Source organism: Odontesthes bonariensis, chromosome 9 (genome assembly GCF_027942865.1).
Source record: "Odontesthes bonariensis isolate fOdoBon6 chromosome 9, fOdoBon6.hap1, whole genome shotgun sequence".
NCBI classification, from domain to species: Eukaryota; Metazoa; Chordata; class Actinopteri; order Atheriniformes; family Atherinopsidae; genus Odontesthes; species Odontesthes bonariensis.
The window spans coordinates 12,489,459-12,550,406 of NC_134514.1; the positions used below are offsets into that span (position 1 = coordinate 12,489,459).

General features: G+C 41.4%; 7 protein-coding genes across 9 annotated transcripts; 1 reads left to right on the top strand and 6 right to left on the bottom strand.

Annotated features, from left to right (window-relative positions):
• Positions 1-5,375: 5,375 nt before the first annotated feature.
• On the bottom strand, positions 5,376-10,153 carry dynll2a (dynein, light chain, LC8-type 2a). Its single transcript, XM_075473162.1, has 3 exons — positions 9,984-10,153; positions 9,268-9,414; positions 5,376-7,907 (listed from the first exon to the last, which is right to left on the bottom strand). Exons 2-3 carry the CDS (start codon positions 9,397-9,399, stop codon positions 7,770-7,772), a joined length of 270 nt encoding a protein of 89 aa, XP_075329277.1. The 5' UTR covers positions 9,400-9,414; positions 9,984-10,153; the 3' UTR covers positions 5,376-7,769.
• A 663-nt stretch (positions 10,154-10,816) lies between these two features.
• srsf1a (serine and arginine rich splicing factor 1a) lies at positions 10,817-15,945 on the bottom strand. Of its 2 annotated transcripts, XR_012770294.1 has the most exons (5): positions 15,497-15,945; positions 14,813-14,994; positions 12,327-12,499; positions 11,398-12,150; positions 10,817-10,952 (listed from the first exon to the last, which is right to left on the bottom strand). XR_012770294.1 is itself a non-coding variant. In XM_075473163.1 (4 exons), exons 1-4 carry the CDS (start codon positions 15,682-15,684, stop codon positions 11,947-11,949), a joined length of 747 nt encoding a protein of 248 aa, XP_075329278.1. In that variant the 5' UTR covers positions 15,685-15,945; the 3' UTR covers positions 10,817-11,946. The 2 variants fall into 2 exon arrangements, 1 of the variants encoding a protein (XP_075329278.1); XM_075473163.1 differs by having other exon boundaries at positions 10,817-12,150.
• Positions 15,946-18,182: 2,237 nt separating this feature from the next.
• On the bottom strand, positions 18,183-20,007 carry LOC142388792 (fructose-bisphosphate aldolase C-B-like). The gene is made up of 8 exons (XM_075474349.1): positions 19,896-20,007; positions 19,560-19,771; positions 19,348-19,402; positions 19,106-19,266; positions 18,935-19,018; positions 18,637-18,811; positions 18,364-18,563; positions 18,183-18,275 (listed from the first exon to the last, which is right to left on the bottom strand). The coding sequence occupies exons 1-8, from the start codon at positions 20,005-20,007 to the stop codon at positions 18,183-18,185; spliced, it is 1,092 nt and encodes a 363-aa protein (XP_075330464.1).
• A 4,731-nt stretch (positions 20,008-24,738) lies between these two features.
• LOC142389041 (ribosomal protein S6 kinase-related protein-like) lies at positions 24,739-29,738 on the bottom strand. Its single transcript, XM_075474593.1, has 12 exons — positions 29,697-29,738; positions 28,420-28,680; positions 28,257-28,340; positions 28,110-28,178; positions 26,992-27,061; positions 26,473-26,580; positions 26,287-26,327; positions 26,178-26,205; positions 25,734-25,823; positions 25,320-25,408; positions 25,125-25,235; positions 24,739-25,047 (listed from the first exon to the last, which is right to left on the bottom strand). The coding sequence occupies exons 1-12, from the start codon at positions 29,736-29,738 to the stop codon at positions 24,751-24,753; spliced, it is 1,290 nt and encodes a 429-aa protein (XP_075330708.1). The 3' UTR covers positions 24,739-24,750.
• Positions 29,739-29,997: 259 nt separating this feature from the next.
• On the bottom strand, positions 29,998-48,092 carry LOC142388183 (bridge-like lipid transfer protein family member 2). 2 transcript variants are annotated; one of them, XM_075473165.1, is made up of 40 exons: positions 47,992-48,092; positions 47,313-47,451; positions 47,042-47,168; positions 46,818-46,867; positions 46,559-46,700; positions 46,359-46,477; positions 46,204-46,264; positions 45,944-46,130; positions 44,899-45,022; positions 44,463-44,587; positions 44,286-44,353; positions 43,769-43,905; positions 42,976-43,094; positions 42,421-42,614; positions 41,668-41,965; positions 40,888-41,093; positions 39,757-40,804; positions 39,446-39,637; positions 38,992-39,194; positions 38,679-38,797; positions 38,371-38,594; positions 38,070-38,260; positions 37,794-37,893; positions 37,461-37,660; positions 37,064-37,361; positions 36,819-36,976; positions 36,377-36,583; positions 35,793-35,892; positions 35,369-35,551; positions 35,118-35,239; positions 34,849-35,004; positions 34,406-34,527; positions 34,145-34,325; positions 33,898-33,984; positions 33,252-33,362; positions 33,025-33,160; positions 32,637-32,761; positions 32,450-32,551; positions 31,385-31,519; positions 29,998-31,170 (listed from the first exon to the last, which is right to left on the bottom strand). In XM_075473165.1, the coding sequence occupies exons 2-40, from the start codon at positions 47,381-47,383 to the stop codon at positions 30,985-30,987; spliced, it is 6,714 nt and encodes a 2,237-aa protein (XP_075329280.1). In that variant the 5' UTR covers positions 47,384-47,451; positions 47,992-48,092; the 3' UTR covers positions 29,998-30,984. The 2 variants fall into 2 exon arrangements, with proteins under 2 accessions (XP_075329280.1, XP_075329279.1); XM_075473164.1 differs by having other exon boundaries at positions 42,976-43,130.
• A 182-nt stretch (positions 48,093-48,274) lies between these two features.
• On the bottom strand, positions 48,275-52,177 carry glod4 (glyoxalase domain containing 4). The gene is made up of 9 exons (XM_075474351.1): positions 52,021-52,177; positions 51,778-51,827; positions 51,551-51,671; positions 51,319-51,463; positions 49,799-49,935; positions 49,525-49,611; positions 49,320-49,433; positions 49,152-49,238; positions 48,275-49,058 (listed from the first exon to the last, which is right to left on the bottom strand). Exons 1-9 carry the CDS (start codon positions 52,108-52,110, stop codon positions 48,993-48,995), a joined length of 897 nt encoding a protein of 298 aa, XP_075330466.1. The 5' UTR covers positions 52,111-52,177; the 3' UTR covers positions 48,275-48,992.
• Positions 52,178-53,524: 1,347 nt separating this feature from the next.
• Positions 53,525-55,294, top strand: mrm3a (mitochondrial rRNA methyltransferase 3a). Its single transcript, XM_075473166.1, has 4 exons — positions 53,525-53,926; positions 54,087-54,331; positions 54,404-54,565; positions 54,644-55,294. The coding sequence occupies exons 1-4, from the start codon at positions 53,541-53,543 to the stop codon at positions 55,210-55,212; spliced, it is 1,362 nt and encodes a 453-aa protein (XP_075329281.1). The 5' UTR covers positions 53,525-53,540; the 3' UTR covers positions 55,213-55,294.
• The last annotated feature ends 5,654 nt before the right edge of the window (positions 55,295-60,948 follow it).

The window sequence follows — 60,948 nt, forward strand, 5'->3', positions numbered from 1 at the left end:
CCTACAGAAAAGAAGCTAACATAAAATAGATAGAGATTAAAGAATAAAAAGCTGAGCTAATATACGTGCAACACCCCACTCTTTAACCTACACATGTTTAACTGTGGCCCCCTGCAGCCACTCAGTCAAACAGTGGAGTTGCAGTTTCACAGTAACTCTCATAAAGAGTTGCTCTGCTTTATGGCCCCCTTGCCCAACATCACATGCCTTCAGTGCTAGGATATGATCTGAGATAAGGCAAGAAAGTACTGAAACAAGGCGCTCGCTTCCTTCTTTACGCTACCTGTTTCGGTAAAAGACTGGTATGGGAACAGGTTGAAAAGTCTTCAAATTACTGTGAGGAAGACAAATAAATTACTCTGAATCGAGAAGTCGACCACAAGTTTGTGTCATTCTTTCCTCAGAGGATCCAAGTTTTATATATCGTGTGCCATGATAAGCCAATCACCTTATCCTTGACAGCAGCGCAAAGCGAGGGCAGTAAAGGAGTCGAATACGAAGAGATGACCCATAAAGGATTTGACTAAGATAAGATGGTTTGTGGGAGGACTGGTGACTTAGGTGAGTAGAAGCCCTTTTTCTTTTTTTTTTTTTTTTGCTAAGGATTTTGACGCAAATTGCTGCAAAACAAAGGCATTTCTGGTCAAACTTTTTAATGTAGGTCACAGTCATTAGCTTGGCTTTAAACTAGAGTAAACTTCTGTTTACATGTTTCCAGTAGTCTCCTTGCAGACAAGGTTATAAAAAAGTAGCGGCCCATGAAAGGCAAGCATTTCAACCTTTAACCTGCTTCTTTCTTAGTCATGCAGGATGTTTGCCAAGATATGAAAATCGAGTGCTGTCTATCTGTTTGGATAAAGTTGTTGTTTGTATGTTGCTTTTTGTTTTAAAGCATTCAAACTTATTCCTCCCCAATGCCCATGACTGTCTTGAATCACTTAATGCCTAAATTGTTCTGCCTTCAGTCACATGAAAATTCTTGGTCGCAGAGGTCCTCCATTCTAATCTTTGGAATGGCTCTGTTAATGAGCCTAATGGCATAAGAGCGATACCACACCTGAGTGAAACCATGCAGGGGGGGTGACTGCTTCAGCAACTTCTTGCAATGCAATGCAGACTTTCATGGCTGCTGTCCATTTGGAGGAAACCATTAGAACAAACTGCTCTCAGGTGCAGCAAAGCAGACCGGGCATGATCATTTATGAACCAGATCACCTTTGGATGCCCTATGCAAGGACAAAGCATAGATTGTGTGAAACCCTCACACCCTTCAATCAAGGAGTTGTACTCAAGTTGAGAAGTCATGGAAAGTAGCATTTAATAAATCTTCTGTTTAATCTTGGGAAAGTCCCTTTTTCTCGGCAACACTTCCTGCTACCTGTTAAAAATAACCTGTTGATGTGAATCATTTTTCCGATACAATAGCCTATTTTTTCGTGTGGTGCAGTTCTGGTAATGCAGATGTTATGTGTGTGGTAACATTCATACGAAAATATGAGCTGCACAGCCTTTTGATACATTTGATTGTCTGCTCATACCTCAATGTGGGAGGATGGATGTAAACATTTTCTGAGCTTTACATTACAGTACTGCAGCCACTTTAAGTCTCCCTGTAATTTCATATTCCTATAATCAACTCATGAAATAGATATTTATTTCAGCAACAGAGTTACAGTGTGAGTTGGTATGTTTCAGACAAAAAGCATGATTAAGTTTTGAAAATTAGTTCATATTATTCCACTGTGCATGCATCTGCTCCAAAAAATGTGATTATCATGTTTATTCTATACCTATGGTTCAGTGGACTTCTGCTTATACTTCCATTCGGAATGCTTTGAAAAGCAAATAGAAATCTTTACTGCAGGATTAATACCAACACTGGTTCAATTATTCCCACAAAACTTGAAAAAGGCCAAAAAGTAATGAAAAGATCACTCACACAGAGAAAGGTCTTCCTCTTGTGGTCAAAACATGTAACAGCAGAACACAAATCTATCTATCTATCTATCTATCTATCTATCTATCTATCTATCTATCTATCTATCTATCTATCTATCTATCTGTCTATCTATCTATCTATCTATCTATCTATCTATCTATCTATCTATCTATCTATAATTTGGGATTTAAATATTCAGACACTATATGTCACTACAGCTCAATATAAGACCACGTCATTGTAGAAAAGTCAACAGTTATGTAACACTGTTTAACAGTTATAATGCAGTGATGCATTGAGAATATTAAAAAAATCCCATGTAATATGCAGGTTTTTCACATCTTTAGTGGCTTTATTGTTGTTGGGGATTGTTTAGGTGTCATGAATGATATAAATACAATAATTGATTTTTTTTTCCAGGTTCTAAATCAGTTTCTGTCCATAAGAAGTGACATCTAAATCTAATTATCTAAATATATGATAATCCAAAATTATATGAACATGGCACATAGACCAAAGTGTTTGCAGCTCAGTGAATGTAGTGTCACATTTACATATGTAATATCTATATGTATATCTATATACATATAGATATACATACACTTTGGGAAGTCTGGATTTTGTGCACACTGGTTCACTATCATCTCCCAATGGGGCACCTAAAACGACTTGGGCATCATTAATTCCACAAGGAGGTTTACACTGATATGGCATAATAAAAATCCTTGGAAATCATCGTTGGATAGTATGTAAAGGGCAGACAATGTATTCATGTCTTTGTGGTCTGTATTTTAATAGATCTGTTACGTCTTTGGGGTAAAAAATACAATTAGACAAAAGAATTCTGATGCCCTTTTCAACCAATTACCAGTTACAAGTGTAGAGGGTCACATTTCCATTTTCGAGGAGTTTCACACAGTGATGCAGTTACAGTTCATTTTCACGGACAATAACACCCCACACTTCAACCTACACACATGTAATTGTGGCTCATGTATTCACTTGCTGCAATCAACACATGAATATGCCACATTTTTCTCATTTTCTCAACATCCCTGATGTTTGAGTCATTTGCTTCCTTGTTATGCCAATGTTAAGTCCGCCCACTGGTCATCTCGCTGTCTGTGAGGCATCTGCAGAGCACGAACATCCACCGCATCAATGAGAGCTATGCACCGAGCAAAAGTAGAGGGTATTTTAAACTTGTGCCAAAAGAACATTTGGTTGTTTTCGAGAAAACCTGAATCGTACAACTCAGGTTTTCTCAATTGTTTTCCAGATCAAACTGGATCAACATGATCTTTTCAAGCCCATTCAAAGATCTAGATGTGAATGCTTAATGTCAGTGTGGGATTTAGCTGGATTTGCATCCGCTTAAACACAATAAGAAACATAGTTACAAAACAATATTATTTCCACAGAAGAGAGATCTACAGTGTGACTGATCCGTCTGTTGGTTGTGTGAGTTTTCAGGTCACAGTTTATATAATAAACCATGCATTAATGCTGAAACCCTTCACAGTATTTCATGCAGCTGAATCTTTCATATTCAAACAGCAGGGGTTAGTTTCATTGTACACTCAATTATCTGTGCAGTCTGTATGTGAATGTGCTCTGACCATAAATTACAGCTCTGTGTGGGAAGATGGTTGAAGGCAGCCAGAGGCACTGAAAGAGAATGCAAACAGGTATGTGGGGGGAGGAGGTGGTGATGAGAAAAACAAGAGAGTGAAAGAGCAGTGAAGGTTTGGTGAAAAGCAGACGAGCCTCTGATGCACAGAATGGGAGACCACCATGCCACAGCTTACTTTTAACGCTTTTTATTTCTGTGAGACAGATTCCTCACTCTCTAAACAGAGCTGCAGTTCAAGGTTTTGAGCCTCAAAAGTAAGCGAAAACAGTGTCAAAGAAACAAAACCTTCCAGTTAACCCCAAAGGGGATCTCATTTCATCCACTTTGACCACAGTCTGTCTCTAGAAATCATTCATTAGTCACTTGTTCGTTAATTCGCCTGCTTGCTCAGCTCCTTGAGCTCTAGTTTCTAAAGATTTCTTCTTCAGGACATCTCACAGCTCCGGCACAAACCCAACACATTAGACAAGTGGTCCTCTGCTCAGGCTGTTTTTATCAATGAGAAGACAAGGGCCCAAAGCATGAAGAAAATATCTCTGCTGTTGGTCATCTTGTAGTTTGTATGGCAATCGCCATTCTGCAGGGCAACACAAGTCCTACCATTTCTCTATTACATCACAGTGTAATGCATACCATTTTACCAGCCCTGATACTGACACATAATCTGCTGACTGCTGAAGGGGTTAGTTTCTTTGTCTGACCTCTGATCCTGTTTGACTGCAGACATGAATCACGTGTATGTTTTCATACCGACCAAACTGCACCACTACAGACTCCCCAGCAAGCTTAACTGCAAACAACTGATTTTGCATAAAAACACCAGCAGAAATGTGTGCTCTCTTCCATTTTGCTGTTTTTAAAGGGGAGTCTCTAAAGGGTAAAAAAAATCCCCAGAACATTTCAAATTAGAGCCCTTTTAACAGATGGCAAAATATTATACATTCAGTCATTTATCATTTTATAGAATATTATCCAATATGTGTGTTGGAATCTTACATATTTGATTTTTTACTTACAATTACAGGGATGAATCTGACATGATCTGAAAGCAGATGCAGTGCATCACACGAGTGATGAGCAGCCAAATGTCTGGATGTTTGAGCCATGTGGGTCAACAGCAAAGTGCCTGACGTCAGTTACATGGTTTGTGCTCTTCCTGAATATCGGACACACTTGTTGTTATTGACCGTTTCTCATTTATTCACAGTGAATACGCAATAATCAGACATGTTATTGGGCCAACAGCTATTACATACATGCATACTGAAGCTGTCACAGTATCCTCCTCTCTGTCACTCATCTTGCTCAGTCATCTCAGATTCCTATCATCCCATTCTATTGCCTGTAGTGTTTTCGTAGAATTGCCATGTTTGCTTTATTTTTCTCCTCTTGCAGATCTGTGACATAATACAACTGTGTTGCTAGCAGAAAAACAGCACACCCTACAGTAGTTATATTTTAGACTGTTTGTCTCAGTCTGTCCTGCAGCCCGACTGATCTTCTTCCAAAAAAAAGGAAATGTTCTTTGTAAATTTGAGGAAGCACATGGGAAATGTCTGAATGTGGATCTATATCACATAGTGTGGCTATGGTAGGGAAATGTATGAGACTTGAATTACGATGCACTTAAAATGCATGCGGCATTTTACCATCTATCATTAGGTAGGCCATTTCCCCCTCCATTGTAGCTTATTGCATTAGTAAATCTGAACTTTTAAAAAATAGTCACAATTTACCAAGAGTTGATTCAAGTGATTTTTCCCCCCCTTTCCCAAAGTTGTGTTGTCCAATGACTAAACCAAATTTTAATATCATAGAATTTATTAAAATAAAATTTGCAAATGACCACAGGAGAGCAGCTAACAGCTCCAATTCATAAAAAGTCCAATCTACAAAATAATATTACCACTGTTTGATAGAGAAGCAACATTGAAAGGTCATTTTGCTGCTACTAGCTTATGGTGGCTAAGGTTAGCTAATGTTGGCAAACTTCTGAAATGATAGATTTATGTAAAACTATTATCATTCTAACATGCAAATAGTAATAAAATAAAGAAGAGAGGAAATATCACAAACAAACATGACGATAAAATGTATTTGTGGCAAATATGAAGCTGGTGCCATCAGCTAATTAGCTAGAAATGGGGGACGGGTACACAACATGTCTGTACTAAACTAATTGTTACACAATTCATATTTCATTGACAGACATGACAGTGAGATCAACATATAACTTTTCTACAAATCTAATGTTTTCTGAAACTATCCCACTTTCATTAGGAAGCTACAGCTAGTTAGCTTAACTTAGCAAGAATGCAAATTTGGGGGAAAAAACTTAATTGCTAATTTGTTCTTGTACAGATTTTACACATGCATACTGAAACGTAGTTGTAATAATGTTTTCTTCCAACTCTTGGTAGGAGGGAAAAGATGTTGAAATGTGAGAGAATAATTTCACAAAAGTATTGCAAATTTAATCCGTCCTTTAACTTGAGCACACAGCAGGGCAATGACAAATTACAAGGCCACAGTGTAACAAGTCTACAATTATATATATTTTTTTATTTTATCGAGTTTATACGGTTTTGGTTCTGTAGCAACCTACTGGATAATCCTAATGAAGTGCAATTGTACTCAAGCCAGTTACAGTTGAGAGCAATGACAGGCACACGTTTTGTGCAAATTTAACAGCATTAGAACGGCTCCTACACATACACAGCAAAAATACATGCCAGAGGAAAACAATGCTAAATTAGTTCACATTGACAATAGTAAGGAAGGCATCCCTCAAAATAAATAGCAATCCAATCCAACACCCATAGCTGACATATGGGAGACAACAACTCAGCAAACATTCAGCTTTTATGCACGGCAAGAAATGTTTGGTGTTATCCAACTGCAAGGTCTAACCCCCCCCCCCAAAAAAAAACATTTAATCAGAAACCAAACACTGTGCATCGACCTTTTAGATTAATCATATCAACATTACAAAATGCCTAAAACCTAAAATCTGTGATGGACAAGCGATAAAAACTGCCAGCTATTTTTTATTTTTTTTAACAGAAGTTTAAGCTCCAGATGCATCTTTCCTGCATGCCTGGCAGTACACTGACATCACAAAACTGAAGATTAGGGTGCTGCGACTTTAATGCATCACAAGCCAAATGAGACAACACAACCATCTGAAACACAGGGGCGATGGTTGCCCTGGCAGAGTGGACAGCAAATGTTTAAAACACCTTCCTAACGCAGTTTTATATCAATTACTGGGACAAGACATCTGAAAGTTAAAAATGTTAATTATTTGCCTCCAGTACAAGATTTCCGTTTTGTCGTACAGCAGTTAAATGATGTTGTCCTTGTTGTCCTCCAAACATGCAGTATCACAGGATCATAACTAAAAGCTAGGTAAGTTGGTCCTTCTGGTAACCAGTCTGTAGTGGTATAACATGGACATTACAAGATAAAGTCAGTGTATTAATCGCTCCATCCTCCCTCACAGTGAAATTTACGAGCCGACAAACTAAACACCCCATGAAATGTCTGCACTGACTTGTGCTGGTTTTAAAGTGTCAAGTGTGTCGGATGTTGTGACATCTTTTCTAAATGTGGCTGCTAAAGTTTCATCCCCTGCTGAGGATTGGTTTTAAATCCAACAAAAAGAAAAATATTAAGGTTTTGTATCATCCGTTTCCAGAAAACAAATCCTTCGGTTAACAAATGGGTTAAGAAAGTGAAAATAAACTTTTTTGCCTCATTAATCAGCTTCTTTTCATGGGCATGTGTTAAATCTTAAAGATGAATCATTGAACTGGTGCACGCAAGTGTGATTTTACTTTCTGAAACAACATTGTCTCGTAACAGAATCTGGCAATGCCACTTGTGAAGGAAAGCAGATGCTCCACTACATTCTACAGCTTTCCTTTATTGTACAATCAAGAGCCACATTGAACTCTTTCACAACCTAGAATTTAACAGCATCAACAAAAACTACCTCAGTTGCATTCAAATGGCAACTATCAAAAAGTAAACTTACTGTAATATACATATTAAATAGTGTATAGTCCATGCAATTGCGCACGGCGGATTTTGCATCTTTATGGTATGTCGTTATTAATGTATGGGAGACATCAGCCACCAGTGCATTTCCGATTTAGGTTCAGGGAGAAAAACTCCTCGATACCCTTCAGAAACTTCTCAGCCAGACTTGAAGAGCAAGATAGCCACTTGGCCCAAGTAGAAGTAAATAAAATGCTTTGTCTCGTGGGTGACGTAGCTGCCGAAGTTCCTCCCAACAATGCAGTGCCAGGTTGGATTGTACTTCTTGTCGAATTCCTGAAAAGAGGCGAAAGGAAGAGATCAATCAACGCCAGTGGATGAAAACTACACATCCGGCTTCACACCTCCAGGTGTGACCATTCAGGACACTGGAGCAAACTAACTTTCTAACAAATGCTTCTTCTTTTCATCAGGGATTAATCCATCAATCCGATCCATCTTTGCAGGGACACAGGGAACTCCATGAGTTCAAACCAAGAACTTTTGCAATGGGAGACGACAGATCCAACCACGTCATCACTACTACAAATTAATATGAATCTTTATTAGTCAATTATCTAACATCATGGCCTATTAAAATGGGGAAACAGTTGTAAACCCAAGGATATGTCATAAAAGTCTAAAATAGTGATAAATCCTATAGTTGTGGTTTTAAAAGAACACTCGATTGATCTGCTATTATTAATTTATGAACGGGTTGTTTACAAATTTAGCAACCTCTGAACAGTTGTTAGATTCTTAATTTCAATGAATCTGCCTGTTTTTCACTTTTTAAACGGCTGTTGACCGAATCTACTTCAAAAATAGTTTTTTTTTTCGTTTGATTTTGTTTAAATCGCTGTAGACCAGAAGAAGTGAAGTGCTGAAATCATCTGGCAGAGTGTTTGTCTCACTTCTGGAGTTTTTCTCCTGGTCGGTGACACCTTCTCTCCAGCATCCGCAGCAGGGATTTCGACTGCTTGCGGGCTGAGCCGACGCAGGCGGTTATTGTGAGGTCACAGATGAGGTCACTATTCATATGTTACTCTGGGCTCTCATGCTTCATAATATCCAATCATGTCACTCAGGCAAATGCTACTGATAGTGTGACATCTCCTGTGTTGATGCTGCCGTGGCAGTGAGAGCTGCATAGTTCAATTATTATAAATAAATAAGTTAGTGACACAATAAGAAAAGGATTGACCAGCATATTTTGCTGGCTTTGTATGTGTAGCTGCTAAGCAAAGAAATATCAGTTTTGTTTTGGCATGTCAATCTGTTTAAACGCCCTGTACCTCTTCAGAAATGTTCCATGACCCCTTCCACCTTACATATGCGCTGTGCTATGTCATTAACTGCTTATTCTTCCTCAGTCTCTCGTCTGTAAAGAACCCAAAAGAACATCGTCCTTTACAGAAGGCTTCAAACAAATGAAGTTCGACTGAATTAGACGCTTATGTCTGGATATCAGTTTAGTTGAAGATAAAAAAAGCCCAAATTGTTACGGTGTCTTGACTTATTAGTACACAGGGTGCCTTGGGCAGATGTTTTGCCATGAGGAATGAAACAGTTGTGACAAGAGGCTTCATGACAGGAGCCTCATATTTGCAGATGATGTGCCACCACAGAGCTCTGCTTGGATCCATGTCAGTCTCACCTTCTTTATGTAGGCAGCAATGTCCTTCTCTATGTTGTACTTCTCCATGGCCTGTGTGGCACAGTCCACGGCGTCCTGCTGCATGTCCTCGGACATGTCGGCGTTCTTGATCACCGCTTTCCTGTCAGTCATGGTTGAGGATGTTTGCTGTGGGGGAAAGAGGCACGTTCACTCGGACGCAGCGCACAGAAAATGACACTGCACGTGGTGGCGGTGATGCGAATGGTTAGGCCAGCCCGGATCTTCGCAATCCCTCAAATCCCTCACGCAGAAAACTAAACCATTTGGCAGTGTTATCTGACGTTTGATCCGGTCCAAATTCAGAACTTGTGCTGCTGGGTTTTTTTTATTATTTATTTTTTTTTTACAGCCCATCTTCTCGACAAATCCGCGACTTGAGAACTGCGTAGATCAGCTGCGAAACTTGATACAGGTGGAGTTGGATTACTTAGCAAAATCACTTTCGGATACGAGCATCTTCATTAGAGCAGCGACATTATTCCGAATGAATCAAACGATAGGCTAATGCAACGCAATCCCAGTGCAAGCCAATGTAACCTATACCTCCAAGCAGTGAAAACGCATAAAGACAAACAGGAAATAAAAAACAAAAATCATCACAGAAGCTCGATTCTGAAGATTTAAAAAAAAGAAAGAGAAAAGGAACAAGTCAAGCTTTTATAATAAATTTAAAAAAAAATTAAAAAGCCACTCACCTTTCCTTACGCCACCTGAAATCACTTCCTTTCAGGAATATGTATTTACCCAACCAGCGAGAAGGTTTAGATGATGCTGCGGCTAATTGCTTTTTAAAGATTTACACAATAAGCATGAAGGTAGGCTGTCTCTCCGCCGGGCTCCAGCAGCTCTCCGCCCCTCTGCTGCGTGCTGCATCCTCCCATTGGCTGGACCGCAGCCTCCCGTGAGTTGCAAGCGTTTTTCTCCAGCTCCTGTCTGCCGGCATCTTATTTCATCCCACAATGCATCATTCACGGCACACACCACCGACTGTGGGCCAAGAGGAAACGACACCTTGGCCACAGGTATCAGTTGGCAGCGCGATAAAGACTTTCTAACAGCGGCTTGGACGCTGAACACATGCGTTAGTGACGCGCCGGTGCTTCAGCTTTTACTAATGAGCGGAGGAAATGCTCATCAAGCAGTGTTACCGGCTGCCTGTCACATCCATTCATATGTGGCTTTGCATCACAAATAAAAACAAAACTAAAGTGTCCTCGTTTGAAAAGTGTTTTTATTGAAAATGCTAAGAGAAAAAAGAAAGATTAAGCAAAATAAAAACATACAAACTACACCCACTTTAACCCCCCCCCTCCCCCCCTCCCTCCCAACCTCCCCGTTTATTTCAATTCCCTCATACCAGGCATCTACGACTCCATCCTTTGATCCAACTTCCTGGTCCTCTGTTTCGTTTTCTTGTACAATAAAGCCATTATCACTGAAAAATTTTAAAAAGGATCAGGCAGGGGGCCTAAAACGGAAAAAGCAAAACAAAAAAAAAAAAGTTGCTCTGGGGACTCCCATTAATTAGTTCTGATTTCAACTCATTTGAATCCTCGAAAACGACTCCCGTTCCGAGCATCCATCCTTGCCTATCCCTTCCCTAATCGATCCACTCATCCAGCTCCAAGGATTGGGATCCACTGAGCCACTCCTCCAATCAAAACCTTGAAATACCAGGAAGAAAATCAGAGGCAGACTGTTAGAATAAAATGTCAAAATTTTTGGGCCTAATTTTTTTTCTCTTTTTTTTTTCCATTTTGAGCACTCATGTCAGATCAAGAAAGGAAAAAAAAAAATAAAATAAAAAAAAGCCACTGAGCACAAAAACTATCGCTGCCTGGAGGTTAAACATTTTATCCACTGAGGACATTTAAAAGTGGGACGCTTCTGTAACAAAGTGAATCTGACTTTTCTTTTTTACATTTGACAGCAAAGGTGTTACACTTACATCACAACACTTGATTTAGGACTGCTTATTCTGTCACAGGCCAAAAGTAGCATGTTAAAGACTGTATATATAACAAAGTACAGCACATATGGCTTTGTTAAATGACATGCATGACATGGCAACCTATCAAACAAGTTCAATTTATGGAATATGAAGCATACCATTGCCTCGACCTGATTGCTCCTAGATGTCCTATCCTGACCATACAAATGAAATGTGCTCCACAATGGTTTTATTCCAAATCACTTTAATCCTTCTCCTCAGATGTCTAAAGGAAGACACAAGGGTAAAATACAGTTAAGCATCGGGCTCCCGTCAAAACGGCCCACCCATCATATCCAAAGAGAACCTACTAAAAATAAAAACTCCAAAACAAAATCTTCAACTTTCAATACTTGCAAAAACATTGAGTGTAGCTCATTACAGCTCAACATTTTTGAAGTTCAACACCGCACAATTTGTAATGGTGCAAAAACTGAGATGACAGAAAAAGAAGGGGGGGGGGGGAGAGAAGGAGAAAACAAAAGGATAAAGCAGCTGGAGAGGTCGAGACGGGATGGGAGGGCACATCTACATACCAAGATCATCCACAAGGACATCGGGACAAGAAATGCAAAAAATTAAAAATCAATAGCTGACATCTGGGGAAACTTAGAGGTAAAAACAGGAGGGAATACATCAAAAGGGCAAAACATTGATGGTAGTAAAGTTTAGGAACGGGAGCGAGAGCGAGAGCGGCTGTGACGAGGCGAGTAGCGGGGCGATCCTCTGCCACGACCACGGGAATTGCTGCGACTGCGGCTGGCGCTGCGACTGCGGCTTCTGCTCCGGCTGCCTCGGCTGCGGGAGCGTGATCTTCCGTAACTTGGGCTGCGGGGACCGTCTAATTTCACACGAATGTAAGCAGTCTCTCCCTGGCGGACACAAGAAAACTTGACATTGAAAAGACAACATTCCTGCCTCTAGTGGAGTTATAGATGGACATATTTGGCTGGGGTGTCGTGCAAAACACGCAACACTTGCGTACGTACTCACCTCAGCACAGCACAGAAACATTATCCATGACACTAAATCAAATCAGCACACATACCTCATGCGAACGGAATTTGGTGTTATCCAGCTTTCGAACGGCATAGGTCATGTCTTCTTTGCGCACAAACTCTACAACTCCGGTTCCATCTCTGTAAACGTCGGCGTAGCACACGTCGCCAGCCTCGCGCATGTGGTCCTTCAGGTCCTGCCAGCTGCCGCTCTGAGGGAGACCTGGACGACGGACAGAGGGTGCGTTAGCCGACACATACCGAACATCCCAGAGAGACTGACGAGATCACAGATAAATCATAGTACTACAGAGCACCACGACAGATTTGATGATGCGGTAAGTTATTGCCATGTGGTTCACGCTGGGGATATAGACCCCCTTTCAGGAGGCAGAGATGACCAAGGAAAAAACAGAGTGAAACTATATGAAATATGCATGATTTAAGTGGGAAGCATTAACCTCTTTCACTAAAGTACAACATAGATCTTTACTTGTTAGCTGCTTTGTCTATCGTGAAGTAAAAAAGGCATCCTTATAGCTTCAGGAGGGACAAAGAGCATAAAAATATTTTTTATATATATATATATATATATATATATATATATATATATATATACACACACACACACACACACAGTAGGGGTGGGCGAAAAAAAAAAAAAAAAAAAATCGATTCATGTACATATAGGGGTGCGCGATCTGACGATATAAAATCGTGACTGGAGAGGAAGAGATGAGAATCGCAGGCGATCTACCAAATTAGAGAAACCGTATAGATCGCCTTTGCCAATCAGCGCAATGATTTTTTTTTTTTTTTTTAATGCTGGTTCCCGCCGATGCGGCAGACGTAGGGCGTCCTTAACCTAACCGACCAATCATAGCGAACTGTGCGTCGTGACACTTTCTTACACGCCTCCATGTTGTGTTTGTAAAAACTTAGAAAACGCATGGACAGCCATGGCTGAAAGCCAAGCCGACGAGCTGGTGAAGAAGAGGAAATCCACCTCTGTAATTTGGAATTGGTTCGGGTTTTCTTCTACCCTAACCCACTGCTGCTGGTGCACATCAGGAATGGGAACAGCAGCAGTGGCACCATCCACAGCACATCCATAGCGGCGCACGGGAGAAACTCACGGCCAGCAGCAGCACTCTCGGGTCGGATGAGGAAACCGCTAGCTCGTAAGCTAACTACGGTGCAAGAGAAAAGGGATGCACCGCGACCGTGACAAACATTACACAGTTGAAAAGAATTCCTTTAGGGCGCTCTGGTGATGGCAGTGCGTGACTGTGGCTGCAGTAAATGAACATGCAGCGTTGCTCATCTGTTGCTAAATGGCATCATGAGGCGGAGTCAAGTCGTCATCAGTGGTTCGTTTTTCTATTTCCGGTTGCTTCACTCTCACTGTGTCAGATGTCATTAATTAGATCATTATTTTTCATCTTGAATTGGGTTACAGTTTAATTACAATGTGTTGATTGCCAAATTCTTTCTTTTACTCCTTAGCTCTTCTGTTGTTCAGCATGTCGACTTAACTCTACTGTAATTGGTCTTTTTTTTTTCGGATGGAAGATCGTGATAAAAAAAAAAAATCGAAATCGTGATTTTATGCAAAGAAATCGTGACAACATTTTTTCCATATCGCCCACCCCTATGTACATATCGCGATTTTTTTTATGGGATGATTTTAAGAATCGATTTTTCTCCCCGAATCGATTATATCACGTCATATCCGTGTCCAGAAAAAGTTCATCAATTCATTACATTAAGTTGTGTTAAAACTAGCCCACATTTGTGCTGTGTAGACATTTCAATTAATTTTGTAAACTGTAAACTTTAAAAAAATGCCTTTCATGTTAAGTACCTCTTTTTGTCTCAGTTGAAATAAATGTCAGCTGCTGGACTGACTGACACAGACTGATGTGCGTTGTTTATGGGAACGACATTCATTCTAGAAGCGTATGATTCAACTTGTTTGTTTTTTTTAAGGAGGAAGAAAATTGCAATTACTGATTATATCGAATCACAATACTTGTAGAATCGCAATAATCAAGAATCTAGATAAAAATCGAATCGGCACCTTATAATCGTGATACAATCTAATCGTGACCAAAGCATATCGTCCCACCCCTAATACACAGTATATATACACATTTAAATAATTTACCCCCTTCTGTCTTGTAAGGCTGTGACATACACGAGTAATCTGTGTTTTTGAATCATTTTCAAAGTGGAAGGAAACCCTGAATCACACATTATTAACCTCTACGAAGGAATTTTGGATAGGTTAGATTAGTCAAACCTGAGATCATCACTGCAGGCAGGAACTATTCTTACGTTTATACAGATTAACCATATTTGACCAAACTTTAAACTGAATATGCTATGACCCGATGAGGTGCAAGTTTCTTACACCTGGGGTAACACTTCAACACCGCCTGTGTTGTGCAAGCAAGAACAGTCATGCATGAAGCTGCCACACATTAACTTTTACCATCCAAGAGGCAAATAAATGACAGACTCCTTTGCTCCTTACCTGACACAACGACCCTGTACTCGGAGCGCCTGGACGGTGGCCCGTATCTGCCTCTCGGTGCTCCACCGATCCCTCCAAAACCACCTCCCCTCGAGCCTCTGCCGCTTCGAGGGAACTCCACACGCAGTCTGTAGCCGTCGTAGTCGTACCCGTCACGTCCATAGACCGCATCATCGGCGTCCCTGTTTCAAAGGAGAATGCACATAAATGATGGGCACACGTGCGGAGAGCCACGGGCGGGCAGCCATGTCACTGGTCCTTAACCCCTGCTAATCCGCCTTGCAGCCGTGCAAACCACATTAATATGCCCAACCGCTTACGGACAAACATACCGTTGCGGGGAGACGCGACTGGTGAAGGAATACACACTCCAGCACAGTGGCGCGAAAGCATCCCTCCAACCAAGCTAAAGGGTAGAGGCGCCGCAAACACTGTGTGTGTAATAATGTGGCAAGGTTTGGATAACACTGCAACATGAGATCCCAACCTAACCATTAAACAAGCACACAAATGTACTGAGAAAGGAGCATAAAACGTTCAAATAAACAGTGGGAACCCAGCGAGGACACCCCACGTTTCGCTACGAGAACAATGTAAGTCCAGGTATTAGTCTGAGCCTCAAGCAACGCGTTAGCAACACAATGGGGCAGGCTGCGGCCTAGCGTGCAACGGCTACCCACTTACCTCGGGTCTTCGAATTCGATAAAGGCGAAAGGCGGCCCCCCTCTTCGGTTCTTCAGGTCGATATCTCGAATTGTCCCGTACTTGTAGAACACGTCCTCCACATCTTTCGTGCGAATATCTGGGGGGAGATTTCCAACATAAATTCGGCAGTCGTTGTTTCCCGCGGGGCCTCGTACTACACCCGACATGGCTGCTAACGTGCACAGCTAACGGTCTCTCCTTTGCAGAATTCCAGAGTAGATGCGGCGCCCGAAGACGAGGTTTGAACCCGAGCGACTTCAGATCGTCGATCGTAAAAGATGAAACGATCAACAAAGCGAGGTTTCAAAAACAATGTGCAGGATATTAACTGGGTAAACGGAACTTGAGACGTGACCCTATCAACTCCTGATTTCCTCAGGGTACACGCTTCTTCACTATGGCTCTCATGAATACCCAAAACACTGCAGCCGAACTTGCCACATCCGCCTTAGAAAATAGTCCGTTCACACGAGCAGGTGTCCAACAACCATCAGTCACTTCCCACTATTGTTATGTAATGACTAACTAAACTGTCAACACGAAGAGTTTCACAATTTTAAACCTGTAATCAATGTCTGTTATATCAGTCCCTCTAATGCTGGTAATGATATTGTTATGTCATGAATTTCATGGTTAACAGGCTATGTATTCAGATTTTAGGCATAAAGATATTTATTTCTTACAACCAAAAATGGAAAATGTTCAAAATGAAAAATAAAGCATGCAAAACTGCACAGATGTGACACAAAATGTTCTCCCATATACAAAGAGCGGTCAAGAGATGCACAATAATTTAATTATTACATGCAAATAACCAAGAAACATTGCACAATCACCAAAAAGGAACAAAATGCAAAGGCAAAGAGATGTAATGTGATGCAAAATGTGTGTAAGACACACAGTTGGAGACAAAAAAAATAAGCATAAAACATACATTGGTGGTTCATGAATGTTTTCTTCTTTTTTAAGTCTGAGTGTTTTGGTCTTCAGTTGTGTTAAATTAATAAACTTGATAAAAGTATAATTTTTTTGCTGCTGTATTTTCTCCAGTAAAACTATTTCAAAGCATCAGTAACTAATTACTTATTATTATTATTTAAACAACATACAAAAAACAAAGTGTATTATTCAGAAAAGAGTAGTTATTTTTCTGGTGATTCTACTTCTTTTGTATTTGTGAATTATTTGCTCTGCTTCTGCTACTTTTTGTAACAAAAGGTCGTTTTTCTGTAGTGCCGAGAAGGAAAAAACCTTCTTGATGGAAATATAAGGAAACAAACATAAAAATTTGGCGCTTTTAGGGGATGTTTAGTTCATGTTTGAGGTTGAATACTGCTTAAATATAACTAAACATTGTTTAAATTGAGATTAAAAATGAGTTGACAATTAGCTAAATTGGAAAAATAATCTGGCTAAACTTTTCCAGAGCATCACCGTCATTTTATTGAGCCATTTTATTGGAATAGTTTGATTCCTCCTGATTTACAAGCATCTACACTACATCCTTACCATCTCTTATTGTTCCAAATGAGAAATGTAAGCAATTGAGTTTTTGATCACGTAATGAAAACTGTCAAAGCAGAGGCTTCAGCTGCGATGCTCTTTGGACTGAATGTGATAGCAAATTGAAAAATGCAACAGCTTTCCTGATCTTGTAAGAGGCGCACAGAGGCGCGTGGATAGCAACTGATCAGCAAACCGTACCGCAGGCCAGGAAGTATAGATATACTGGAAGAGAAGTTAAGGAGTGTAATATGATAAAACATTGTGTTTTAATGGGGTCATTTCGCATGTTGGAGGATGTATGGTCACTAGTGTTTTTCTGCTTTTATTGGGAAGATGATTGGAAAAAGTCAAATAAGTCATACATAGTGACGGGTGATGATGAACATAAGCCTCGACTTGAATTTTTCATTTTTTTTGCATAAAATGTTTTGAACCAGTAGCATGTGCATGGAAATTGTGACATCCCATAAATAAACCAGACTTTGTCAGATCACAGTTTTATTTGTTATCTATGTTCTATAAGACAATTTTCTAGAGGACACTACTGAGGATAACATCACGTGTTGTATTTATCATCGAGCTGACGCTAATTTATGTCTATGGACTGCAGAGGCAAATCAGCATAAAGCTAACTGTGCAATATTTCTATTTGTGCATGTTTTTTGCTCGGTAAGTGCTAAACTATGCACTCACTCACACACACAGAAGCTTTGTACAACTGGAGTATATTTTCATGTAATAGGTGCTGTGGAACAGTATCACTTACATTAGATATTCTGAGGTTTTCACTATGTAATTAATGGTGTTTTGACATAAACTAATGTCAATGCTCTGCAACCAAAATTCAATGTAATTGCAGCACAAGGCAGGTCAATACTGTGATGTTGTGAAGCTTTAGCTATGGCATTGTAACAAGAACATACTGCACACCCATAACACAAGTAAAGCAAACATTTCTCTTTCAGTTAATGCATTAGAAATAGCCAAGGCCTTATTGTGATTGTCCTCATTCATCAAAACGTGTTGTTTTCATTCAACACCATCATGTGTGTTGATATTCTGATGTAACCTAAGCATCTAAAGTACAATTCATCTGTGATATATCTTGATATGGAACGGATGGACACAATGCCAGTTGAGATGTGACTTCTTGTAGTCTTCAGTATGCATGGCAGGAACCGTAGACGCGCTGGCCTGTCTCGCCATAGTTATCACCACCGGTGTATTTTCCCCGGCATGCCAAACTGTTCACCTATTGGCAGAGCAGATTAAGCGGATGGCAAATCAAACAAATAGCAGTTAGAGTTTGTTTTATGTGCAGTGAATCAGGGTTGAAGTACCTCTGCTCTCTTGATGAACTGCTCTGTGGCAGCTTTTTCATTCTCTTTGTGTCCTCTCCAGGCTCTGAGAGCCGATGCCTGCAGGGCTCGGCCGAAGGAGAAGGACAGGATCCAGGGTTTAGCCAGAGGGCAGTTGTTGATGGCATTTAGGTTGATGGAGGCCTCCTCTTCGCTCTGACCCCCTGAGAGGAACGCGACTCCTGTGGGGGAACAGAGAATTCATCCAACTCTGTCTCTGTGAAATCATCCAGAAGCAGCAGGGGTTTGACTCACCTGTGACGGCTGGGGGAACTGTGCGGCGTAGGGCAGTGACGGTTGCCATGGCAACCTCCTCTGGGCTGTACTTGGTGGGGCAGCTGTGTCCAGGGGTGACCATGTTGGGTTTGAGGAGGGTGCCTTCCAGGTACACATGGTGGTCTGACATGGCCTTGTACACTGCAGCCAGGACCTGTAACACGGACAGTTTTAACAGAGAAGTCAGCTTGCAGAAAAAATCTTTCTCTGACTCTCTTCTTGCTCTTTTATGTCACATATCTGTGCACATGCAGTCAGCAAGACGAGAGAAGCCCACCTTCTCAGTGATGTACTGGCAGCGTCTCAGGTCATGATCACCGTCAGGCAAGATCTCCGGCTCTATGATGGGCACAATGCCATTCTGGCCGACAAAAGAACGATTGTCAATCCCTGCAGAAATTAAATCTCAAAGATCTAGAGACAAGCTTTTACACTACAGGGCCCTGACCTGCTGGCAGATACTTGAATAGCGTGCAAGAACGTTTGCATTTTCTGTGATGGCCAGTTTAGATGGATTGGTGTCACTGACTTTGAACACACAGCGCCACTTTGCAAAGACAGCCCCATCTTTTTTATACTGTGAACAGCGCTCCGATAACCCATCCAGACCTGTGGAGAGACATTCAAAGATGTGCTGTGATGGGGAACTCTACAGGTGAAATGACTAAAATCTAAATAAGTTTGTCAGACCTTGTGTGGTGGTTTCTCCACATGTTCCTGCCAGGGGGACAACACCTTTGTCAACCTGATTGACAATAAGCAGCAAGAAATGTAATCCCTTCAGAATTCTTTGTCTTTTATGTATATAGAAATATGTATATATATATAAGAAAAAATGTAACCTATTATCATAAAAGTTGGTACAACACAGCATAGCATGTTCAGTACTGAAGCTGACAGACCTTGATGCCAACCAGGGTGCCTCGATCCCTGATCAACTTAACAAAGAGTACGCCGCTGTCAGAGTGCTGGTACAGCGTCTCATGGAAGAAGATGACCCCTCCGATGCAGCTGTTGATGCGCTCATCTGCACTAAAGAGGATCTGGCGATACTGCCTGCGGTTCTCCTCCGTGTTCTCCACTCCGACCTGGGCCAGTCGCTTAGCCATGCTGCCTGCGGGTTGTAGATTGTAAATTGTGTATATGGGTCTGCACTTGGTGGTTATCATCAGTAAACACTTTTTTATTGCACGTGCAAAAGATTCTTTGAAGAAAAGGAAAGCAGCAGTGCTACGGACCCACAGACTCATCTGCAGCCAGGATGCCCTTCCCTGGAGAAACTATGCGTAGAGCGGTCTCATGGAGCTCCCTCTTCTGAGCCTCGGAGAGTGTTGGCATCTGGTGCGTCATTCTGTGACTGACTGTCCGAACAGCCTTTGGTGAGAGATGAAAACTTATGATTAGTCCCTTTGTTGAAGCTAGAAAAGGGCAACTGTGATGAAATTAGTTAAGACTCAAAACATCTGTAGTTATATCTCTATTTAACGCATTTCTCTTTGTCTTTCATAAAGAGAGTAGAGACTGAGGTTGTGAGGAACAGACCGGTCTTTAATGACAGTTCCTCAGCTCGGTCATAATGAAGCTGCTGAAGTTTCAGCTCGTAAATGATTCTTGATGTTACACTGTTCTAACTTTTATTTTCATCAAATATTAATCTAACTTTATTCTTTATTGTTTTTTTTTTTAAATCTTTGTTTTTAAGCCTGCAGATGCAAAACCTTTGTGTCTTACTAACAGTCAACTATTACAGTTTTAACTTTCATCCCTTTTTATTCTCTATTCCAGCTGGTGTAATAATAAGTTTGTTGTAAAGGAGTTTAGTTTTGATAATTGCTTTATGTTACTACGATCATTAAAGATACAGGACTCAAAAACACGTCACTTTGTGCATCTATTAGTATGTGCAAACCTTTAAATGTTAAATGCACCAATATTTGATGATCAAAAGAAAACATTTATTCCTTCTGCTCTCTTTGCAGTTCTGGAAATGGGATTCATATTTTCCTAAATAAATTCACCTGGCAGTTGCACACAAGAACCAGGACAATGCTGATGAAATTTTCCACGTTAAAAAAAAAAAAAAATTGGAATATAAAATCTTGAAAATTAAATCAACTATGAAATTTCTTTTAAATGTTTGCAGTTACACTCAGTAAAGAAAGAGAAATCATTGAAAGAAGTAAAGCTTCTTACCTAGAAGTGAAATCCAAAGTGTCTCCTCCCCAGATGAACGGTGATGGAGGCTTTCTGACAGCTCTAGTTTGTATCCAGCTCAAGTGTGTCACACCTCATACGCCAACACCCCTGGGCGGGGCTTTGTACGCCCATATTTGCCCCATATAAGTTAGAAAATCTTGATGAGTCATTGTTCTATTTGAATATCCTGATCTTTTTTGGTGCAGCTCCTTCTTTTTCACATTTCTTAAGTCACTTTGAAACTCAATCTAGTGCTTAGAAATATGCTGAGTTGAAAATAATTCTACTTCAGCTCATGCGTTCAAGTTCCTCCAACCATAGCTGCTTAAGTATTTTGGATCCCACTTTGTGTTCACGCTACACGAGAAATAATAAATATTTCATTGGAAATGTGTCCCTATAGCAAGCTAATTGAAGCATTTAACCATTCCCCGAAGGCGTTCTATTTTTATTTTAATTAGTAAAAATGTGCCCAAAGGAAGGTTCCGACTCTCCTGATAATTTGGTCTTCACGCACTCAAATTCACAGGAGGCTTTCAGTCTCAGAGCAATTCATACTCTCACTGGCTTTTAGCTTGTGAGCTTTAAACTGTAAAGAATGTGATGCAACCTTTCCGAAATAGAAACAATTTCCAGGTTCAAGTCGGTGTAAATGAACACAAATTGGACAGAAAGGAGGTCAAATATATCATCTCCGTTTTAAAGTGGTGTTTTTTTTTGTTTTGTGCCGTTTTGTTGCACGTGTGTGTGGCTAAATATAACGTTTAGGGAGACAGAAACTTTATAGTTACACATGACATTTGCTTTAAAACACAAAAACAGAGAAATCAAATGATGCTTTTCTTTGAGATGTACAGGACCAGCTCTAAGCTTTTGAACATGGTTGTGATAAGCTCAACTGTGTTGCTCTGCACAGCTTCAGGATAAGCTGTTTTAGCTGTTATGGTGCTTTTATAAGTTACATAAGGTTACAATTTGGTGGCCCTGAGTGGGACGACTCCCTGGAATTTCAGGGGACTCCGTTCTTCTCTATTGTGTGTCAGTGTGCCTCTGAAATGGGTCACTGGACTGCCTGCCACTACACATCCACAACACAGACATGGTGGACCTGTCTAAGACAAGGGCCTGAGAGGGAATTCAATGTCAGGAGGCAGCGCAGGGAGGAGCTGGTGCTCTCCCATTCAGCAGATACAGTTTTAAATAGATATACGACTTCAAGAAGTACAGCAATTATACGCGGCTGCCTCCGCTGGGACCCTTGACTTTTTCTTTGTTCCCTAATTAAACACATTTAATGATGATACTTTATCTGGTCCTCAATTTTCTAACCTATTATGGTTGTCCTCAATGGGTTTGTGAGGGATCCTGTAAATAGGTCAACCGGAGGATGAAAGTTGGCCACAATGAATCCAGGTGCAGCATTCATACACTTATTACAGCTTATTAAAGATTAACAAATGTGGCTCTTCAATGAATGCAATGGATAAAGAATTGTTATTCTTAATTATTATTCCATACAATTTTATTAAATATCAGCAGGACATTTTTAGAACATGTTCAGTACAACAGAACTTACTGACTCAGGTTATATAATATATATAGTCTTTGTAATATAGCCCAAACCTTCTCTAAAATTACAAAAAAAAAGAAGAATCTAATTTAGGTTACATCCACTGTATTTGCCTTAGCCTTTTCTAATATGGTCTAAATTTAGAATAGGGTTAAATATGTTCTTATCAGGTTTAAATCCAGTCTAACCTGCGATACATCCAGCCTGAAATGGTTTGAATAGGTTTGATTTAGTACCATCAAAATCAAACGGGGTATAAAACCGGTCTACTGATCTAATACTATCAGTCAAGAAAAATGAAAGCATCTTTAGTTTTTCCACAAAATAACACCAACACTTAAACATTTGGTTTAGTTATTTAACATCCACAGTTAACAATTTCCTGTGATTTGTTCTGATGTCTTTTTCTTACACAAATGCTGCTTTGTCAATGTGTCCAATAAAAGAGTTGAACAGCATTTAAGCTCCTGTCATCTCTGAGTAAAAAAGAAATCCTCTTTCAAAGTCACTTAGATTTTTGTCTTCTTGCCATCTTAACATCAAACTACAATCAGCTGGGTCTTATTATTATTTTCATGGTGTGATTGGAGTGCACCTGTACATGGAAGCACCTGCCGTCCTTGTGTTTGTCATTTCATCTAATCATATTTCTAATCAATCTGTAATTTGTGGTATGAAAAAAGGAACAAAAAAAATTGAATCATAGTCCAACTAGCTTCATATGTTGTTTTGCAGCTTTATAGTGCATTTCATGATATTTCTTAGCTTTTTCTTAAATACATCCTGCTGTGCCAAAGGCAGCTGCTTTGGAAGTTGTCACTGTAGTCTTTCAGCTAAATTTCACTCGTGCATGAAGATATCTCATCTGGTTATGTGGAGAATTTCTTCATACTTATCTTTTTGTAACAGAGGGTCACCTATGATTTAAAGCTTCTGAAGTTTATGAATTCTCTTTGAGTTGCTCACCACTCATTTCTTTGTATTTTCCTGTCAAGGATCCAGAATTTCTTGTAATATTCCAAACTGGTCTTGAGTAATAGTTCTCGAGGCTATCTGAGGGGCTTCCAAAGCTTTTCTTTGGACATTGGTTGCATTTTCACTCATTTTTAGTCCAGTCTACTTTTAGTTTTTGTTCTTATTCCAGACTATTTTCAGAGTAATATGCAATTTCTTTGTTTGTTTTTCAAGCAGCTTAGCACTGACCTATGAATCATTCAACATAGTTTTGCCAGTTTTGAGTCTGCACAAAACAGACAACTAAGTATCAGTTTTAAATTGTATCTTTTGTCACTTTGTAACTAACCCTAACCCTAACAGACATAAAATAGTATCTTTGCACTTACAAGGTGATTATCAAAGAGCCATGGGCTTAATTTTGAGGATACTGGACAAGTGATGGATAGAAGTGTCAGGCATAAAACAAACTATCCACAGCAGATGAACAGTATCTGAAAGTGATAACTGTCCTCAAGAAATAAGAAAAAAACTCCAGCAAAGACCTGACACAGGACCTCAGTTGACCCATCTCACTGAAGCCTCATCAGACATGGTCTCCATGGAAGGGCTGACCTCAACATTATTGAAGCAGTGTGGGATCATCTTTACAGAGAACAGAACAAAAGGGCAGCCGACATCCAAAGAAGAACTTCAAGAAGCCTGGAGAACTATTCCTGAAGACTACTTAAAGAAATGACAGAAAGCTTGTCTGAGAGGGTTCAGGCTGTGTTGAAGAATAAAGGTGCTCATATCAAATATTGACCTTCAAGCTTGTTAGAATTGCGGAAACTCTGCATTGTATCTCTACCAAGAACGAATATCCCCCTGCAGACACATAATATGAACGAGTTGTGTTTGTGAAGACACTTTCTGTTGTAAGTTAGATGGGACAGCAAAGGTTTATTTTCATCATTCAGAATAAAACTCTTCTTAAAGTGAATGACTCTATCATGAACCAAGCTATTGTTAGTGAGAAAACAAGAATCAAATACACAATCCATACAAATACATGCAAGAGTAAGGCTTCTAAACCCTGGAGTTATAACAGCAAGGCATGACAAAATGTAACATTTTATTACTCGGATAATTTAATAGAATTACAATACAGTTATTAAATCGCAAATAATGAAATGGAACAATTTTTTTTTTTTTAAAGTTAAAGGCCTCCCACAACATTGAAGTATTTTACACTGCAATAAACTCTGAATAAATGTATAGAGAGGGAACAGGCAACTTTTCAACCCCACCAAATCCAAAAGATAGAACATATATGTAGACAAAGTTTCATCATCAGCAATGTGTCTTTATTTAGGCTCAGGAACAATCCAGTCTCATGTATTACAGGCCTGCTCTGCAGATGAGCTCACACCCACGTTTGCCAAAGAAGACAGTCCAGCGGGAGCCGAGGGGGAGTTGAGGATTTGATCACAGTCAAACTTATCAATCTGGTCCAGTGAGGTTCCTCTCATTGATTTAGCTGTCCAGTCAGGATGGGCTCTGAGCTTTAGGATGAAGTCAACCGGGGTTTTCTGAAGGATGTAAGAGTCGAACGAAGTACCACGGAAGAAGGCCTGCCTCTTGAAACACTCCAGATTACGAAGGCGGTTCACCGGGTTCTTGCATAAAAGCTGAACCGGTGAAGAAGGAAACTGATGAGTGTGCCAATATTTTAGGTTCAATATGTATGAAAATCAAGTTTACTGACCTCAGTCAGAAGTAAGGTCAGAGCAGAGCTGAAGGTCTTTGGTAGAACATAAGGAAAATCTCTGACCTTCCTCCACATACTGGTGTGGTCTGGCTCTGCAGCTACTGGAAACTACAAAAGAGAAACAACTGCATGCAAATAATAAAAAAAAATAATATTCAGTGTTTCAACATGTAAAGATCCAAGTCACATTACCTCTCCTGCCACCAGTGAGAACAACATAATGCCCAGAGACCACCAGTCTGCCGCATGGTTGTACGGACGCCCACTCAGGACCTCAGGAGCTGTTCCAGCAAAACAGGAAAAAAAAAAATCAAGATAATTCATTTTCAATCGGAAAATTAAAGGGGAGGATGAAAAAAGGCAGCAAGGAAGAAAAAAAAAACACACAGGAGAGAAAAAATAAAAGTACATCCCAAATACAGCATTTTCTTAAATGGGTCAACTGAATCCTCAGGGAGGAAGACGCAGGTGTGGTTCTAATGAGGAAGGCAGGGTTGTAATCCAATCACAAGAAAAAAAGGAATAAATAACCAATCCACAGGACACAGTCAGCTCAACCTGCCACTTCAAGTGAAAGTATTCTCTTGAGAAATATGGAGATCTCACCCATGTATTGAATCGTCCCACATATCGTAAACGCTCGTCCTCCTCGGATCAGACAGCGTGACAGCCCAAAATCAGACAAGCGGAGGTGACCTGAATCCAGACAAAACACACACTGAAACTGATTCCCTTCCACACACAGCAGCACGTTTCATGTGTTCTGTGTATCACTTGTAGCTGACATGCTATTTAGAAGTTCACAATATGTCTTAACTTTGCGGCCAGACATTGCTCCTGAGCGATGATGTCAGATGTGTAATTTTGTGTCACTTTGCTGCCAATGTGGCATTTGGTCTACGGTGACCTGTTTGACTTGTGTTCACCATCTCTGTGTATGGATGACCCAACTAATTATTTCATGTAATCTAATCGAACCCAATGTTAACACACATGGACATTTGTCTAAACTTTTATCAACTGAAAGCTTTAAAAACAGACGTGAATTACCTTGATCACTTAAGAGAATGTTCTCCATCTGAAAAATCAGACAAATCATTGAGTTTATGAGTCAAAAATATAGATATAAGAAAATTGAACATCTTTAGATTGAGCATACCTTTATATCTCTATGGATGATTCCCAAGTCATGAAGGAATCCTACAAAGACAAACAAAAGAGAGATAGCAGGGAATATGAAACTTACAAATCTCTACTAAGAAACTGTAAACCTCGACCATAATTTCTGCCTCAACACAAGTTTAAAACTAAAAGTCAGTATGATGAACTTTGTTTAAAAACACACCCAGAGCACTGCCTAGCTCTGCAGCAAAAAGCCGAACCTCACCCTCCCCGAACTGGCCCTTCAGCAACCAGTAAGTGTACAAGTCTCCAGATCTGCAGTAGTCGCACACTGCAGGGGACGAGACACGGAAAGTTCTTAGGCTGCTGACAAAAGCAGACGAGTTAATGCAGGTCAGCACGGTCTCAAATAAAAGATTAGACTAAAAACACAAAAAAAACACACCTGTACTTCTGTCTTGTTACTCTCCTGCTAGCTGAGTAACAATAAATACCAGTTTGTAATGTAAATCTCAATGATTGTTCCTGAAACTGGAGAGTCAGGCAGCAGCTGCAGTCACACAGAGCTTTACCCCGCACTCTCATTAGAGGGCAGTAAACCTCCTCCAAATCTGGTGCTGAGAGGTGTTTCTCGTGTTATTTCAGGAACAAAGAGGGGAAACTCTACTTCTCGGGAACACAAAAAGGATAGCAGAGGACAGGAGGGTCGAACTGAGCCATTGTTCATGTTTTGTTAACTCACTAATGAAGAGGTGGCGCTGCGTCTGCCAGCAGTCCTGCAGATTGTGGATAAATGGGTGTTTGAGCTGCCGCTGAAAGGCAACAGTCGACACACACAGGTTGACAGTGAATATAACAGCAAGAGATGGGCACTGAGCTTGAGTTGATTCATTTAAGGACAGGGACTGTTGTCACAAACAGACACATGCACTCAAGCTACAAGAGACAGTAGACTTTCTCTGCTCTACAATAACTGAAGTCACTGAGAGTATGTAACCTACGAAGCGTTATCACTTTAAAGAAATGGTTAATAACAGCAACACTGCTCAGGCAGACATGGAGTTACTATATTTCCTTACTTAATATTTTTCAACTTACTCTTGTTTCTTATCTTTATCATCTTCTAAATGTCATTGGACTCTGACATCTCTTAGAACCGCATGGAACAAAGGACCCAGCAGTGGAGGTGAGTTTATGGACACAAATTGTGAACCCTGTGTCTCATTTTCACAGATAGAAGGAATTACTGTTGGATTGGTGAAATAAAGCGGAGCTCGAATCGCCCTCTGACAATTAGTTCTCACTAAACAGTTTTTTTTTTCTTCAGGGATCGTCAGAATTTTCTTCAAAGAGCTTTAGATTTTATTCTCACAGGCCACAAATCGTTTTATGTCCTCCCTAAAGATGACTAAAGAGGATTTTTCAAATGAAGATCCCCCAAATTATAAGATGGAGTTTAAGAATTTTTAAACTCTGTAACAGACAACAGAAAATAGAAGCAATTCAATCAGGAGGGGAGAAAATATCTCAGCAGCTGTGTCATGCCTGGCATCTCAACAGCAGTCCCAAAACTGCTTTATTTGACCATTAGGGGTCTGAAAAACATGACCCGATCACTGCCACAAGCTTCTGTGTGATTGATGGAATTTGCAGCATGGAATATACAACATTTCGGTATCTAATTCTAAATATTTCCATCTAATTATCCGCTCATGGGTTTTCACATGAAGTGTTGCAAAATGAAATAGCAAGCACAGCCACATTATAATGTGTTATATCAATGTGCCATGCTAAACAGGGTGTTTAAAGGGGGTAGAATCTGAATAGTTTCACCTCTTTCTGACACTCAGAATATTCTACCTGAATGATGACTTCCTCTTTTGACTGCTCCAGCACTCCCTGCTTCAAAATCTCTGACTTTGGTAGAACCTATGCATCAATACACGCGTGTTATTTAATTGAAATCACTGGAAGCCCCATAGCTGTGACCCGTACAGTTGAACTTACCTTAACAGCATAAGTCTTCTCTTTAGAAATGTCCTTTATCTTCAGGATGGGTCCAAACGAGCCTTTGGCGATGCAACCCAGGATCTGCGAGCACAGAAACACATTTACCTCTTCGTGTTGAGTGCGGCATCATCCTAAATACTTTGATTAAAAACCAGAGTACCTGGTAACGCTCATGTGTGGGAAATGTACGGTGCGGGAACTCTGGCAGAAAGACAGAGATAAGAGCCGGAGGGGTCCCCTCTGCTCCCGGCGTCTCACCACCTTCCTCTGAAGGGAGCAGGAGACTGGAGAGGGGCAGCTGGACGTCCACTCCCACAGACCGAGAAAATATTGCTGAGTGTCCGAGTCTATGAGCGATGGAGATCCCAACATGTGAGAGAAATCCATGACTGAGTGGACGCTGAGCGGCTTGCCCTTCTCTCTAAAAGGTCAACAAAAGTAAAGACTTTTACTTACAACACCTTACATCTGTGGCACTGCTTTACCCTCATGTAACATTGTTTATTTGAGTGGTTCCTGTTGAAAATGATATTTAAAATCACAATATCTAAAAGTGTTAAATTTGTAGGTCGCTTTAGATACAAGCGTCTGCTAAATGCATACACATAAACATAAACATAAATAGGTGTAGTACACTAAAATGCACTATTTACCTCAGTATATTCCACACCTGCCTCTACTATCCTTTCATGGCAGCAGGACCGTGCAAATCTGAACATGTGACTGAAACCATGAACTCTTTAATTTAGGATTAAGAAGAAGAATTGATAAATAAGAAGTTAAACACAGAAAGGCACCAAAAGCTCATTAGTAACCGCTGCACAGATTCATGCAGAACAGGTCATAATGAATGAATGATTTCACTAATAGTAGATTTGGGAAGCTTCATGTTTTTGCTTTTGAGTCATTTTGGAAAAAAAATATATTCATGAACTTATTTCTGTGCCCTAAAATCTTGACAGTCTTCGATGACTTGCAGGTTTTTGTGAAATGATTTTAGTTGCAGCTGTATTCATAAATGAATGTGTTTGTGTTTCAATGACACAAATGTTTGTGCATAAACTAACATTTGAAAAGTCTACAAGAAACGTGCATACACTTGTAGAAAGAATACATTCTTAAACACATTTTCCTTAGTTGATGGTGAATTGATCGGATACAGAATCAAACTTCTGCTGAGCTTCTTGCTGCAGGTCCGGAGGAAGGTCGGCGTCCACTTATCTAATCAATAGCTCCATTTCTGACCGTTTCCAACACAGCGATAAGACGCTGAGCAAAGAAAGAAAGACGAGCAGGAGCTGAGACAGTTTACTACACTTAGACAATGGACGGAAAAATCTTTCGACATTACGAATTCTTGAATGAAACGCTACGGCGACAGCTGCGTTTGACATTTAAAGCCTCTAAACGTGCAAACAACTCCAACACGCGACTCACTGATTCAGCCACCTTGATGCTTTTACTGATTTCGCCGCCCATCGCATCCTCAGGAACTTAAGACCCTTTCAGCAACACATCCAGCGCTTCTTCTGGCTTCCTCCTCCGTCTCTGAGGCGCAGGAGCGCCTCGGTCTCAGCATCCACGTGTTTAAAGTGCTGCTGCGCGTCCGGTGGTGAAAAGCGCTCCCAGCCGGTTTGCGGGGAGAAGTCCGGAGCTCGATTCCGCTCCAGTTAAAGCTGTCAGATCGAAGATCAATCATCCCTCTGTTCAGCAACAAACGCGGAGCCATAGACACACAGAGAGGCGTTAACACTTTTATTGACGGAAAAACAAAAAGCCACAGAGCGGATAGAAGTGGAGGCAGCTGCTGAAATGTGACCGTTTAATTGAAACGTTAAGTGGGCGAAATGTGAGAAGCTGTTACACAAGTGAGCCAACTGAAAAGGACCGTGTGGTTACAAAAATATCAAAAAGACTTCGCATAAAAAGTGCTTTAGTGTTAAAATTACAAAAAACACACATTAGCTGCAACATTTCTTTTGCCACGATACCACCAAGTGTCACATCTTACAACACTTGCTGCTTTTCTTAATCAATTGCACTGAGGTGAGGTACAGTAAAGCAGCACACTGAGGGATGCAGCAAATCTAAAATCTGTTGCAGGAGAAGGCCGTCCTGTCAGAGCGACAGTCATGCAGCCAAGATCAACTTCCTGAAATGATAAAACATATCCTGATATATTCATCTGTAGCATTTAATCATCTAATTCTTACAGCCGTCTGCGGTAAAGGTGCTTCCAGTTTATTCTACGAGACTTGTGATATTCCGCGGGTTCCCGAGCCAGCAGGAAGAACTGTTCTCGTTCGTGCATCAGCAGAAGCGGAGGAAGGTTGAGCAGTGAAGTGCTAGCTACACACTGGAAATCTTCCTCGCTACATTCACTGCAACCACAGTGGTAATTATTTCCCGAGTTGCAGAGTTCATGAAATGCTAAGTGTTGTTTTAATGGCACACAAAATAAACTAAATGACATATTTGGTCATAATGGCGCCCTGCTGATCCTGGAGTCGTTTGGAGACTTTGCAGGGAGTCCAATCAGAGACACAGCAGGAGTAACGGTTTAAAATTAACTTCAGCAGGCTCATTTGATACAGTAAGGTATTCCCGAAACTACACGAAACGCTTCCCTCTTTTTCTATTGCGACTCAAAAAGCTGGAGTGATGTTTTGAGCCCTAACACACAGCTGCCGCTGAGGCTCATCCAGTTGAGTTGTGGCTCTTCGTTTCACTTGCGTCGACTGAAGATGCTCTTCTTGCCGGAGCTCTTGTCTGCGGTGCTGAGGCCGATGAGGAGTCGTGCCTTTTCATCTTCCTCCTGCTGCTGCAGGCTGTTGTCCGACTTCCCTTCAGACACTTTCCCCCGCACGTCTGAGCCCGAAGCCGGCTTCAGACGCAGCTTCTCCTTTATCATCTGAGCCACAGGAAGCAAAGAGGACCAGTTTAGATAGAAGAAATATTATGATGTCGGAGCAAAGGTGTCCATTTTCTCCTCCATTAAAACCCCTGAGAGCGCACAGTCGGCATCTAAGTATAAGATTAATGTCCAGAAAACAAAAAAAACACATTTGCCTTCAAATAGGAAAATAGCTTTTTACAAAGTTTAAAAACTTGAAAAATTTGTGTACCTGAGCGACGAGTGCTTTGCGGCTGTCCCTTTTCACAGCCATGGCAAAGTCGAGCCACGTCCACGTATTGTTATGGTACTCCAAACAAGGCAGGACCAGGTTCAGGTCTTTCCAGTCCACACTGCTCTTTTCTCCCTAAGGAGACATTTCAAAGTAAACCTTTAAAAATAAAAATAAAAAGGTACTTGGGAACAGAGAGAAGTTGCAGAATAAGTTATTCAGCAACCTTTTTCACGCATTTACTCATCTAGAAGTTAAAGAGCAAAATACACATTGATTTGGCCGTGTCCTAACAGAAGGAAGTCAAATGTTTTCTCTTTAAACTGTTTCAGGCTCCACCAACTCCGGGCTCTTCAGCAGCTAAATGACAGTACTTCTGACTGTGAGCAGTTTGATGATGAGGATATATTTAAGTTTGCTTTTTGTAAACAAAAGCTATTGAAATGCAGCTACATGAAGCAGAAGATTTGTAAACACAAAAGTCTGCTTAATTAAAAACAATTAGAAACTGAGCTTCATCGTGGATTAGAAATTGAGGCAGAACTGGAAGAACATGAGCTCGGTATACCTTGCTTTCCTGCTGTTTAATGTTTTAATACAGTTGCATTTGTGAAGGCTGTCCCATACGCTGGACAGAGCAGTGTTCACAGCTGCCGTTTACAACTCAATTTATAAACCTCATTTTGCAGAGGATGTTGACAGGTGCTGTCGGCGGTTCTGTTTACTAAGATAACATAACAACATACTACGCATAACAACAATATATGTTCTTGTTAATAATAACACTACTCATATATGTATGTAGGACTGGTGACCTGACCAGGGCGGACCCCGCCTCCTGCCTACTGACAGTTGGGGTAGGCTCCCCTCTCTGTTCATTCATTTTAAGTTAAATTCTCTTTTACTTAGGACATCTATGTGAGGGTTTTCACCTTATGAATTGCAGATATATACAGATCTAATTGCAGAATATAGTGTCCAGTGCTTGTATGTTGCATACTGAAAGAAACTATTTGAACAGCGACTGGCAGGGTTGAGTAACAGCGGTCATGTGCGGGAGCCCACCTTGTAGCTGACACATAAAGGCACTTGGGGAATCTTGATGTAGATGAAGGAGTTATTCATAGCAGCTCGCTCCTTCATCTTATCGATGTCATCAACGGGATGCTGAGGGAGGAAATTACACAACACTCATTACTCTGTCTTACAGTGAGTTCCTGAATATCTGGGCTGACACAAAAGGCCTCCCCACCTCTGGAGGTTTCCTGAATGACCTCCTGACCCCGGCACTGCGGTTCAGTCCTTGGGTGACACTTTTACTGGGGCCCATAGCACCCATGGTGTCTTCTGACAACGGCCGGGGCTTCACAGGGATACCTGTGACAGAGACCAGACTGGCATCAGCGCTCTGGCCCCTGAGTGACTCCGCAGACTACACCCTATACTCCCACTGAGTCTCCCACACACACACATTTCTCAAGGTCACATCTAAGAGGGATGATGTGACACACGTGCAATTCAATTCCACGCGTTTGTCAGAGAAAATGGAAACTATTGATTGTTTTTTGCTATAAAATGCAGAATGGTGGTCACACAGAAAGTGCTACTCATCTAACCGCATTCATTTTACAAAAACATACCAGTAGTAACCAATCTAAACTTGTCCTCCTCATCAGCGACCTCCTCTTCTTCGACATTTCTTCCTGGGAAGAAAAATCCCATCATGCGTTTGAAGAACTGGTACATGAGCTGGATGGTGAGAGGCACCACGTTCACCTGATGATGGAAACGGTTATTATTAAAAAAAAAAGTATCCAACAAAACTTTATACGCAGGTTTCAAGGTGGCTGCATGCAATATAGTTCACCTCAAAGTGTTCCTTCACAGAGATCCCTCCCACAGGGGGGCGCACTTTGCTGAAGATACGCAGAGCAAACTGGCGTCCTGACTGGCAGTTACTCTGAGGACGAAGCACAACCTAGAAAAGAAGAGAGGTTTACTGTTACCGAAAATAAAGCTCCCGTAATACTTGGTTGGAAAATGAACACAGCACATGTCACTGATGATATGAGCACAGCAGGGATAACACCTTCAGGTTAAATGAACTTGAAACACTCGCCAGCCATACATGCATGTCTGCATCCTTGAGTTTGCATGCAACACAGAATATGAAAGAGCCATTGTATGACCCCATCTGGACAAACAAGATGGAGTCAACACAGACATCACAGTGTTGTAACTGTCCCAGCAGTGTACATACCCTCAAACGCTGCACGGAGGAAACCAAGCATAAATAAGTTAACACAGGTTGACAACTTTCCTGAGCATTGATCTCTAAAATGTGTTTGGGAAGAATTTCATTGTCTAGAGATGCAGTGTTAAAATTCTCATTGGGTTTAAGCGGAAAACATTATGTAAATATCAAACTTGGCATGCCATAAAGGGCGAGAAACCCAAAACTAAGAAAGTTTATCATTTAAACTGAATTGGTCAAATCAGGCCAGTTTATTTACCTTGTAAGCTGCATTTGGCAGCAGGTTGTTCATTGTGAACCACCCAAGCTCCAAAAGATGTTCTGCTGTGTCGTCAGACTTGTTCAGCTGGAGGAAAAAGTGGTCAACATTTACCATACAGGAGTGAGAGATCTTGTACTCTCAAAAGGAGAGCATTATATACAATCTGTCTGAAGATTTTGAAGCTACAGGGAGAGGTAGAAAGGATTGTTTTCGAAGTCTGGGTGCATTACTAGTCAAAGCTCACCTTACTGTACATGAATCTCTGCAGCTCTAGCTCAGCGATACCAAGCTGTCCGTCCTCTTCGGTCAAACACCAGCGGGCCTGCGCAAAGTAGATCTCTGTCCTCCTCACCACGCTCACATCCTCTGGAGGCTTACGCAGCTCCAGCTTGTTTGCCCGCTGCAGCTGGAAATCTTTAAAGCACCTGGACCAGAGAAGACATTCATTTTTAATTGGGTGCCTCGTCTTTTCATTACTGGATGTGCATCACAGCTCAGGTGAGACCTGATGAGGATGTTGAGCTCTTCACTCTTCATCTGCATGTCGTTCTTCTCCTGGTTCAGCTGGTTCTGCAATCTAAAGTTAATCTCCATCATCTCGTCTCCGATTAGCTCCTCCATTTGAGCCTGTAACACATAATTTGTCCAAATTTATTTAGCTGCATCTATGAAACAGTATATCTACAACAAAAAGGTGGTTGCTAAAGAGCTAGGTGTGCAGTGCATCCTTAGAAAAGTTTGAGGAAACTGGACATATGGAGGACAAAAGAAGAAGTGTCGGGCCTAAAAGCTGTTCTTAAGGAAGGGGAATTGGATAAAAAAGCTCAAGTAGGCCAAATGATACAAGAACTGGACTGAAAATCATTGGCAACAGGATAATTGTCTTACTTGAAAAAAGTACAGAAAATTAGAGTTAATCACAGTCCGTTAAAACATTGTGTGGCTCACCCTAATGTTGGAGTAAATCTGTTTCTCGAGACGTCTAATCTGAGCGAGGTGTTGCCTGACCGCCTCCTGCAGATGCAAGATGCTGCTGCGCTGCTCCTCGGGGTTGCTGGAAATTTCCAACTGGAAGCGCACACGCTGCTTTTTCTCACTGTGCTCCTGAACACACCACACAGAAGGTGAAAACACGGGGGAGGGGCAAAGATGAAACATTTAGATGTACAAGGCAATCTTTTGTAATCGGTGATCCTTCGTTAGCCGATGCCGACTACCTTTCGTCTGGGCTCCACGTGTAATAACAGGTTGTTGACAATGTCCAGGATCATGGCGTATTGAACAGGGTTAGTTGATATCTCGAGGTCATGGTGGATGAGAGTGAAAGTGTCCACAGCCCCTTAAGAAAGAAAAACAAAAGCACAGTAGCACTCTTAAAAGTTTTGTGAAAATCTCAGGTCCATGTAAGACCTGGAGTAAGATTTCCTTTCACCACACTTGACGTGGGTCATCAGGCGATCAGACATACCAGCCTGTTTTTTCAGCAGGTCCTCTTTCTCGTGGTTGTCCCTCAGCTCTGGAGGTTTGATCTGTGTGGCCAGCTCTGGGTTGATATCATGACTGTAACTGATGTAGTGCATCCGGCAGCTGCAGCGTGAGATGATACGCTGAACCTGCTGAGACTCATTCACCTGGGCAGGCTGGTTCCAATCTACGGTCATCGGACAGAAAGTGCAACTGTAAATCAGAATCACTTAATGTGTACACAAGATAAACTGAAAAAGAGAAAACATTTGATGCAACAGCTTTTCTCTATACAGTGCACAGTACAGTACAGTACAGCATTCGTTTCTGCTTGAAGGCAGGTGTTTTTACAGCAATGTGGTCAGTGTCGTCATGTACATTTTTGTTTTAAACACATTGTAGGAAGAAGAATTTTAGTACTTCCACACCTGTTGTAGTGCTAACCATTCCTCCTACCGCCTGGCCACTCTCCATCAGCTCCAGCACTGAGTCCAGGTTACGCTGCCTGTGCTCCTCTATGTTTTTTACCTGAACACAACAAAAAGAAAAGGAAAAATATCGATCAAAGCTTGTGTGTAGTGGCTAACTAGTTGAAAAATCTACACAAACATGTTTTCAGCTTGCAGGCATGTCATTGGCTGTTAATCTGCTAATTGCTTTCCTTAAACCTTTAAACATATTGAGAATGGCTATCACAACCTCTTAAAATCAAATATCTCTGTGCATGTTGCCAAAAGTTGTTAAGAACCATCAATGTTCTCTAAATTGTCTTTTCTTTCCCATTTGTCTAGGTACCTAACTTATTGCACTTACTCTAGCGCTAGTTATGCTTTTAGCTGTTTGGTTTTGGAAGGAAATGCACTTATGATTTCTTGTGACCTGAAGTTCTTTTGTCTACCGATGTTGAACACACTTATTGTAAGTCGCTTTGGATAAAAGCGTCTGCAAAATTACCTTAATGTAATGTAATGTAATGTAATACCCAGTACCTACAGGTGAGAACTAAACCTACCTCCAGCCACAGCTGCCTGTCCTCCTGCTCGGAAGGGTTGAGCTCCATGGTGGCAAAGTACTGCATGCCATCCAGCAGACACGTCCACGTGGTCTTCTGCTTCAGCGTGTCGTTGTACCAGGCAGGGTGGTGCTCACACTGCAGCAGCTGAGCTTTAGCTGCGGACACCAGCACGCAGCCCGCTGTCTCTGTGCCACGCAGCATCATCTGGGTAAAGCGAAACAGATTTAAACACCAAAATAACTCAGATCATCTGCTTTCATTGTATATTTATTGAGTCCATCTGCAGAGCTGGACTTCATCAGCACTTACTGCATGATTTTACAGCCCACCTTCTTAAAACATGAGATCCTTTCATTATGGATTTTATTTCCATAAAACAGAAATTTAGATTACCGGAAATTTAATGTTCGGCTAAAATGGCTATTATCGATTAAGTTACCTGACAGTTGACCAATTCAATAAACCAGTTGCGGTTATACACATCATCGGTCTGGCAGGCTGCGATGCCGCACAGCTGGTCGCTCACGCCGGAGTCCTCCTCAGAAAACACCACAAACTTGTCTGTTTCCTCAATCAGCTTCTGCAGCATCGATGTCCCTAAAAAAGTAAGATGAAAAATAACAATTTAGTGGATCTTAAAACTAGGTTTTTGTTTTTTTTTTGTTCCTTGCTAGGAATCCTCACCTTCATGGTGACTTTTTTCGGCTCGATTGACAATGGGCACGACTCGTGTGGCAGGAGTGGTAGTAGGGGAGTAGTTGGAAGGAGAGCGTTTGAGCTTCTTGGTCTGCAGCTGTGTGTCGATCCTCAGACCCTTCAATGCTTCGGTGGAGAGATTCCTCTTCAGTACAGATGCTTTTTTATAACCGTCATACAGCCCGAAGGCTATGTTTCTGTTCGTGGTTGTCCAGGAAGCACGAAGGTCCACCAGGCGCAGTTTGTGAGTGTAAGAGGCATTAGTTTCATCCTTAGAGTTCACTTCCTATAAGCAAACATTGAAAAATATCTTATTTATTGATTCTGGTACAGTTAAAATAGATCTGCAACTTTACAACTCCAACTTTAGGCCTCTGGCCTTTACCTCCTCCATGCGGATGCTCTGTCTCTGGTAGCTAAGGGATGACAGGCTGAGCAGATGAGTCTTCTTCACCTGAGCATTCATCTGGTGGTCAGCTGTCTCATCCCAGGTGGAGGCCATCAGGTGAACTGTCACCTGAGAGAGTTCACTCACCATCTGAGTCACATTCCATTCAGAAATCAGCCTCCTCATCACAGTACCAGCTGAAAAAGACAAATCCGGATTAACATTAAAAAAAAAAAAAAAAAAAAGAAAAGCTCACTGCTTCATATGATTTGGGGAATCTAAGCCATGAGCAAATAGGAATAAGATGCTTTAATAAATCATGCTTTCTACCCTGTGGAATAAGTCTCTGCGCCCCACGAGTAAAGACGTGACCTTTGTTGCACTCCACTTGGATTCCTCTCTGCTGGGCGAAGGAGGCCCAGTAATGCACCTTTGGAGATACGTGGAATAATGGACACAAAATGCAGATGAAGAAATCAAGAGGACAAAAATCAAGCACATGCAGCACTGTTTTGCCAAATCTAAATTAAATGGTAAAACCATCAAGCAGGCTTTTAAAAGGCTGTTAATGGAGTGGAGCTTAAAGAAAAACAAAAAAACGTTTACTTGTAGTTGAGGGAAAGCGGCTGTGTAAGACATCTGTTTGTAGTGCTGACCAAGCTTCTTGCGGACCGGCCTGAGGCTGTGGAAGAGCGTGCCTCTGCAGATTGGTCGAGATACACTCGTCCAGGTGGCCCAGAAGTTCTGCATCCAGCGCAGAGTACTGCTGTACAGCAGGATTCTGGGCTGGGAAGGTTCTGCAAGGAAAAACAGAAATGTGTCTAAAGAAAAACAGGTACCCATGTATATTAATTAGCTTTCAGCTGGATTGGTTTAGCTGAGTTAGATCTAAAATAGTTGCACAAACCAGTGCCACAAAGCTGGTTAAGATCCATGGTGATGGAGAGGTTGAGATTCTCAGAGCGAAAGGCTCTGTAAGAGTCGTGAGGCTGTCCTGAAGTCACATCTCCAATGTTCTCTGCACAGCAGAGCATCACAGCATGGTGGTCATGGGGGTTGCCATGGCAGAGCCATTGGAGGTCAAGGGTCATACACAGGTTGGGAAGGTGTAGAAAACAGATATCGTCATACCTAATATGGAAAACAGGGACTTTTATTATTAAACTGTTGTCTACAAATACCATTACCTTTTTAAGTCTAAGTATCAGAGCTTACTTTGATGCTGTCCTGACATTTACATCCAAATTCCCTTTAAAAACAAACTGCCCAGGGTTCCAGTCAAAGTTCAGCTTGTTCCATTCCCAGTGCAAGTTTTCTGTAGTGTTGTAGGGGTCCTACAACAATGCAGACTCAAGTTAATGAATGATAGAGATTAAGATTATTTAGAAATAGATGAAAATTGTTTTGATACACTTTTCGTTTTGACTGATGTTCTAAAAAGATAAACTGCCACAACTATAAACTTGCTAAAAGTTTCTCTGTACAGATCTAGCACATGAGGCGTTTACAGGAGCAAAGTTTGATTTACCTCTGTAGCCAGCTGATGCAGATTTGCATGATCGATGTTCATGACCCAGCGTCCGTGTAGAAGGAGACGGCTTTTGTCCCACCAGGCCAGAGGAGGTGAAGGATCAACTGTGGGTTTGGTCAACAGGTCGACCGACTGCCCAATCAGAGTCCAGGCAGGGTCCCAACAAGGCCCCCACACAATGGTGTACAGAGAGATGTTGGCTGAAAAAGAGTAGCTTCATTGTTAAATGTAAACATTAAAAGAACATTTAAGCAACATAAGCTGTCATAAAACTACTCGTCATAAAATGCTGATTAAAAATACATTTTCTTATTAAGAAACTATGTTATTGTTTTGACTTTGTGTTTCAGAGCACAAATTATACTACAAAAGTGCAACAAAATAATATCTTCTTATATTAAATAACAGCATTGATGATGCAAGGGAAGCTAAAACAAAGGCCATAGCTTACATTTAACGTCATAGTAGAACTTGAGTGGTGGCATATTTCTGTGGACTGTTACATCTCCCCAAGGGGAACCAAGTGGGATGGTCATTTTGCGATGAGCTCTTGCCTGTCCGTCCTGCTCCGTCCCAATCAGACGCCCCGACAATTCCCATTCTCGGATCTCAAAGAGGTAACGAGGGTAATCACGAATCCTCACTGGCACAAAGCAAAGGTGGTAAAAAATAAAAATAAATTAATTACTGTGCATTTGTTCTGTTAAGTTAAATTATACAGCCGTTCTAATTTTTTTTCTTCCCAGTTGAGTCTTGGCTTACCCAGAAATGCAGACAGTTTGAACTGGAAAGCGCGACACCACTGGACTACCAGAGGGAGTCCATCTCTGGGGAAAGGACTGACCCGGTCAATGTCTCTCAGCTGCTCTCTGACTCTCTCTGGCCCATGAAGACATTGATCAGCCAGAACCACAAGCTCCAAGTCTGACACAGTCCAGGTCAGCAGAGACTTCCTCATGGGAGTGTTTGCATAGAGGCGCCGTGAGCGCTGGATGTAGATCTCAATGTGCTTTTTCTCCAGTGAACTGTAAAGCTCTTCTATCTTTCTGGCAGGCAGAAGTTCTCCATGCTGCTTTCGCAGATCTGCCACCTTCTTATCCAGAAGCTGCAGGCGCTTCGCGCTTTCTTTGCTTTCATCTTTCATCAGCTCATAGTTGTCTCGCAGCTTGATTTCAAACATGTCATCCAAGAAGACAAATGAGAATTGGCTGATTTTGAAAACAAAGTCAGGAGGCAGACTTTGGGCTGCAGATGGCTTGCTGGGAGAATGGAGAGTTTTCAACCACTTCTGCACGCTAATGGCCATGTCAAAAGTGTTCGAGAAATTGTATTGGTAGGGGAACTCGACTGCCACAGACGGGCAAGTGAAGACCCAGACAAGGTTGTGAGGAGTGGTGAGGAAGGGGAATGAGTCTCTTTGCAGGTGCATCTCAGTCAGCTCAGAATTCATCTCAACATCTAATCCGTTAAATGAGACAATGTTGTTGCCGTCAAAGTTGAAGACAAGCAAAGGGGAGTGTATGTGCATGGAATCAGTGTGCTTTGCGACTGTGAGGGAGTCGGTGTGCAGCAAAATGTAGTTTTGCTCACTGACGTGGGCTGTTAAACGAGTAGAGCCCATTTCAACTCGGATAGACAGGCCTCTGCTCTGACCGGACACAGCTTCACTGTCCAATGATGTGACGGGCTTGTCCTTTACCGTCTCTCCACAAAGCATACACCAACAAGCCTCAGCTTCAGTCACGTGCTGATATAAGATCATGTGGTCTGATGGCGTCCACTCGACAGTAAACTGCTCTTCACACTCAACCTGTTAAATGAAACAGATACAGCTAAAATATCACAATTACACAGCATTTTTCTGTGTTCAGAAAAAAATAAAGATATGATTACCTGTAAGGTGTGGGTGGTGATATGGTACCAGATGGTTATTGTGGTGAGCTGGAGGACAGGGTTGGGGGTTTGGGAGGCAGGGCAACATGTTTCCATGTTCTCTGTGACAGTCGTAAGAGCACACAAGCTCAACCCCTGTAAAGACACTCTGGAGCTCTCAGCAGAGCTCAGGACTCTGACAGTGTCCATCCTCAAAGCCACAGCTCCTAAAGAGAACACATGAAAAATGAAAGACAATGGATGAAGATGATGCTAGACTGTCACAGTGGAGAATCTTTCGTATTATGTTCTTTGGGCCTACAAAGTAATATAGACACAAATGTGTGATAAATGTATTTATCATTCGTTCTATCAAAGCAGCTGCTAATTACTCCCTCAAGGGATAGATCCATCAATAGGTTAAAAAAAAAAAATGCCCCTGCATTCTCCTCAAGCCAAAGTGCACATCTTCAAATTCCTCAATTTGTTTGACAAACTGTCCAAAACATGAAGTGATTGAGTGTCAACTAAGAACAAATTTTCACTGTTCAAATGCTGACACTACATTCTGTTTGGCATATTTGTTCAAAGAAGACTCGAGTAGTTATCAGTGTTTGCTAATAAATCTTCTGGTCACTGTAATCAACCCTGCAAATGTAGTCAGCTCTGCAGAAATAACATTTGTATCGGAAGTTTTCAAGAAAGCCTACCAAAGAAATTAAAGTGCATTTCAGTCAAATGATTATGTGCTGCACTATACCAATACGTCATAAACAACATTTTCACTGCCAAACATCCAACCTGCCACGTTAGAGAGTGTGAAGACATTCACATCCTCCAGACAGCAGTCCATCTTAAAGAGCAGGTGCAGCTGTGAGGAGGAGATCGGCTGGACAGTTTTGTCACTGGAGGGAGACGCTGCTGCTCCATCTGACAGCTGTGGCTCCGTGTCACGAGTAACATTCATGAGGGACAGCAGGCGGGACAGACACAGAGCGCAGGTCTCTGAAAGCTCCACTTGAAGGCCCTTCAGATTGGACTCCATGCTCAGACTTGGAGACTGGCTGCTTGACTCCTCATGGGGTCGGTTGAAACTCCCCTGGAGGAAGAGGTGATTAAGAATACATGACAAAAAAGTACGACTAACGAGCTCACAAAGCAGAGACATTTCTCTCATTTGAAGTTGCAAGTTCTCAATAGTAATGATGTAATCTGTAGTTGGAAAAGCTGGCATTTGTAAAGGCATGCTGCGTGGAATAATATCAGTAAACGAGAGGATGTCTACACACCATCTCCTCAAATCCTACAACCTAAAAATGTCCTGAACACACCAATATAAAAAGAAACAATCTGATTACAATCATGGTTATGGGTGTTTCTCCAAAGAAACAGACCATCACACACTTCTACTAGGTCTTCAGAAACAACTGGATGGGATCACTTTATGATAAGCCCACAAGCAAAGCAGGTTGTTATTAGGAAGTAACTGTGTGTGAAAAACAATCTCAAGCATCACTGCATGTACAATAAAACATATTTTATTTGTGGTCCTACCTGAAGACTGAGGGAGTCTAGAATTAGTGCTTCACCCCACACATGTTTACCAGGAGGGTGGGGTGCCTGTTGGATATGAGACCCCTGTCCAACTCTCCACCAGAAGTTGTCCAGGGACAATGAAGCCCGTTGGTGCAGATTCTGGGTATCTGAACTCTCTCTTTCAACTTTAAGGTCGAGTAAATGCTGCAGTTCTACAGACACAAAGAGGATGCATTCACATTACAATGCTACTCTGAGGTAAAAGGTTTAAAATTGTTCCGGTAGAGTGACTTAAATCAGTCTGAATAAGATTAAACTGTGGTGAAAGCAGGCTAAGTTCATGTGAAACATTTAAAAAGGTACCCTGAAGAAAGACTTTATCTAAAACTATGATTCACACAATGAAAATGTATCTTAATGAGAAGCACAGGATGTAACGTAAGAACATTGAGTACTACTGCTTAACACAGTGATAGAATCTTATAGCCGCAGTATTTTCATTAGGAAACATACAAACAAAAGTATATGACGTTCACCAGCCTTGTTGTGTGCATGTAAAGGTGCAGCACTTACCTGCACTAGCAGAAATGAAGCCAAGAGCAAAAGGTGTGGTGTCTCCTAGCTGAACAGACACATTGACGTTGGACACAGAGGATGTGATCATCACTGGAGCATCCAGGTGAGGGAGGCGCCTGAGGAAAAGGAGGGCGGGCAAATAATCTAATGGACTACACAACAAAATAAGGTAATGGAAAAAAAAAACATAAATACAGTGAATGATGGACAAACATGGATAAGGAAGAGAGGGTAGGACAAGGTATTAGGACATTATTTTCACCGCAGTGGAAGATGAAGACAAGGCTGAAGACATTATTTGAATTGTACACCAAGAAGAAGAAGACCAGAGAGGAGGAAAGCTGAGAGTGGAGTAAAGTCTGTTGTGTCTGTGCAAGAGGTGACTTTCAATGCTAACGGGGGAGCTCCACCTTCTGGTATCAGCTGTGGTGACTTTAACTCAGGATAGTTTCACTCTGGTTAGTGCAAAGACTCATGGGAACTTTGTTTGATTCCAGTTCAAATTGTTTATGAACAGTGTTAAATTCAACAACGAACAATTACAACTGTGAGATTTGTACAGTTTCAGTCACTGTCTAATAGCCAGGGTGTATGTATGAGAGTATGAGAAGGTAATTAGAATATATTAAGGGTATAAGTGGTATTAGTCAAGGTTCCCTTAAAGTAAAGTGGTGACCTCTCAGAGGGAAATCTTCTAATTAATCCTGTAAACATTTAAAGAAGTTCTTATAAAACATGTGCTTACCAACACTGCAAACAAAAGCTACGGTGTTCTGTTTTTGCAACTTGCCTTTTCCTGTGTGTTTCCTTCCTGTGGACTAGCTGTTCCCATGGAAACAGATTTAACCAATGGGAGAACTCCTGGTGACGGTAGTGGATGATGCAAGTGTTGACAACGAATGATCCTGAGATGTCAATTGATGTAACCTATATGTACAAAGACGTCAGAGACACAGACAAAACAATTAAGACTTAAGCCAGGTTCATCTTCTTTAAGGACTTTAAGCCCGATTTTCATGTTGCAGCTAAATTCTGGAGGTTGCACGCAAACAGCCGAGATCAAGGCAAACTGTTCCCGCTATATGGGCAAGCAGATATTGTGGAAGAGCTGGCATGAGAAGAGTTATAAGTGAGGAGAAACTGCCAATGAGAGAGCAAGAGAAAGGGTGAGGGTACACGAGAGGGGAGACAAACATACAACGAGCATGAAAAAGCGCAAGAAGATGACTGAACAAAATTTTGCTGAAGTTTGTCAAGAACACCTTGTGTTGATGAACTTTGACCAGACTATAAACCATCTCCCTCACCTGCAGAACTGTCTTGAGAGTGTTCAGACAAAGGATTCTCTGCCTGCTCTGAGAAAGAAGAAGTCCATCTGCAAATCGAAAAAAATAAAAATAAAAACAGAATGAAAGAGAACATTTCATTCACAGCTTTTTACCGCCAACTCTGCACTAAATCCGGTGGCCGGCTGTAAAACTAACCCTCAAGAAGGAGCTCCAGGCTGCTCTGAGGGAAGCTCAGCTCAGGAGTGAAGCTTTTCAGAGGAAGCTGCTCACTGTCATGTCCATAGCAGATCTTTAAAGACTTCAGAGTCCAGTTCAGGTGTCTGTACAGATAGTTATCAACTCAACTCCATTTATACAGCACTTTACCAACACAAGCAACCCTTTGTGTCTTTTACAAAATAAGAATTTAAATAAAACAAGAACGCAACATAAAAGATGAAAGAAGAAATACTAAAATGTGAATATAAAGATTAACAGATTAAAATAATTATAAAACAATTTGCAAACAGCAGAAACACCTTGGCTGCTATCAGCAGAATCTAAAAGAAACAAAAGGGTTCAAAATGAAACCAAATTCAAGGCAATGGTTCCTTAGAGTATATAACCACCCGAGTGCAAAGTGTTGACTCACCGGTTCTGGCTGTGCATGGACAGGGTTACATTTGTATTATCAAATTCCACATTGACTTTGTGTGGAATCAGCTGATGAAACCGTTCAACGGCCTCAGTCTGGAGGAATTCAGCGTTTTCACCCTCTGAAAAGAAAACAGCAGCGGTTTCAAATTCATGTTTCAAATTTTTTCTTAAAAATCAGGTAAATATGTGCAAAACCAGATACATATGTCAAAAAAAAAAAAAAAAAAAAAAAGGGGCGGGGGCACACTTCTTACCTAATGTCAATTCAAATCATTTTCAACATTTAAAATTTTTTTTTTTTAATTTTTTGGTGATAATTACATAACATGTACTTGAATTTGACTGGGGAGATCAAAGCAGCAGAGCCCTGTGATGTGATCTTACCCACATTTTCTAGCTGTTTAACAGAGCAGCTAAAAATAACACAGATGATGGAGAGCATTCAGTCGTTTCAGAATAAACTAAATAAGCTGATGGAAAACTACTATTAGTGCAACTAGAAATGATGGCAGTCAAGTCTGGCATTCTTAATTCATTTACCACCTTAGCGTTGTTGAAACTAACTCACTTACTTGGCCTGGATTATTGCACCATCTATATCAAATCATGGTAAACTGACCGTCATGTTTGCCTTTTTATAGAGTTTTTGAGCGTGTGGTGACACAAAAACAGCCTTTGCAAATAAATTCTGACAAATCAAAATCCAGCTTACATGACTGAAAAGACAATGGAATTAATTTTTTTTGCAAATCAGGTTATGGAAACGTGCCTCATATGCACTTTCTTTTTTTAAGCAATATTTAAAATGTTTGCTTAGAATATCCAACTATATCAACACTGAACACAGAGGCATAAAATAGAGAAAGAAGACAGCACCATTTGGATTCCAGGTTACAACAGGAGGCAGAGGAAAATAAACAGATTTTTCATCAGTTCTCGGGATTAAAACCCAAGACTGACATGTTTTCACAAGCGTATCTTATTATTTTGATTCTCGGTTTTTTTGTTTTTTTTTGTTTAAGAGTTTAAACCCTGCTCACCAGATACATCACGATCTTGCTTCTTGTGGGAGACGGGGGACAGCAGGAGTTGGCTGAGGAACAGCCCCTCGTGCAGCTCTGCTATAACCGTCCTCACGCTCAGGGACAAACGACCTGGCTTCATCTCTGGTAGACTCACATCCCCAGACAGCAGCAGGCTCAGGGCCAATTCTGCCAAACATATGTCCTAAAACAAAGAGCACGTCAGTCACACACATCTATTTTCGAGTTTACATTTCAGTCACCGTATATCAACTCACCAACTGGCTGCTTTTGAGCACTTTACTGGTTAGCTGCCCAACGGAGAAGTTCCACGCCAATCTGCCAAAAAATATGCAGCAAACATGTTGAACATTTCTCTAATGTTTCATGTACTTTGCTGTTGGAACGAAACAACAAACAGAAAACGACTTACCTTTTACTCTGGTGGTCAAGTAACAAGGTGATACCTGCGATGGTCATGTGCCACAGCGATTCTGACAGCGCCAGGTTTAACACCATCACATTGATTGAGCTGACATGGAATGACAGCAGCTGTAAGCAAAAGGCAGAAAGTGAGATGCTACCAACAAATCAATACAGACAGTAGCGTTGACCTCGTGTGACCCTTCATACTTGTGACAGAAAGTGGAGCGTTGTGGGGCTGACTGAAGGCTTCCTTGACTTCTTTCCATGGCTCTTCTTTATCAGCGGTCCCAGAGGGGCTTGCAAGTCAAACCTAATTCGAGTGTCACCAACGCACAATGCCAGATATCTCCTGAAAAACAAACGTGGCCAAGAGTCCAGTATCTTTTTTTTATATTCTTATTGTAATGTTCTTAGCATCTGTTAATTACTTGCTGAAAAGCTGCCCTGACTAAATCTGACAACTCACGGTAAATCTTGATTTAGGAGTTTACTTGAAATCCATATTCTGTCAATTTCCTGTTGGAAGAAAAGTTAAAGTTATGGCAAGGTATAACAAAACGATATATGGAAACGCGCAACTTAAAATAAGGTGTGGCCATTACTGAAACAGACATGTACTTGCGGGACATGGGAGCGTCCAAATTGCATGAGCTCATGGGATAAATGTCATGTAAACAGAGGTTGTCTTACCAGAGTATGTTGGGGGTGAAACTGGATACTAACTCCTTGGACAGAAAACAGCCCGACTGATTTGATCTTGAGATCAGCATTCAGTGCAGACTGGAAAAGTCGCACGGCCAGGGTGCAGATGAGCCATCTGGAAGCAAAAGACAAGAGCAGAATAATTGGACACAGTCCTTGGAAATTCCTGAAGTGAGGACTTTAAGTCATTTTCACTTCAATGGTGACATCTTCTTAACTGTGTTAGAAATCATATATGTGTAAACCACACATATCTTACCTGAAAATGACACAAAACAACACAATCCCCAGCAGAAAAATGAGAAGGAAGGATGTCAATACGAGAGACATTGTGTCCCAAGTTGTTCACACCCAAATCTTGGACATGGGTCTGGCTTCTCCTTATCTGCTATCAGATGCTGTCAAAGAGGAAGAGATTCAATACACCACAATAATTTGCTTCTGGAAAGGCTTCATTCACCGAGTGGCTGTGTCCAGTAATATCGAAACTGTCTATCATCGTGAAAAAGTGAATAAACATTTGCTATGCAAAAAATAAAGCCTAGTTGTGTGCTAATGTTCACAGATAGCCTCACAGTGCTAACGCTGCTAAGTAACAGCAAAGTAGTTACAGAGTCAATTAGCACGTAGCTGAACTTTATCAGCTAGCCAACAGTGTGTAAAAGCTTAACCCGAGTACATTCTTTGGACACTTGTCACCAGACAGAAAACAGTCACTATTAAGGGGTAGCACCCTTAGCCTAAAGTAGCCATGCGCGAAATAGTTAAATTACCGCCGCGTCACCCAAAAAAAAATCTGTGGCGAATCTGTGCTAGCAACCTAGCATGCTAATGCTAACCTAGCACAGCTGCAAGACTGATCTACAAATCATCTTTTAGTAGCCACTGTACGTGTATGTGGTCTGCGCCGGCTCCCTTCAACGAGAAAACAAACTTACATTGGTATTCAAAGCACCGGGTTGTTGCTACACTCCATAATGCTGCAGAGAGCTGCCTGTTTCACCTGACAGTAACTATCTGCTCAGTAAACACTGAGATCAGGTCCGCCCCGTTTAACTCGGCAGATCATTTGACATACAGTGGAAGCTGACCTGGCTCAGCCATGAACACCGTAAGGCCAAATATGCATTTTTAACCAGATGTTCATACATTAAGGGTTGTTCGGCTGTACACTTCGCGCTCAGTCACACCCGGCAAACAAATAAGACAATACACAAGATGTTTGGATGGAGGGGAAAAATTTACTTCACCAGATATTTGACACGAGTTTCACAAAAAGCACTTTCTTTGCCACTCAGCCACATGAGGAAACAAGTGCCACGTCATGACAGTGATCATTATTTGTGCCAACACCGCCTCCTCTCACACACAATGATGCTCATTTTCACTCAAAATGGACAGAATACATTTCTAAAGGTGGAAATCCACAGCTGGTCTCAGGTGCCTTAAAACTGCAGGGAACCAGATTTTGGTCATTTGCTAAATTGTAGAAACTGCACCACTAAAGTACACACTGTAAGAAAGATTTTGCATGATCATTTCCTATTGTGGTCCTGTGTTGAAATGTTCATCCATTACTTTTTTTCTATTAAGCTTTTATTAACCTAGAGTGGCACCTTTTTCCAAAATAAAGTAGCACACTAAAGATTAGTCAATAGAGACGTTGCAGCCAGGTAGTGTTACACACTGAGTATTAGTAGTACTAACTTATCCAGAAGCAATTGGTAGAGTTGAAATAGGTTTTCTGCAAACCAGTCTGCCTTTTTGTTGGCAATATAATTTATTGTGAAAACATCCATCAAATTGAGGAAATGGTCCACTACAGCACTTCACGGAGTGCTTTTCCATTTAAGTTCGAGCCGTCCTGTTCAGCATCTCAACATCATGTGAAGTGGTGAGACATGTACGGTGGACCGTTTTCCAGGCAAGCCTCTTCCTCTCAGGCAGCAGCCTTCTGCTTCTTGTGCTTTGCAAACCACTCGTCACTTTTATCTTCAGCCATAGCCTGAAAACAAGTTAAGAGCATAAAGCGCACAGGTACAGTGAATAACCAGCACATGTTGCATATTTAGCATAGAGTAGGGGGAGAGATGCCAACCTTATCAAGCAATTCACTTCCTTTGGGGTCCACAGTGGATAGCTGCCTGAATGCCTCATCACCCACAAAACAAATCTCATGGCCATCCTGAAACAAACATTTTACATTTGACACTTTCAGCTGGGTTTATTTCACATGATTACCGCATTATTTCACTGACACACTTACCGGGTCAGCGAGAATAACCACCTCTACTGTGGCTTTTCCAGGAGTGTCCAGGCTGACTAATGGAGTAAGAATTTTCTGGTTTTCCTTTTTCATCAAGGCCTCGAGGTTCGGCAGCTAAGAAATGTAAATTATATCAACATTACATTTATGCTGCTTCTTCAAAATAAACAATTCACAGAGACTCATCCAGGCAATGTGGTTTTACTTGCTCTCGTGGACATGAAAATGCAATTCTCCCAAACGCCGTGCCATGGTCAACTGTCCCGCCGATATCCTGAAGCTCTACTTTACACTAAACAGAGAGAAAAAAAATGATACATCTTGTACACATGCACATTAAAGTGCATTATTTACTCATCAGCAGGAAACAGGACGCGCAAATAAAATCAAACCTTAACAAAGCAAGCACTTTAAGTTGGTCTTGATCTGCTTTTAGCATTTTCCAAGAAGCGGATATAGTTTTAGTTTCTTTGACTCACTTGAGAGTCGGCGAATCCTAAAAGCACCGTCTTCTTTTCCTCATTTTTGTCCATCACTGTCATTCCCAAGAGTGTAGCCCAATAGTGAGTTGATTTTTGGAGGTCCGACACTCCGAGGCAAACCTTCTGGACGGGGTCTGTGGAGAAATTATCAAAGCTTAAAGGTAGGCCCATAAAGCTGAAATCGGAGCTGAATACTTCTGCTCAGTGCTAACAACTTAATCTACCTGAATTTCTATGTGTCAGCTACTCAGTATAAAATGTTGTATGCATAAAGCCAGAGGTCATGGCACAGCTTTTCTGGAGGCTTGCTTGGTGTAACCAGTGGTGTTCCCCAGGGGACGATCCTGGGACCTCGCCTAGTCATTCTATATATAAATAATCTTGATCAAAAGGTTTCTAGGTTTCTGCAAATTTTCTCTTCTATAATACCAGATAATACCATAATATACTACTGTGCACTTCTACTTGAACAGGTTGTCAGTCAGCTACAGCTTGTGTTTAATACAATTCAGCACTATTTGTGCAACTTAAGACTTTGTTCTGAATGCCAACAAAACTAAATAATTGTGTGCCCCCATTGAAAATGTTTGAATATTCTATCTATCACCATTTCTTTGAGACCTCTTATAAAGATGCTGTATCTCCTTAAGACAACCTTGAAATTGTACAATTGTAATAAATGATTCTATTCTTACTACCACAAATGCTTAAGCTTGAACTAGGCTTTATTCAAAAATCAAGTAGTGTCTTTCAGTCAAGGCCAAAAAGAGGCTTATAACAGCTTCCTTAAAGTCTGTGCTGGATCACGGTGACACTGTTTACACGTCTGCTTAGTTACAGCGTTTACATGCACAAGATACAGTCCATTATAGATCTTTCAGGTTTATAACAGATTCTAAATCTCAAAGTCACCATTGCTTGTCGTATGCTTGCGTTGGTTGGGCTACGTTGTCTACAAATAAACTCAATCTTTGGTCTGTTCTCATAAACAAGACTATTCTTGGTCTGCTTCCTCATTTTTTACAGACCTACATCTTTCAAATAAGCTTGGTAAGTTACTGTCTTCAAACTCAGGATTTTTCCCTGCCGTCTCCTCCCCGAGCCTGTACTGGACTGGGAAACAGGGAATTAAAATAGGCTGCTCCTGTTGCATTGGAATCAACTTTAAAATCATTTGAAATTAGAGAAAGGAATCTCACTCTAAATTAATTCAATAGAACCTGACATGACTTGGAAGCAGAAACTTTAAAATGATCATTTATACCATGGCATTTTTTTGTCTCGTGATGTTTATATTCCCTAACTCTTTTTTATGTAAACATGGTATGATTATTGTGCTTTTATCAAATGTCTCGATGAGAAATGTGTGTTGTGCTGCTGCTGCTGTCTTGGTCAGGACACTCTTTGGCCTCAATTAGACCCTTCCTGGTTAAAATAAAGGTTATAACAACAAGTGAGTGCTAGACAAACTCATTCTCATGCAGTAAAGGGGAGATTTTGAGGCCTGTAACATTTACCACAAGGAGGCTGCTCTTTGTCCACAAGGTAGAAAGGATATCCTCCTGGAGCCTGGGCCAGATATAGAGCCTCCCCTACCTCAGTTAGAGGCCATCCAAGTCGTTTTGCATTGCTTACAGCTTGGCTTGACTGCAGGGTGAGACCCTAACCAGAGAACCACAGATACAATTACCCCATTTACTGCTACTTTACACCCACATAAGGGCCTGTGTATATCAAACTTTCACTCACCAAGATGTCATTGCCAAGTTGATACTCCCCCACCCCATAATTATATGTCAGTTCAGCAACAAAATGATCATCCTCTGGACCATAGCCAACCATTGTCTTGCTCCATTTCCCATCATAGGGGCTGAAGTGTTACAACACAAAAAGCAGGGTTAGTATTAGTATGCCGGCAGCTCTGTGTTATATACTGTACAAAGTTCAGATATAGTGTGACTCTTATCATCATCTACCCATTGCAAGTAGCTTTGCAGCCTTCCTCAAACTCTTCGTGTCGTAAAACCTGAAATTAACATTAAGAGAATGATGGCAGAGTATTTGTGAGCGCATGCTAATATCAAATATGTAACAACTGAAGAAATTGAGGAAACCGCTGAGGTTGTGCAACAATGAAACTGTCATAATCATCAAAAGTCAGGCTAATAACCCATTGATCAGTCACAATCTCCTTGCCACCCAAATGCAGCTCGAATTACCTTCATGCCCAGAACATCTCGGTAAAAAGTTGCTGTCTTGGCTCGGTCACCAACTTTAAAAACAAAATGCAAAGCTCGTCTTAAAGCCATGTTTGTTGTCAGATTTGAAGAGCTCCGTGCAGAGAGCGATTAAGCGTCCTCGATCGATTGTTCTTGCATCTTCTTCTTCTGCGTTTTATAACAATTAGCATCCTCTGATTTGCATTACCGCCATCTTCTGGCCTTTCATGTCCACTACAACTAGAAGTCCTTATCATGCCCCAGTTTGCTGTCTTTAACGTAAACATCCGTTTGGTTCTTTCCGTTGTGTTTCCATCATAAGAGACCGTTAACTCTAACTTTTACTTACCCTGCCCTTTGTAGACCCCCAATAATACCTGTCGCTCCTCCTCATATTGCTTGAATGTTCCACTGTCTCTTTTTCTTGACCCTGGTTACAACGGTCAAATGGATGCTTGACTAAATTAAACATTTGCTTTTCAAGACATTGTTTGCCTTCAAACGATGCTTTTTCCCTCTGTTTTTGGAAATTGCATTCCAGCATCCACATTTCATAAGCTGAATGGACTTTTAAGTGTTTAAGCGTGCTGAAAGCCACAGAGGCCGGTTAGAAAAATACACAAAACTATCCCAAAGACACAGAAAACAACAGATGTGCAAAATTAGTCTTTTGTTTGTTTGTTTTGTCTATTGAACTTAGCAACTTCCTCCCCCCCAAAAAAATCTTATGCTACTGTCTATGGCAGGAAAGGAGAAATATTAAGGACCTTTGCAAATGAAGAGTGACTTTTAATGACAGATGTCCTGGAGTTCATAGAAAGATCCTTTCTAACAGGCAAATAAACGCGAGGAATATGCAGCACTCTCTGTAGACATCAAAAGTAGAGCAAAAAGTTTCTTGTGCAATAACCGTGCGCAGATCTTTTTAGGTCATTTATTTATTGTGAACTCTTGCGGAAGATGTGAGAACAAACCCAGTGAAACGGAAGCAACCACTAGACTAACAGCCAACTCTAATGGCTCATTCCGATCATGTATGGGCTTCCAGGTGCACATAACCAACAGGTTTTTACTCGGTGTGCAAAAATGACAAAAAGCAACAGGTGAAATTATGGAGGGATGCAATGGGCAGATGGAGAGGAAAGGAAACGGGAAAGTTTCACAGGACTCTGATCGGTTTACAGTCCAACACTTTGTGTTACTTACATTTCACACAACATCCCGACTTTTTTGGTAATTTGGTTTGTACTTCATTTAGTGTTCCTTGTACAGCACTTTGAACAGACTTGTTGATGCTACATGAATACATTTGACTTGCTTTGCCTTGTAAAACGTTGACTATGACATGTAATCAATAATAAGCAACACCTTTTGTTAAAAAACTCATTACAAGGAAGTCGATCAAAAAAAACCTTACTGAATAAAACATTGATTGTCTGGCCCACTGTTGGTGGCGGTAGCGAGGTTAGCTTGTGTTAAAACGACATTCTAACTCACCAGAGAAGAAGAAACGGGGCAAAATGGCTGCGCTCATGAGAGGCATGATATGTCTTGTTTCCATAGAGCGGAATACGTTTTTATCGAAGAGGACGGGCTTTGCTGTGGAGGCCAAACGGTATGTCCGCGGACTGAGACGGAAACCCGTTCAAGTGTTGTTTCCCGAAAACGAGACGGGTAAAGTCGCGAAGCCGCCTCCGGAGTCGTACCAACCAGCAGCAAAACAAAAGGTAAAGAAGCAGAGGGAGACGGGAGTCACCTCTGCTTTACATCATGCTGAGCAAAGTGCCTCAGTTATAACAAGGAGGGACGTGCAATCAAGTGTGAAGCATTCCCAGGTTTCTGTTACAAAGGATCAAGTTGACGGACTGCGCTTCGAGAAGGCTGCTCCTGGAGATAAGAGATTGGCGTGAGTCAAAATCATGCAATTACCGTCAATTTAGAGACATTTTGTTCAGTTGACAGGTTTAGAAGCTCCTTTTTGCTCGTGTAGGGATATGACATTTTTGTTTAGTATAACTATTGTAATAAAGACTGCCTTTTTCTCTATCCACACCGTTGTGCTGCAGGAGGTTGGCGAGTATTGCTCGATCCAGGACGTTTAGGGAGCACCAGGGGAAGATTCTCCTGGAGGGCAGGCGTTTGATCTGTGATGCTCTGGATGCTGGTGCTAACCCACAGATGGTGTTCTTCAGCACAATGGATCGGCTCCGAGAGCTTCCCTTAGACAAACTGAGAAGGGCCACGCTTGTCAAAGTCAAGTTTGAGGACATCAAGCTCTGGTCTGACCTCGTGGCTCCGCAAGGCGTGATCGGTAAGGGTTATACCCTTTGGTATGAAGTACAGCAATTCTGAGTGGTTTCTGATTCAAACTCTTCTTCTGCAGCCATCTTTTCTCGCCCAGACCCATCACGCCTGAACTTTTCAAACGGAGGCCAGTCGGTGCCGTTGTCCCTGATATGCGACAACATCCGAGACCCAGGAAATCTTGGAACTATGCTGCGATGTGCTGCTGCTGCAGGCTGCCGTGATGTTGTCCTCAGCAAAGGTAAGCTTGTGCCAACAAATAAGGGCCTGAACATGTGGGCTCCACTCATGATAACGCAGTGTCTCTGCTTGTAAACAGGTTGTGTTGATGTTTGGGAGCCTAAAGTCCTGCGTGCAGCAATGGGCGCACATTTTCGACTTCCCATCTATCCCAGTCTGGAGTGGGATGATATTGAAAATCATCTTCCTAAGGCAGTGACTGTCCATGTGGCTGACAGCAGCTGTGGCCCTGACAGAAGGAGACAACCTGAGGACAAGCCCTCCAAAGCAGGAGATTACGGCTGGGTCAGCTCAAGGCCGAATCGCAGAAACATGCGTTATGAGGAATACGACTCCGACTCCGACTCTGAAGATGAGGGAGTTTCACTCCCAAGAGTGGACGCCAAGTTGTACCATGAGAATTGGGCTGAGAGTCCCACTGCTCTGGTGATAGGTGGTGAGACACATGGTCTGAGCCTAGAAGCGGTCCAGTTAGCGGAGAAAACTGATGGCCACAGGCTCTTCATTCCTGTTGTTCCTGATGTGGACAGTCTGAATTCCGCCATGGCAACCAGTATCCTTTTGTTTGAGGGCAGGAAGCAGCTGTTAAAACTACTGCAGACTTCTGGGAAGAAGAGGAAGTCTGAAGCTGAAAGGCAGCTTTTATGATGCTTCCTGTAAATATCAGATTGAATGGCATAAGTTTAACATATACATCCTGTTCTGCAGTAAAATCCTCACTTTGAACTTGGATTTGAAAGGTGTATGTATTATTTCATCTCTTACATTTCTCGGACCGATCAGACTGCTGGTTTCATTGAATTATCATTCTTTATGAAATGGAAAGCCACAGCAGATCAAATAAACGACAATTTCGCAGAATCTGCGACAAAGACCAGCAGCAAAGTAATGAAGGATGAAACTGGGGAGAACTTTTTTGCTTAAAGCTGAAACCATTCAACAAAAAGTTGGAGACTGACTTCTGTGTTTTTCTGCCTCTAAGTTAGAAAAACACACTTGAACCTATGAGAAACGGTTACTTTAGGCAGTTATTTGGATGAGACTGGAGCCTTTTTAAGAAATTTTCTACACAAGTCATTTAATAAGCATCTTTTCTGGTGAAAGGCTGCTAAATAACTATTCTTTTACATACATTATGATTACCCACTAAAATTGAACATGACAGATTTATTACCTGCTCTCTTGTAGCGTGCTCTCAGGAAAGACAGAGCACAGAGATGTTTACATAAAGATCCAACCTTTCTTGACATCAAGAAACGTACCCTCTTTACGACCCTCTCAACGGATCAGCTCAAAGGAGATAACGGAGCCAGATGTGAGACCAACTAAATGGGGTTCTTTGTTTCCGAGTCTTCTCTCCCCCAGACCAGCTACGAATAATAAATTATGTAGGACACCTCCTGATAAGGGAGCAGATGTAGCCTCAAATGTCCTGCTGGTCCAACCTGAAGGAATGCCACACTTCCCTATTTTCAGAGAGTGAAAATTCCACTATAAACCTCGCTTTCCGTAGACTGAAAGTGTGAAAATCATTACTGGACAAACCTACAGATCATTTTGAAACATTCGCCATTCTTGTACCTTCTTCAATTAGCAAATTATGAAAATTGGATTTAAAAGGGATCCCTCTCGTGGAGCCACAGTGCCCCCCAAAGGACATGGATAACGGACACTTTTCAATATATCAGCCTAAACAACCATGGACAATTTCAACTACGGATGTTAATGTTCTCATTATGTGCAATGCAAAACCTAATAGGGTTTAATTCCACAGGTATTACTCGAACAGCTGCAGATCATTCTAAATTAACAGCAAGCAAAGTTGTCATTACCATTTTTGTCATGATAATATGAAGTATTGTATGCTAATAAGTGTTTCATGCTCATATTTGTGTTTATGCCTGCTTTTATGTGACATTATTGTCTGTTAAGAACATTATATTGTCTAAAATCACTGTCATATGGGTTAAATACGGTATAAGAAAGGAGCAGAATCCCCCCTTTTTGTCTCATGAATTCAGCATGGTCAACCCCCCTTTTTTCCCTTTGGTCAAAAGCCAGCTGAACTCTGATTGGACGAAAGCTGACATGTGACCTCGAGTTTAAAACCCGAGCGCACCAGAGATTCTCGCTCTCATATCTACCATCTTCCCCCTCTTAGCTCGCTCTTACTGCTTACTCTCAAAATCCGCAACTCTGGGACCTCCCTGTGGTCCTCCAAGCCTTGACCACTCCCTTTGTCCCCTAAGCTTATGCTTACAATTTTTGACCTCTTGTAGTCTTATCGCTTGCTCTTAGCTCAACTCTTCTGTCCTCTCTCTATTTTACTCCGTAACTATTAATTCCCATTTTTTTAGACTTCCTTTTTTTTATAAAGTCTGGTCCGATACACGCGAGTGTTTGCTAAATCACACCGCCCGGCCCAAGAAGAACAGCCGACTAAACGTCACCCAGCCGGTCACCAAGGAAACGTGGTCTCCAACAACGACGCCCAGCCGCTGGTAACCAAGGAAACGTGGTCTCCAACAACGACGCCCAGCCGCTGGTAACCAAGGAAACGTGGTCTCCAAGGACTGACGCTCACCTTGTAAATAACCACGATACTCTACGACAAAGTAAGGTGCTGGTTTGAGATCTTTTGAAACCGTGGATAAAGTGAAAACTTTCTCTGGAAGCGACGAATGAACAGACCTACGCGGGCAGAAGACTGTTGGCACAATATCCGTGTTATGAACCAGATTTAGTCACATTTTTGATAGGTAACTCTGTTAATGGCCTGCTCCTTTCTTCCCTATTACCCTTTTTTTTGGTTTCCCCAATAATTCTAATTTCTGTCTCTTTATCAATTGTTTATACCCCTATATACCTGTGCAATGTTGAATAAATGTTTATTTTAAGCCACTTAAGAGTGTCACAGACAGTTACTAAAGCCGGTTACCAATCCAAATAGGACGCACGACTCAGAATGAGACTGATTCTTAAAATAACATACTAGGATTGCAAGATTTTAAACAGTCTTCCTCTTTGGACTGTAACGTAACAAATTAAAATAAAAGAGGTGGTGTCCCAGCTATTTTCGAGGTAAATATTAATTAATAACGTGTCAACGCTACATATATTTTGGTGCCGTCCGTCCGAGGCTATTTGTGAAGTAGCCGCGCTTAGCAAAGCTGTCTGTGTGTGAGCATTTTTACAAACTGTTGTTTCCTGCATCAGGTTGAGAGTTAACGAGAGTAAAGAAGAGCCAAATAACGAACTTTATGGACGCATAAACTTGTTGTTTGAATTGTTTTTGTAGTAAGAAAGTATTACAAAAACACAGAAACGGAACACGTCAGCGCTGCCTGAGTGTGCTTCCTCCTGAAGTAATTTTGCATGCAAGAGCGTGTTAAAAAAAACGCTCAATAATATCTGGCCAAGTGGGGATTAATGGTTGCGAGTATCCAACATTGATATAACCACTCTGAGAAACAGAGATAATTATCCGCGAAATTCCGGTGTTGTCTGCTGAACTCAGGACTCCGTGCAAAAACTAGAAGTAGCTACCTAAGTTTTTGCGGCTGGTTTGTTTACAAACAGTCAGGAGATTTGACAGGCCTACGGCGAAACCTCCCGTGGCCGGTGAAAGTAACGTCTATACGGCGTGTGTATTATCACTTCCCGAAGAGAGGGTAGTTATAGTCAATTTTGAAGAGTTGAAGTGCCTAAAGGCAAGTCTGTTTTAACTCGGTGTTCGTAGAAGCACGAGCCCAATTGAGTCAGCACGTCGGCAGGAGCGCTGACGTGTTGGAAGCCCTTAAAAGCTTAAGGTGGAAAGTTGGAGACTGCCACGTCTCGCAAATGCTGCCTCTTCTGCAAAGCTGTTGATAAAAGCTGTGTTAGAAACCGCCGTGTTTCTCTTTGCTTGTGACATGAATGTTGTTTAAAAGCTTGGCGTGAGTCTGCTAAGCTAAAAATTTGCTGTGGGCTGAGAGCCACACAGCACGGACACTTCCTGAGTGGGAGGTGCCAAAGTCGTCAACATCTGACGTCAGCACTTTCTCACTCTTCCCCTGGAAGCCCGCTGCACATAACACAAGAACGAGCCTTAGCGTCATCTGCTGGTAACTTGGTTAATTACAACAAAGTGAAGGAATTCTGGGAAATGGTGTTTGACTAACAAATCTGACCAGCGCCATTGTAACTTGTGGTGAAGTGATTGAATTGAAAAGCAATCACGTGGTTCACAACTAATTCCTGTACTAACAATGACTGTTTGCATAACTTGTTTAAGGGTTTAAGAGAAAAACGATTCTTAAATAAATAGGAAATTTAAAATCAGAAAACTCAACAGTAACTGATTTTTAAGGTTAAAAGAGAGTCAACCTAAAACGGTGGATTATATCCACCACTCCTAAATTGCGACACCCCAATCAGCAACCCCAAAATTAACATCATTAGAAAAGGAACGACACTTGGAAGAAGGAAAGAACTTATCAATAATTTGGCTTAATCAAGTAAGATAAATTTTATTAAGGAATACTTCTTTCTGAATTTTCTTTTGTTTGATTATTTCCATCTTGTTGTTAGTTAATTTTGTTTTAAGTTTAATTTCAAAAGCAATTTGGAATTAAATAATTTTAAGCGATAAACTTTTAAAACATTTTTTTTTTTTGATCATTAATTTTAATTTTAATTTTTAATTATTTTATTTTTTTTTTTTTTATTATTAATTTTAAATTGAAAGAATTTTTTTTTTTTTAATTTTTTTTCCTTTTCTTTTTCTTACTTTCCTTCCCTTCTTCCAGACACGCTAAACTTAGTCTATAACTTGCCTAACTGCTTACCACGGTTACGCCTAAACAAATAGATTAACAAAACTTTTCTCGACAAATCAACATGACTTCTGACACGTCCAGTCAGGACGATCCATTCGAAGCAATGGAAAACACCCTGATGGATTTGACTGAAGAGCTAATTCCAGGTTATGTCAACAAAATAACAGGCACTGACCCCAACGAGCTCGGGGCAATAGTGTCAGAACTTATTGCAGGAGTGGAAGCGAAGACGCCCAAAGACAAAACTTTAACAAAGTTATTGGGGAGCTTAGCTGTCGTCTTCTCCGCGCGATTCAAACATGCCCATAAGGTGGTGGAGCAAGCCGCTGAAAAACTCAAAACTCGGTCGCAAGCGATAACGCAATTACAGGAGGAAAAGAAATTCCTCCAACATAAATTAGAAGTCTCTGAAAGGACAGCAAGCCAGGCTGCTGACCAAATAGAGAAATTAACAACCCAGGTTGAACAATCAGACAGAGATATGAATCAACTAAAAGGGATAAACGGGGAGCTTGGGGAATCGCTCCAGCAGTGCCAACAAGAGTTGCTGGCTAACCAAGCTAAACTGGAAGAGGTTGATAAAGCCCATAAGGACTCGCAACAACCTCTCCACGATGCCCTGCAGACAGTGCAGGATTTGAACACTGAAGTCGCATCCTATGAGACGCATCTCAGTGCTAAACAAAAACAGATACAGCTTTTGCAGGAACACCTCGGCGAAGCTAAAGACAAAATCAATGAAGCGTATCAGCAAAACGAACGCCTAACAGGAGAGTTGATAAATGCAAAAAGAGATTTACGTCAGTCCTTGGAGGCTGAACGCAAACTGAAAATGCATGATACCTCTCAACCAGAAAAGGAAGGCCGTTTTAGCTATAAGGGAGCCCAGGGGGAGTCGTTCTTTCCCCCAACAGGGCCAGCTACCCCAAATCCTTTCAGAGCCCACGGTGAGTCCCCAGAACCAACCAGACTGGATCAGTCGGTCCTTGCTCCGGGAAACCACACACCGTTGGGACCTTCTGACCGAGAATTAGACAAAATCGCTCGCAACGTGCCAAGGTTCGAACCCACTCCTGGGGGGCCGCACGACACCCGAGCTTACTTAAATGATATTGACTTCTATTTGCGTCGATTTCCAAACGCATCCATTACGGACAAAATCTACTTGATTAAAATCACGTCCAGCCGTGAAGTAAGTAGATTCATCGAACGTCAGCTTGATTACATCCAAAATGATTATGCACTTCTCTGTCAAACGATGGAGAGGGAATTTTCAGATGAGCTGTCTCAGTCCGGTCTAAGTACCGCCATGATGGTTAAACAGGGACGTAGTGAGCTGCCTCAGCAGTACTATTACCGTCTCCTCAAGGCTTATTTTGGCTCACGCAACGACAAGGGAATGGAGGAAGATATAAATTTCAAAACGCTCTTCATCCAAAATCTCCATCCCGTTACTAGTCACCACTTGGGGGTCATGGCTAATCCGCGAACAGCCACAATTGTGCAGCTCCGTGAGTGGGCCACTTTAGGTTTCCAGAAACACAGACAAGCTAAACAGCCAGAGCAT

What these genes read in the sequence shown, in the direction of transcription:
- srsf1a (XM_075473163.1), bottom strand. Translation starts at nt 15,684, where the DNA reads ATGTCGGGTGTAGTACGAGGCCCCGCGGGAAACAACGACTGCCGAATT. An exon ending in GTACAGGGTCGTTGTGTCAG is followed by an intron (nt 12,500 to 14,812) that starts GTAAGGAGCAAA and finishes TCCGTCGTCCAG; the next exon opens with GTCTCCCTCAGAGCGGCAGC. An exon ending in CCAAATTCCGTTCGCATGAG is followed by an intron (nt 12,151 to 12,326) that starts GTATGTGTGCTG and finishes TGTGTCCGCCAG; the next exon opens with GGAGAGACTGCTTACATTCG.
- LOC142388183 (XM_075473164.1), bottom strand. Translation starts at nt 47,383, where the DNA reads ATGTCTCTCGTATTGACATCCTTCCTTCTCATTTTTCTGCTGGGGATT. An exon ending in CTCTCAAGACAGTTCTGCAG is followed by an intron (nt 43,906 to 44,285) that starts GTGAGGGAGATG and finishes TTGTACATATAG; the next exon opens with GTTACATCAATTGACATCTC. An exon ending in ACGTGGAGCCCAGACGAAAG is followed by an intron (nt 35,005 to 35,117) that starts GTAGTCGGCATC and finishes TGGTGTGTTCAG; the next exon opens with GAGCACAGTGAGAAAAAGCA.
- mrm3a (XM_075473166.1), top strand. Translation starts at nt 53,541, where the DNA reads ATGGCTGCGCTCATGAGAGGCATGATATGTCTTGTTTCCATAGAGCGG. An exon ending in CCTGGAGATAAGAGATTGGC is followed by an intron (nt 53,927 to 54,086) that starts GTGAGTCAAAAT and finishes GTTGTGCTGCAG; the next exon opens with GAGGTTGGCGAGTATTGCTC. An exon ending in GGCTCCGCAAGGCGTGATCG is followed by an intron (nt 54,332 to 54,403) that starts GTAAGGGTTATA and finishes CTTCTTCTGCAG; the next exon opens with CCATCTTTTCTCGCCCAGAC.
- dynll2a (XM_075473162.1), bottom strand. Translation starts at nt 9,399, where the DNA reads ATGACTGACAGGAAAGCGGTGATCAAGAACGCCGACATGTCCGAGGAC. An exon ending in TTGCTGCCTACATAAAGAAG is followed by an intron (nt 7,908 to 9,267) that starts GTGAGACTGACA and finishes GCCTCTTTTCAG; the next exon opens with GAATTCGACAAGAAGTACAA.
- LOC142388792 (XM_075474349.1), bottom strand. Translation starts at nt 20,007, where the DNA reads ATGACGCACCAGATGCCAACACTCTCCGAGGCTCAGAAGAGGGAGCTC. An exon ending in GGCTGCAGATGAGTCTGTGG is followed by an intron (nt 19,772 to 19,895) that starts GTCCGTAGCACT and finishes TACAACCCGCAG; the next exon opens with GCAGCATGGCTAAGCGACTG. An exon ending in ATTCAAGTATCTGCCAGCAG is followed by an intron (nt 19,019 to 19,105) that starts GTCAGGGCCCTG and finishes TTTGTCGGCCAG; the next exon opens with AATGGCATTGTGCCCATCAT.
- glod4 (XM_075474351.1), bottom strand. Translation starts at nt 52,110, where the DNA reads ATGGCTTTAAGACGAGCTTTGCATTTTGTTTTTAAAGTTGGTGACCGA. An exon ending in CAAAGAGCAGCCTCCTTGTG is followed by an intron (nt 49,936 to 51,318) that starts GTAAATGTTACA and finishes ATTTCTCCACAG; the next exon opens with ACCCCGTCCAGAAGGTTTGC. An exon ending in TTTCATGTCCACGAGAGCAA is followed by an intron (nt 49,434 to 49,524) that starts GTAAAACCACAT and finishes TACATTTCTTAG; the next exon opens with CTGCCGAACCTCGAGGCCTT.
- LOC142389041 (XM_075474593.1), bottom strand. Translation starts at nt 29,738, where the DNA reads ATGGGCGGCGAAATCAGTAAAAGCATCAAGGTGGCTGAATCA. An exon ending in AAGAGGAAGTCATCATTCAG is followed by an intron (nt 27,062 to 28,109) that starts GTAGAATATTCT and finishes GTTGCCTTTCAG; the next exon opens with CGGCAGCTCAAACACCCATT. An exon ending in CATTCTCTTAAGTGATCAAG is followed by an intron (nt 25,824 to 26,177) that starts GTAATTCACGTC and finishes GTCTGGATTCAG; the next exon opens with GTCACCTCCGCTTGTCTGAT.